Consider the following 71,406-nt stretch of genomic DNA (forward strand, 5'->3'; position numbering starts at 1 on the left):
CCCCTCTCCCTACCAGGCAGGCCAATCTGGGGAGGGGCACTTGACCCTGCATACCCTCGCTATGCGTTGCCTTTGAACTGACCCTCTTAGTTCTACCCCCTCAGGCTGGGAATCAGCTGATTAATTATGGCACAGGTAGGGCTGGCCCTAGGGTTGCCAACTGTCTAATCACACAAACCCAAACACCCTTGCCTCGCCCCCTGCCCCACCCCTGCCCTGCCCCTTCTCTGAGGCCTGCTCTGCTCACTGCATCCCCCCTCCCTCCACCACTTGCTCTCCCCCACCCTCACTCACTTTCACCAGGCTGGGACAGGGGATTGGGGTGCAGGAGGGGGTGTGGGGTGCAAGCTCTGGGAGGGAGTTTGGGTGATGGAGAGGGCTCAGGGCTGGGGCAGGGGGTTGCAGTGCGGGAGTGGGTGTGGGGAGCGGGCTCCAGGAGGGGGCTCAGGGCTGGGGCAGGAGATTGGGGTATGGGAGGGGGTGAGGGGTGCAGGCTCTGGGAGAGAGTTTGGGTGCAGGAGGGGGCTCTGGGCTGGCGCAAGGGGCTCTGGTGCAGGAGGGGGTGCAGGCTCTGGGAGGGAGTTTGGGTGCAGGAGGGGGCTCAGTGATGGGGCAGGGGGTTGAGGTTCAGGAGGGGGTTTGGGGTGCTAGCTCCAGGAGGGGGCTCAGGGCTGGGGCAGGGGGTTGCAGTGCAGGAGTGGGTGTGGGGTGTGGGCTCAGGGCTGGGACAGGGGATTGGGGTATGGGAGGGGGTGTGGGATGTGGGCTCTGAGAGGGAGTTTGGCTGCAGGAGGGGGCTCCGGGCTGGGGCAGGGGGCTGGTACAGGATGGGGTGCAGGCTCTGGCAGGGAGTTTGGGTGAAGGATGGGGCTCAGGGCTGGGGCAGGGTGTTGGGGTGCAGTGTGCAGGAGGAGTTTTGGGGTGCTGGCTCCAGGAGGGGGCTCAGGGCTGGGGAAAGGATTTGGAGTGTGGGAGGGAGAGAGGCATGTGGGCTCTGGCCAGGCGGCGCTTACCTCAGGTGGCTCCCAGTCAGCGGCACAGCGGGGCTAAGGCAGGCTCCCTGCCAGCCCTAGCTCCGTGCTGCTCCCAGAAGCAGCCAGCACATCCCTGCAGCCCCTGGGGGGAAGGGGACTCCACATGCTGCCCCTGCCTTCAGGCACCGTCCCCACAGCTCCTACTGGCCGCAGTTCCTGGCCAATAGGAGCTGTGGAGTCAGCACTCGGGGTGGGGGCAGCACGCGCAGACCCCCTGTCCTCCCCAGAGGCCACAGGGACATGCCGGCTGCTTCTGGGAACGGCATGGAGCTAAGGCAGGCAGGGAGCCTGCTTTAGCCCCGCTGTGCCACCAGACTTTTTTCAGCGTAAAATCTCCCAGTTTGGCTTCAGTAGCCTCTGGAAGATAGAGCCTGATTCCAGGAGACTCCCGGTGAAACCGGGAGGGTTGGCAACCGTAGCTGGCCCCCATATCTCCTTAAAAGGGCCAGTCACCCTGTAACAAGCTAGAACACTAATTTTGAACACTCTTCTACTAGCTTGATCCAATCTTCAATAGCCAGTCACCATTTTACAACTCTGTTTTGCTCTAACCACCTTTAAACTGTCCTCAGTTTGAAAACCCATGTCAATATAACCCAAATTTATCTTGGCTTGCCCAACAACCAACTCAGAACACCGGGCTAAGTTAGTTTGTGGGTACATACATATGTGTTGCCTCTCAGTTTGTTCAAACTGAATATGATAAAGGATGGTTTGGAAGATAGTCTATAACTCTGTTCAGGCAGAGAGCTCAATGGATGGACCCTTATACCTGCATGGAGCCCCAATGTCTTCAACAGAGCTCCATGCAAGTCCAGGATCTGCCCTCAGGATGCTCCTGGCAGGATCAGGATCTAGGTATCAGTCTGAGTTACCACTGTACTAACCTTAAACTCTAGCGGTTTAAACCATAATATTGGCTGAATTCAAAAGTAAAAGTAAGTTTGGTGCCATTCTTGTCACTGTTTGTCAACTTCAATTTTGCCCATGTAAACAGGCAAATCTGCTTCATTGAGTATCTCATGAAACTCATTCCTGTCTTTGAACTTTACATTGCCTGCATTACAATAAACGTACAAGGAATGCTTGCACAATGCATAGTTCACTTTTGCTATTATATGGAAAACTCTTCGCCTTACATTCTGATGAATTCACATAGTTTCCAGGATGTATATCACAACTTTGCACTGGCTTACTTTATTTTCATCCATGTACACATTCTGAATTTCATACATTTTCTTGTTGTAAAGTGGGGTGGATATTGATACATAACACTAACTTAAATGATTTTGTAATAAACTGTGTGTAATAATAATTTGTGCATATTAGGGTGCATGCCCTCAACCTTAAGATGAATTTATGGTTTTAAATCAAAAAGTAATCACATATTAGAGTTACATATACATTAATATTAAAACAATTTAGTGACTTGTACTGTTATTAGTGTTAAATCATAGCAAATATGTTGCCTAATTCTGTCATATAGCAATGCATTTTACAAACACCCAGATTGTGGCTTTAAAACATGGCCTGTGTTAGGCGGATAAGAGAAAAAGCCAAGCAGCAATCATAGTTTTATGGAGAATCTCTACTACCCCATGAAAGGATATAGTACGTGCCCCCTCCACCTACTACACAATGGTTCAGCTCCACTGGCTGTTTTGGTGAAGGGTGTCTAGTGTCAAGCATGAAGTTAGATTAGTACCATGCTTGTAAGCTTCACAGTGATTTGTTACTGGTGGATGGGAAGAGAACTCTTTGTAACTTCACCCTTGAACATCTACGGAGGGACAGAATCTCATTATCACTTGTAGAGAGACACACCCAAAAATTGCTGTTCACCAAGTCTGTACAGCTTTTTCACTAACAAACTGCCCGTGAGGCCCATCAGCCTCAGGGGCTAAAAGCACTAAGTAAACTAGAGTCTTGGCTCCCTCATCTGGACTTTTAGGGGCATTGGGACCTGCCAGGTCGGTTCTCACCCATCCAGGGCAACAGGCATTCAGAAGAATTTGATCAGCTTTCCTTTCCTCATTCAACATCCAAGCTTGAATTCTGGACAAGACCGTGACTCCAATTTTGGACACACCATAAGCAGTATTCGGCCAGCCCTCCTTCTCATGCACTCCGTTCTTGGTATCTTCCACAAACTTCGTCATGAGCTTCACTAACTCCTCCTCAGTGATTGTGTCACTGCGAAATTTCTGCTGCAGGTCTTGGCTACATCTCTTGAGTGTCCAAACACTTATGAAACTGGATACATTCACCGCTCTGCCTATAAGCAGGAAAATACCACAGTGCAATCATCATCAAAATACTGTGAAGTATTAAAGTAAACAAGAATGGAAAGTGACTGATACCACAATAATTTGTCTATTAAAATAGATAAAATATTTATTAAAAAATAAATGGTCAAGTAGCATTGCCAAAAACTAAACAAAAGAATTCTGGACTAACAGTTGATACAAATGCTAAAAAACGAATAAAACAAATGAGAGTCTAAAAGTAATTTATAATGTATATATATTGTTGCTTAAGGATGCTAAAGACAGCCACAGATCCTCAGCTAAGACCAAGGAGCATGCAGTTCAGAAGGGGTGGAAGCATGGTCTTTGCTTTTCCCCAATCCTGTACCCGCTAGGTTTCAGCAGGTCCCCAGTGTAATTTAGAACAACATACAGGTCTACAGACTCCTCCAACTTACTCCAGCTGCCAGTGCCCCAAAAGAGTAGATGCAGTACCTGGGGATTAGTCAGGGACTATCTGTCTAACCACGAGGAGACGATGAAGGGGACATGCCCCAACATTTTAGGCATTACCTTTTGTCCCCCTGTTACTTTAAATGAGAAATGGATGCTGGTGCAACTTTCACCAGGCTCCATTTCTTATTTAAAGTACCAGTGTGCCAGAGTGAGTGAGACAAGTGCTCCAGAACTTTTTTGGGCTGGGAGGGCCTCTCCACATGATGAGGAATGCTGACCGTGGTTGTTATGCAGCAAGCCGGCTACAGGGCCAGAAGAGGCAAGCACCATCCCTCCACCAGTGCCTGTACGCTGGGGGATGCCCATTTAAGAAAGTGCTGGGGGCAGCCTCCATCAGAAAGAGCCTTGGTAGCATAGCTGGAGCTATACTGCAAAGGACGATGGGGCTGGAAATCTCCAGAGCCATCGCAGACTCAGCACAAGGTCTCTGTGGTGCTGTCTTTGCTCTTCGGTGGATCACCCAGGATGCTCACACAGCTTGACAGATTCACTGGGTTCTGGGATGTTATGTGACCCTGCCTCAGCCAGTTACTGACCAGAATCTTTAAAAAAGCTATTTTCCATCTAAGAGAGCAGTTCAGACTATTTTGGGCCACACGACCCTTTCTCAACCAACTGTATTTCTCAGCCCAAGAGCGTGTAATAAATATAGTGGGCCAGATCCTCAGCCGGAATGAATCAGTTAATGGAGTGAGGTCACTTTCTAACCACTGAGGCTCTGGCCCAGTTTTTATTATATTGTTGTAGATTTGCAGCTTCCACATTAGTCACATCCAACAACTTTTATAGCCAAACAGCCCAGGTCAAGTGTCCACTTGTAAGTGTTTTTACACTCAAAATATCTCAAAAGTTTTTTTCTTCCCAAATCTGTATGTGGTTCCTTCTTTGTTTCTAAGGGCCTGTCTACACTTAAAATGCTACAGCGGCAAATCTGCACGGCTGCAGCTGCACCATGGGAGCACTTCAGTGTAGACGCTACCTACGCTGATGAGAGGGGTTCTCCTTTCGGTGCAGTTAATCCACCTTCCTGAGAGGTGGTAGCTAGGTCGACGGAAGGATTCTTCCATTGACCTAGTGCTGTCTATACCAGGGGTTAAATCTGTTTAGCTACATCTCTCAGGGGTAGGATTGCCAACTTTCTACATGGACAAATCTGAACACCCTTGCCTCGCCCCCGCCTCCAAGGCCCCACCCCCCACTCACTCTGTCCCCCCTCCCCATCGCTCACTCTCCCCACCCTCACTCCCTCGCTCATTTTCACCGGGTTGGGGCAGGGGTTTGGGGTGTGTGGGGGGGTGACGGCTCCGACTGGGGGTACAGGCTCTGGTGTGGGGCCGGGGATGAGGGATTTGGGGTGCAGGAGGGAGCTCCAGGCTGAAGGGTTTGGAATGCAGGAGGGGGCTCTGGGCTGGGGCAGGGGGTTGGGGAGTGTGGGGAGTGAGGTCTCAGGCTGGGGATGAGGGCTCTGGGGATGATGGGGCTGCAGGAGGGGGCTCCGGGCTGGGGCTGAGGGGTTCGGCGTGTGGGAGGAGGCTATGGGCTGGGGCAGGAAGTTGGGGTGCAGGGGGTGTGAGTGCTCCAGATGGGGGTGCGGGCTGTGGGTGGGGCTGGGGATGAGGGATTTGGGGTTGCAGGAGGGGGCTCCAGGCTGGGACTGATGGGTTCGGAGGGTGGGAGGGGGATCAGGGCGGGGGCAGGGGGTTAGGGCACGGGAGGGGGTCAGGGGTGCAGGTGGTGCTTACCTCAAGCAGCTCCCAGAAGCTCCGTGCTCCAGCTCCAAGGGGAGGTGTGGCCAGCAGCTCTGCGCACTGCCCTGTCTGCAGGCGCCGCCCCCACAGCTCCCATTAGCCGCAGTTCCCAGCCAATGGGAGCTGCAGAGCCGGCGCTTGCAGCATGCGTAGCCCCTTGCCTGCCGCTATGTGTAGGAGCTGGAGGAGGGACGTGCCACTGCTTCTGGGAGCTGTGTGGATCCAAGGCAGGCAGGGAGCCTGCCTTAGCCCCGCTGTGCCGCTGACTGCACTTTTACTGGCCCAGTCAGTAGTGCTGACTGGAGCTGCCAGGGTCCCTTTTTGACTGGGCTTTCCAGTCGAAAACGAGACACCTGGCAACCCTACTCAGAGTTGTGGATTTTTGATGACCCGAGAGACGTAGCTATACTGCTGTAAAATCCTAGTGTAGACCAGGCCGAAGGCTGTGTCTAGACTAAACTTTTTCTTAAAATTACCCACCCTACTACCAATACAACTTCACCTATGGTAACAACGGTGGGAGTCTCCCACTGGGAGAGTTAATAAAGACTGACCACTGCTGTTTTCACTACTGCGCCAATGGACTTTGGTCAGAGTGTGTATATACGAATGACATGGTAGTTAAATGCTGCCAGGTGACACTGCCCTGTTTATTCTAGTGCTCTCACCATTGGGACCACTGATGGAGCTGAATCAGTTGTAGCAATGGTGGGAAATTGTAGGAAAATAAATCTAGTACACAGATTTGGAGTACTAAATAGTATGAGCAGTATAATAGTAATAGCATAATACTAAATATCGGCTGCTTAAAATGTATGGCAAAATACACTGCGGTGGTCTAGTATTTCACCTCATTGAGGAAGAAGTTGTGACAATATTGTGAGTATGTTGAGCTTACCATGTGGTTTTATGAGCGGTAACAACATATTGCAGACATCTCTGGTTCCAAAAAAGTTGGTTTTCAGTGTTTCCTCTGCTTGAATGTGAAAGGGTGTGGGATCATCAACTTTTTATAGAGAAAAAACAGCAACAACACAGGAGAGAATCAAACTGCAAATCTGAACAATTACACAATTATGTAAAAATTGACAGACAGGAACATGCGTCACACCTTAACCCCTATCTAGAAAAGGAGAATTTATTTGGGCTGGGGTGTGACTGTTCCCCTAGTGCAGCCTGACAGTTTTCTCCTTAAGAGACATGCAGGTAGCAGCCAACAGGAGCTAAGCATTCTCCCCACACTCTCTCCCACCAGGATCAGCACCTCTTCTTTTGTCTGGAAAGGCTAGTTGAGAATTTTGGGCTACAACTTTGACTATGATTAGTAGGTTGCATAGAGAGGAAAAATAAATAAACTGGGCTAAAAGAACATTATTAAAGTTGCAAAATCAAGCGCTCCCAAAAGTTAAGAAATGCAAAAATTAAGGTTTCTTGTGTATATGCTGTCGTTAATTATATAATCACATACTATCTTTTCCCACACCTACGCAGGGAACGTTTTGCGGCATGAGAGGGCAGGGCATGGAGTTCTTTGGACCACTGTAGCCAGCAGCATTTAGAACAGCCTTAAACTCCTGCAAGCCCCAGGCTTGGGGTGATAGAAAGGTGACATAGAGACACTCTTCCACATCTCAGCTGTCCCAACTGTGAGCTTGATGTAGATGAGTATTCAACCCAAATATTTCAAACAGCACCTACATTGGAGCCAACTCAGATCCAAAAATTCAGAAGAGTCATCTGACCTATTTAGAGGAAGGAAGTGAAACTGGTCTTTGGGAGAATGGTGGAGTTTATTTGCCATTTATTTATTTTTCAGTTATAATCAAGTCAGCCCCAGGTGACTCAACTATCAGTCAAGATAGCATGCTGACCCAGTTACAACAGTTAAAAGTTGTACAGTTAACAGGACCTAGTTGCACTGTAACCAGGCCCCTCTAAAAGGGGCCTTAGTCCTGTTGGAGGATGGGAAAACTGCTTAAATTATTGATTGCAACCTGCGTGACAGTCAATCAAAGGAGGGATTTGGCACTAACTCAGTCACAGAACAGTAAACTTTCCAGGGCAGATTCAAATTGCTCAGACATTGATTGCACAAGAAACTGAAGTCTGAAATGTGATACTTAGTTAATACACCTGGAAGTATTATATGTGGTGAACAGTATAATTAAGTGTGCAATACAATTTTCATGGTATCACTCTGCTTCTATGTGCTCAGAACTTTCTGGAGAATTCCTCACATCCCAGTCCTCAAAACACCAGCTCACATGTTTAATTTGATGATTGTAATCAATGGGACTATTTATAATAATAAAGTTAAGTATATGTGTGAATGCTTTCAGAATCAGGACTATAGTTTGGAAGTTTTCATGCTTATTTTTACTCCAAAAATGGAAGAAAATTCTCCCCACCTTTTTGGAGATATATAAATGAAGAAAAATATCCCTTTGTCAAAAAAAACACAAGTAACTCTTGCTAATTTTTGTTACCTCATGTAAGTAAAAAACAACAACCAGAAACTGAATATTTAATTTTCAAAATGTAATATTGCATTGACATAAGTTTATTACTTGCTTTTCTATGTTTTAAATGTTAGTACTGAATTGCATACAATACCTACATGACTGTTTTTCTTATTCCCTGACATATTTTGGATCAAGAGGATCTCCAGCTATGTCTTTTAGGGACCATAGCACGGTCTGTTTGTTAGCTCTGTTTTCCAGAGCCATAACAGTGTGCCTCTGTTGGATTTGCACTATCAGCAGAGCTAGTTTCTTCTAAAATGGTCAACTGGATTGAGGCAGTGAACTTCCTCTTTGATATTATTTGTTATTATGATGATTTAACTTTAAAATAATAATGAAGTTTAAATGGAAAATTTAAGGAAACCAAACCAAGTTACCACTCCACTCCTCTACCCAAATTCCACGAATAAAATGTGTGCATAAATTTGTGTACCATAATAGGGCCCTGATCCAGATAATGGCCTCCTGGTGTTAATACAACAATAATTATTAACAATTATAACACCAAGCACAGAGCAATGCACATTACACCACATATTTTGCTACTATCCTAACCTTATGTACACTGAAGCCCTGTCTGCACTAAAATGATAGCTGTGTCAGCGAATCGAGTAACTACAATTTTCTGAAAGTAACAGAAAACTTTCTACAGTTTTCTGAAAGTAACAGAAAACTCTGAAGGTTAGCAAACCTCAGTCACACAGCAACGCCTGCTCTGCACAGCCTGTGCTCCACCTCTGCTCCCATCCCAGCCTGAAACCAACCCCCTCCTAGCAGCCTGCCATGCATAATACACAGTCCCAGGCACTCCTCCTGGCTTCCTTCCAGCACCCTGTGGGGGAAGGGAATAGGGAGACTCATCATGCAGTGGGGATATCTATGCCTGTAGTAATTAATTTAGCTGATAACATAGACCCTATGGGTATTTGGGGAAGAGGGTTTTTCACCCCAATTTCTATCATCAAGCAAGTAGCCCATCAGGAGGTAATGTGGCAATAGTACTCTCATGGCTGCACCAGTCAGACATGCTTTTTGGTGCTGGGCTTCTTCACTTGTAGCTGAGGCATTGAGCAGAGCTGAGTTTAGAGCAGATCTAGTGCCTGCTGTTGCCCTTGCTGTCAGCCTAATGCCTGCTGCTCCAGTTATTGCCCTGTCCCCAGCGACTTGCCTGCAGTTACTCCTGAGGGCATTCTGCACCAAAAAATTAAAAATTCTGCACACAATATTTTAAAATTCTGCAAATTTTATTTGTCAAATAAATGTGGAGGTGCTGGCAGTGGGGAGCACAGGCCACTGGCTGCACAGAGGTGGGCAATAACTATGCAGCTCCCCCCCGGAAACACTCAGCGGTGAGGCTGCACCCAACCCTGACACAGCACAAGGACCGGGCATGGCCCAGAAACACCCCAGGGTCCTGCCCCTCTATGCCAGGTGCGGCAGGTATGGGCAGGCAGGCTCATCAAGACACGATCCCCCTACTGTTACTCGTACCTTCTTGTCAACTGTTTGAAATGGGCCACCCTGATTGCACTACAAAAGTGATTTTTCCTCCTGTTGATAATAGCTCACTTCCACTTTAATTGAATTGTCTTGTTAGAACTGACCGCCCACTTGGTAAGGCAACTCCCGTCTTTTCATGTACGGTACTGTGTATATATATTCTGCATACTGTATTTTCCACTCCATGCATCTGATGAAGTGGGTTTTAGCCCATGAAAGCTTATGCCCAAATAAATTTGTTAGTCTCTAAGGTGCCACAAGGAATCCTCCTTGTTTTTCCTGATACAGACTAACACGGCGACCAGTCTGATACTCTGTGCAAGTTTCGTTGCAATTGTAAAACAGTGCGAGCAACAATGATCTACATGGTCATATTTTAATCATATAATGTCACACCCTGACATCTAGTTTTGAGCTGGGGAAGAAGACATCAGGAACTGACCTTGTGTACATTGACACACTCACTCTGCCTACGTGCGCAGCACGATGGAGCCGTTTGCCCAAATGATCTCTTTTGGCTGCTGTTGGATCGCCCATCACTTTGTTACTGGGTGCAGGGGTAATAAAGTGTTGTTACCCTTGTTGTGTGAGTAAAGGGCAGCAGCACTGTGCTTGGCATGCCCTGATTGAGGGGTTCAACGTCAGCTGCACTGCACTCGCTAAGCAGAGGGTAGGGGTGCCAAAGCCCAGTGGAGGAGAGGGAGGGTGGGGAGAGATGTTTCTATGTGGTCCCTGCATAAGGGTCCTAGACACTATTTGAAACGCACCCCCCCATTTAATGACAGAGCTGATTAAGACTCAATTGAAAGTCTTTTGTTATGGATTACTAAAGCTGAAATCACTGATGACCAGGTCTAAGCGTTAGACATGGTAGGTGATAGTCTCTCTAGAAAATGAGACTGCCCAGCCTGCAGTAGCAGTGAGGCTCCCCCACACTAACTGCCGAAATCCCTGAGAGCTGAAAGTATAGAGTGGTGGGATCTCAAGACATTCCAGAGGTTGCAGGAGAGAGGGCAGTGGTGGAGTGAGTAGCAGTGGAGCATGTGGCGACTGGGCGAGTGGCCAATGGCAGCGCGAGTGGTGGCAGAGTGAGTGGCCAACGTCAGAACAAGTGGTGGAGGAGCAGCAGCAGCAGCAGAGGCATTGCTCAGTGCCTCCCTCCTACCCTCCACAGGTAGGAGGGGAACTCACGCAAATGGACCTCTGAACCTTTGCTGACTAAAGACAATTGTGAGTGGGGTGCGGTGAAGGGAGAGGGGAGTGGTGTGTTAAAGCATCTTTGTTTGTCAGACTTTCACACTGCAAGGTGAGAGACTGAGGAAAAGGACACTGCCTAGCATACTCTGGGGTGGGTGTTTTGTTCATGGTCATATGTTTTCGCATCATGCTTGTGGTGTTTTCCCAAATTTCCTCCCTTGGTATCCTACTGTTAATTGAATTGTCTCACTAGACTGACCTCACACTAGGTAAGGCAACTCCCATCTTTTCATGTATTTATACCAGCTCTTGTATTTTCTACTCCATGCATCTGATGAAGTAGGTTCTAGTCCACGAAAGCTTATGCCCAAATAAATTTGTTAGTCTCCAAGGTGCCACAAGGACTCCTCTTTGTTTTTGCTGATACAGACTAACACGGCTACCCTCTGAAAAGTATTGCATGGTGGCTGAAAAGGACTTCTGGTATGGACCTAGGAAATGTTATTTTAACTGGCCTATGTGTTGTTTTACACCTAAATTTCCTGTGGTGATAAATGTAGAAAAAAAAATCTATTTTGTACCAGTTTTTTTACAATTCAATTAAAGTAAAAGCAAAGTTAAAATTACAGAAGGCTTCTTTACAGGCATAGCAATCTTATAATGTGGGATTACATCCTGGTGGATTATTCCATAGGTTGTGATCCTACACCCCCTGGTTCGTACTTTGAGCCTAGTATTTATGGTGATTCAAATAATTCCAACTATTGTGAATGTGTTTCAAGGTAATAAACTTAAGAAGGCACAGAAGGACAGGAATATGATGCAAATGAAATGAATAATTATGGAGAAAAGAAAAGAAATAAAAAGAAGAAACAGTGGAATATAAAATGGCTTGACATAAGTAATTGAACATAGGGGAAGCCTCATTTTTTGGAAGACAGGATTAGGGAGGTAACTGGATCAGCAGACTGAAAATGGAATGTTTTTGCTAAAATAAGCAAATGGGTCAGTAAGCTAAAAAACAGAAAGTCTGAGCTTGCTAATATAAGTGGGGGAACACCCAGGGAACCATTTACTAAGAACAAGATACCAATGGACAAGAGAAATTGGGAGTGTAAAGATGAGGCAAAAAGTAAAGTCAAACATAGATAGCACGTGGACAGAGCATGCTGTACAGAGATTGGTTCCTGCAAAGTAACCAAGCCAATCCCACATATGATGCAATGTATAGTGAATGAAATGTGAAGAGTAAATCTACATTAAGGAAGGAGGTTTGGATGTGTGGTATCCCTTGTACCCACTCCCATTCTTCATCCTGATCTACTCAAATATAGTTTGATTGTGTGCCAGTAAAGAAACCTCAGTAATGAGTTTGGAGTAGAGCGGAGTGTGACATTGCACCCCATAAAGCTTTATGGAAAAATGCTTATGAATGTATATATGACATAACTGAAATATGTTTTATGCTACATATACCATGTAACATATCTCTGTAAAGGTTATGATCTACTGAATCTATTCATCCTAGTTGTATGCATGTATCATTTTTGTATTCAAAGTTATGAATATTGGCTGTGTACTGGTTTGATTTTAAGTAGCCTTAGTAAGGCATTTGGGCAGCTTCTTTAGAAAGGAATTTGCAAGTTAAGTGCCCAATCAAGAAAACGGACAATGGATCTTGGAAGGCTCTAATCCACATAAGAAGTCAACTTGAGGATGTACAAGGTAGCATGTGAACCATGGCTGCTACCTGTAAGTTCTGAGTCATGCTGGACGTGTGTCTTGCCCATGTGACTCCAAAACTCCATCTTGTAGCTGGGATTCTACACAGGGAGAGGGAGGGGTGTCCAACCACAAGAGAAAGTCTATTTAAACGCCTGGGAGAGCCCTCCATTTTGTCTTCAGCTGGCTCAAGAGATAGCCTCTCCATCCCCAAAGGATACCTGAAGGAAACTGGAACAAAGGACAGTAACCACAGAGGGTGTGAGTGATTGCTGGACCCAGACTAGAAGGAGACTAGTCTGTAAAAGGAAACTTACTGGAACACATCTGAGGGTGAGGTTTTATCTGTATTCAGTCTTCTTATGTATTAGGCATAGGCTTGCATGTTTTATTTTATTTTGCTTGGTAATTCACTTTGTTCTGTCTGTTACTACTTGGAACCACTTAAATCCTACTTTTTGTATTTAATAAAATCACTTTTTACTTATTAATTAACCCAGAGTATGTATTAATACCTGTGGGACAAACAGCTGTGCATATCTCTCTATCAGTGTTATAGAGGGCGAACAATTTATGAGTTTACCCTGCATAAGCTTTATACAGGGTAAAACAGATTTATTTGGGGTTTGGACCCCATTGGGAATTGGGCATCTGAGTGTTAGAGACAGGAACACTTCTTAAGCATCTTTCAGTTAAGCTTTCAGTTTGGGGGACGTGGTTCAGACTGGGGTCTGTGTTTGTGGCCGGCAAGCATGTTTGGCACAACCAGGCAGGGTTCTGGAGTCCCAAGCTGGCAGGAGAAGCAGGGGCAGAAGTAGTCTCGGCACATCAGTTGGCAGCCCCCAGGGGGTTTCTGTGATCCAACCTGTCACACAGAGTTCCTGGGAACCAAGCTGATGAGGTCTCAGGAACCACCCCAACATACTCCTGAGTGGATAAGAATATAAGAATGGCCATACTGGGTCAGACCAAAGGTCCATCCAGCCCAGTATTCTGTCTACTGACAGTGGCCAATGCCAGGTGCCCCAGAGGGAGTGAACCTAACAGGTAATGATCTAGTGATCTCTCTCCTGCCATCCACCTCCACCCTCTGACAAACAGAGGCTAGGGACACCATTCCTTACCCACCCTGGCTAATAGCCATTAATGGACTTAACCTCCATGAATTTATCCAGTTCTCTTTTAAACTCTGTTATAGACCGAGCCTTCACAACCTCCTTAGGCATTTGCCATTTTGTTGCCCATTCACTTAGTTTTGTGAGATCTTTTTGAAGTTCTTCACAGTCAGCTTTGGTCTTAACTATCCTGAGCAGTTTAGTATTATCTGCAAACTTTGTCACCTCCCTGTTTACCCCTTTCTCCATATCATTTATGAATAAGTTGACTAGGATTGGTCCTAGGACTGATCCTTGGGGAACACCACTAGTTACCCCTCTCCATTCTGAAAATTTACCATCTATTCCTACCCTTTGTTCCCTGTCTTTTAACTAGTTCTCAATCCATGAAAGGATCTTCTCTCTTATCCCATGACAACTTAATTTACGTAAGAGCCTTTGGTGAGAGACCTTGTCAAAGGCTTTCTGGAAATTTAAGTACACTATGTCCACTGGATCCCCCTTGTCCACATGCTTCTTGCCTCCCCCAAAGAACTCTAATAGATTAGTAAGACATGATCTCCCTTTACAGAAACCATGTTGACTTTTGCGCAACAATTTATCTTCTCCTACGTGTCTGACAATTTTATTCTTTACTACTGTTTCAACTAATTTGTCCCGTACCGACATTAGACTTACCGGTCTGCAATTGCCAGGATCACCTCTAGAGCCCTTCTTAAATATTGGTTTTACATTAGCTATCTTCCAGTCATTGGGTACAGTAGCTGATTTAAAGGACAGGTTACAAACCATAGTTAATAGTTCCGCAATTTCACATTTGAGTTCTTTCAGAACTCTTGGGTGAATGCCATCTGATCCCGGTGACTTGTTACTGTTAAGTTTCTCAATTAATTCCAAAACCTCCTCCAGTGACACTTCAATCTGTGACAATTCCTCAGGATTTGTCACCTACAAAAGACGGCTCAGGTTTGGGAATCTCCCTAACATCCTCAGCCGTGAAGACTGAAGCAAAGAATTCATTTAGTTTCTCTGCGATGACTTTATCATCTTTAAGTGCTCTTTTGTATCTCAATCATCCAGTGGCCCCACTGGTTGTTTAGCAGGCTCCCTGCTTCTGATGTACTTAAAAAACATTTTGTTATTACCTTCTGAGTTTTTGGCTAGCTGTTCTTCAAAGTCCTTTTTGGCTTTTCTTATTATATTTTTACATTTAATTTGGCAGTGTTTATGCTCCTTTCTATTTATCTCACTAGGATTTGACTTCCACTTTTTAAAAGATGCCTTTTTATCTCTCACTGCTTCCTTTACATGGTTGTTAAGCCACAGTGGCTCTTTTTTAGTTTTTTTACAGTGTTTTTAAATTTGGGGTATACATTTGAGCCTCTATTATGGAACTTTGAAAAGTGTCCATGCAGCTTGCAGGGATTTCACTCTAGTCACTGTACCTTTTAATTTCTGTTTAACTAACCTCCTCCTTTTTGCAGAGTTCCCCTTTCTGAAATTAAATGCCAGTGTTGGGCTGTTGAGGTGTTCTTCTCACCACAGGAATGTTAAATGTTATTCTAGTATGGTCACTATTTCCAAGAGGTCCTGTTATAGTTACGTCTCGGACCAGATCCTGCGCTCCATTCAGGAGCTAGATCGAAAGTTGCCTCTCCCCTTGTGGGTTCCTGTACCAGCTGCTCCAAGAAGCAGTCATTTAAAGTATCGAGAAATTTTGTCTCTGCATTTCGTTCTGAGGTGACATATACCCAGTCAATATGGAGATAATTGAAATCCCCCACTATTATTAAGTTCTTTATTTTGATAGCCTCTCTAATCTCCCTTAGCATTTCATCATCACTATTACTGTCCTGGTCAGGTGGTCAATAATAGATCCCTACTGTTTTATTCTTATTAGAGCATGGAATTACTATCCATAGAGATTCTATGGAACATGTGGATTCATTTAAGATTTTTATTTCATTTGATTCTACATTTTCTCTTACATATAGTGCCACTCCCCCACCCCACACGACCTGTTCTGTTCTTCCGATATATTTTGTACCCCGGAATGATTGTGTCCCATTGATTGTCCTCACTCCATCAGGTTTCTGTGATGCCTATTATATCAACATCCTCCTTTAACACGAGGCACTTTAGTTCACCCATCTTATTATTTAGACTTCTAGCATTTGTGTACAAGCACTTTAAAAACTTGTCACTGTTTATTTGTCTGCCCTTTTCTTATGTTTCAGATTCTTTGTGGAAATGTTTCTCGTCTGATCTGGCCCATACTTTATCCTCTTCCATCCTCTCCTCCTGACTAAAACCTAGAGAATCTCTATCAATAGATTCTCCTCTAAGAGAAGTCTCTGTCCGATCCACGTGCTCCTCTGCAGCAATCGGCTTTCCCCCATCTTAGTTTAAAAACTGCTCTGCAACCTTTTTAATGTTAAGTGCCAGCAGTCTGGATCCACTTCGGTTTAGGTGGAACCCATCCTTCCTGTATAGGCTCCCCCATCCCAAAAGTTTCCCCAGTTCCTAATAAATCTAAACCCCTCCTCTCTACACCATCGTCTCATCCATGCATGGAGACTCTGAAGCTCTGCCTGCCTACCTGGCCCTGCGCGTGGAACTGGAAGCATTTCTGAGAATGCCACCATAGAGGTCCTGGATTTGTCTCTTTCCTAGCAGCCTAAATTTGGCCTCCAGGACGTCTCTCCTACCCTTCCCTACATCACTGATACCTTGGATATGGTCATTGGATAAGGTCTCAGAAGCTACCCCAACAACGTAAAGCCACACTTGTGGTCTTTCACTGTGCTGGAGCAGTGTCCACATGGGACACTATTGTGCAGCAAGCTGATGCACTGTAGATTCACATCCTGGCTTGCTGCAACTTGCTGCGTAGACAGGCCTTTATTAGTTTTACAATCAGTGTAGCAGCGAGCACTATCAAGTTGGTCTCATCAGGCCCTTGTGTTCAGGTTGCATTTTCCTTCATGACTATTTTTATTAATAAAATAGGTTGATTTCTTTGGGTGTAAATCAACAACTGACAGCTTGTATGCAAAGAGCATTCTGGATACTTTGACTAGTAAAAATACAAGTATTGCAGCTACACATCCTAAATATCAAGTACACACGGCATATCATAGTATCCTGACAATATTTATTTCATTTATGTTTATGGACCTGTATTCAGGATAACATGAAATTGTTACTGACTGTCTAGAATTGTGTTCTCATGTTTTTTGGTGCCTGGTGAAATAGAAAGTGGCTATAATATGCAGAAATGTAGTAGAGCTCCAATAATAGGTGGCTTCCCTTCCACTATTTCATTTGGGGGCGTGCCTGTTTATGCTCAGATCGCAAACATTGGACAGGGCCAGATTGAGTGGTATTTCTGTGTTGCTGAGTATGCCTGGGAGGCAGTTTGAATTAGTTTTTCATTTGGTATTATTATTAAATTATATTTATTACAGCAGTGATACTCAGATCTCAGTGGTTCAGGAGCCAAATTAGCGATCAACATTACCAAGAAGAGCCACAGTAGCGTGAATGACAGGGGAAATATTTAGTTTTATATATCTATAATATTCTCACAGCAAGTAAGTTGATAACTTAAGTGGCTGATAACATAGTAAAAGCCTCCTGATGGGCTAATGATTAAACCACACTGTGTGTTAATATCATGTGCTGCAGAGAGCCACAGGAGACACATTAAAGAGCCACTTGCGGCTCGTGAGCCCCAGTCAAAGTGTCACTGTGTTACATCTATGCCTAAGGCCCCATTGTACGAATGCATAGTAAAAGACAGTCCCTGTCCTAATGAAGTTACAATCTAAAATAATCCTGATAAATCAGGTTTACCCGCTATCCTTACAACTCAATCTGTGCATAGAAGCCTGGGGATGAAAGTTTGGAAGAAAGATTAGGGAGAAAGAATTATAAAAATACTTAAAAAGAACAAAAAAAAAAATTTTTTTCACTGCCTCTCTTGGGTGTATTGGTCAGGGCATTCAACATAGAGCTGGAATAAATTAAAATAATTTGTTTACATGGTACTTATCAAGCAGTTGAACTGTTCATGTTTTGTAGTATTAGAAGAGTGAGGTGAAAATCAGCAATAAAATGTTATCCTATTTTTTGTGTTACCAGAGGAACTAGGTTAATTTATTCTGAAGCTGTGGACTAAAGGCTAGGACTACCTGAATTTATTAATTCACTGTGGGCATGAGAACAACACAAAATGTGAATTAATTTACAATGGGCTAAAAATTACTCTCAGGGTGAATCTGACTATAGATCTAATATCTCCAAGCTTTTACTTTGAATTATCAAACTACTCTTTAGCTTCAGAAGATTGAGTATCCCAAATGGATCCTGCTCTCATTGAAGTCAATGGGATTTTGCTGCAGACTTCAGTGGGAGCAGAATGAGGCCCTACTTACTGAAGAGTTTGAGGAAACATTCAACCAAACAGCATATACAGTTTCTTGGGGACTTCTGGGCTGAGACTATAATGGTTTGCAGGAACGGTTTAGCAATAATCTATGCCAAGTCATCCATCTTTCCCATCTCACTTAAAATGAAAGGACTTTCTATTCAAGAGGTGGGCAAAATACGGCCCACGGGCCACGTCCGGCCCGCGAGACTGTTCTGCCCGGCCCCTGAGCACCTGGCCCAGGAGGCTTGCCCCTGGCCCCTCCCCCACTATTTCCCCTCTCATGTAGTCATGCGGGCAGTGGGGCTGCGAGCTCCTCTCCTGCCGCTCTGAGTGGCATACTAAGGGGGCGGCAGCAGCGTGGCAGTGGGGGGACTGGGTAGAGGGTCCCGGGGGGCAGTCAGGGGACAGTTGGATGGGGCGGAGGTTCTGGGGCGGTCGGGGCTGGGGAACAGGGGGGGTTGGATAGGGCGTGGGAGTCCTGGGGGGCATGTCAGGGGGTGGGGGTGTGGATAGGTTGGGGAAGTCAGGGGACAGGGAGCAGTGGGGTTGGAAAGCAGGTGGGATCCCAGAGGGGGCGGTTTAGGGCAGGGGGTCCCAGGAGGGGGCAGTCAGGGGACAAGGAGCAGGGGAGGTTGGATGAGGTGGGGGTTCTGAGGGGGACAGTCATGGGGCGGGAAGTGGGAGGGGGCAAATGGGGCAGGGGCCAGGCTGTTCGGGGAGGCACAGCCTTCCCTACCTGGCCCTCCATACAGTTTCGCACCCCGATGTGGCCCTTGGGCCAAAAAGTTTGCCCACCCCTGTTCTATTCCAAACTGATATGGTTACTTTTAAGATCAAATAGTTAGACATCATAATCTCACCAGGAACAGTATGTGAAATCACTAAAAAGAAACACACCTCTTCCCCCCCCTCACACTACCTGCTAAAAAGAATATAAATGTCAAAAAATGCATTTTAGCTTATTAAACTACACTTTATTTAAACAGTTTTCATACTATTAAGAACGAAATTAAGGCACAGTTTAATTCATGCATTATTCTAAACTGCAATTATTTTGTAATAGCAGAAACCTTGTGTGTATTCTATAAACCCTAATAAGATACTAGAAATGGCAAAGACATTTACAGATGCTTAATTATTATTGGCACCAACAATAAACCAGTAATATCTGATACTGTTTCTGGACTGCATCTCACATATACAGAACTCCTCGCTTAATGTCATAGTTATGTTCCTGAAAAATGCAACTTTAAGCGAAACAATGTTAAGCGAATCCAATTTTCCAAGAAGAATTAATGTAAATGGCGGGGGGGGGGAGGGAGTGTTAGGTTCCAGGGACATTTTTTTTCCACCAGACAAAAAACTATATTATAGTTTATTTTATATATATTATATAAAATAATAAATTTATTAGTCTAAGGTGCTACAAAAAGACTCCTCATTGTTGTTAATGTAGCCTCACGCTCTACAAGGCAGCACGAATGGAGAGAGGGGAGACAGCATGGCAGACAGAGACAGACACACAACCTGTGTGTGTGAGAGAGATGAACATTGCCCCTTTAAGTAAGTACATTGCCTTTAAAAAGGATCAGGAAGTTGAGACAGCAGCTGTGGTCCTGTCCCCACCCTGCTCCATATGGAGAAGGGGTAAGGGAGGGGCAGGAATAGGGAGGAGGGGGACACCCTGACATTAGCCTCCCTCTTCCCCCCCACTCCCCTGCACAGCAAGCAGGAGGCTCCCAGGAGCAGCTCCAAGGCAGAGGGAAGGAGCAGCACATGGCAGTGGGGGGAGGGACAGCTGAACTGCTGGCAATTGGTAGCCTGCTGGGTGGCTTCCGTACAGGGAACTTATGGGAGTGGGGAGCTAATCGGGGGGCTACCAGTCCACCCTGGTTCCAAGCTCCCACCAGCTAGCTGCAACTGGCTGCTCCTCCTGCAAGCAGTGGACAAAACAGGCAGCTGCCAAACAATGTTGTAAGGGAGCATTGCACAACTTTAAACAAGCATATTCCCTAACTGATCCATGTAACAATGAAACAATGTTATCCAGGACGACTTTAAATGAGGAGTTACTGTATAAATAAAAGGACTGTCAAGGCAAGTTTACCACTTTTGCACCTTCTTTTCACTAACGAACTGCCCATGAGGCCCATCAGCACCAGGGGCCAAAAGGGCTAAGTAAACTGGAGTCTCGGCTCCCTCATCTGGACTTTTAGTGGCACTGGGACCTGCCATGTCGGTTCTCACCCATCCAGGGCAACAGGCATTTAGAAGAATTTGATCAGCTTTCCTTTCTTCGTTCAACATCCGGGCCTGGATTCTGGACAAGACCGTGACTCCAATTTTGGACACACCGTAAGCAGTATTTGGCCAGCCCTCTTTCTCATGCACTCCGTTCTTGGTATCTTCCACAAACTTTGTCATGAGTTTCATTAGCTCCTCCTCAGTGATTGTGTCACTGCAAAACTTCTGCTGCAGATCCTGGCTACATCTTGCCAGAGCTGATACGCTTACCGTGCTAGATACATTCACTACTCTGCCTATTAAAAGAAAATTATAAATAAATATATAAAACATGCCCATACACAATGTCAGGTCTTGATCCTGCAAAGTGCTCCACAAAGGTCTATGTATGGTGATTGCTTTGAAGAACCACAGTTTAAAAACCAAACCAACAGACACTGTTGGATGTAATGGAATTCCTAGCAAATATTTGACATGACCCACCGCTACAATTTTAAATAGGGATATTTCTGAATAAATAAACAAACCTGATCCTGCAAACACTCACTGCCAAACCCTGGGCTTACTTCCGTGAATAATCCCATTAAAAAAAAACAACAAAAATGGGCCTATAATGTACACAGAGTGAAACTTCTCTGCAGGGAGACAGCAACAAGACTAGGGAGCTGGGTTTCTTCAGTGACTGTGGGTACAAGTCTGTACAGCACACTGAACTCAGCCTCAGTGCTCCATTTTTGTGAGCAAGTAGGACACAGAAATATCCCCATTTTCTCCTGTCTGAAGCAAGGACAGATGAGGCAGCTAGGCAGTGTGGAAAAAATACTGACAGGCCTTCATTTCTGCATAACGGCACAGATAAGCACTTCCGGAATAAACCATTAGTAAAGAAAAGGATTGGAATAGAAGCAACTTTAGATTTAAAAAGCAGAGACATTCTGTGTGTCAAGATGTGCATGCAAGCTATTCTTGTCTTTTTATCTTTGATGCAGCAGAAATGCACTGGTACTCCTGTGGGCAGCGAATTCGTAACAGTGGGTAGGGTTTGCCGCCTTGTGAGAAGCAAGAGTCGTTTTTAAATGATATTTGTTAGGTTATACTTACCATGAGGCTTTATGAGAGGTAGCAACTCCATGCAGACATCCCTTGTTGCAAAAAAGTTTGTCCTCATTGTAACCTCCGCTTGAGTAGCAAATGGAGTGGTATCAGCAACTGTTCATAGGGAGAAGAAAAAAATATATAACACTGAAATTATGCTTACAGGTTAATGGGAAAAAACAGGTCTCTGAAAACTAGAGTTAATCCTAATTCCTTCTACTGTAGTCATTTCTGGTTAAATTAGGAAGCAGATGTTTAACAGAGAAAGTGCAGAAAAGTAACAGGTACATGGTGCTGCAAAGATTAACATTTTAAAATGCAAAGGCCCAAATATGCAATATTAGATTAATAGAAGATTGAGAAGATTTTCCCCTGCTAAGAACTCTTAGTTTAGAGTTCTGTGCTCCCCCCGCACAAGAGCCGATGACATAACTGATGCCTCAAAACAGAGCGGGGAGCTGCATTCTTTATACAGATTTAGAGCTCAATCCTATGTATTAGGCAATGGCTGGGTTGTTGCTGGTTGTGTTGTCGAGTTGCAGCATGAGTTTGTGAGCCAGGATGATGAGTGCTGCACAGAGATAGGATTCCCATGCAGCAACATCAAGCTTTTGAAGAACTGCAGCAAATGGGGGCAACGAAGCCTGTTTCTTTGTGGCAGGGAAGGAAGCAACAGGGAGCACTGTCAATCTGTAGTAGGTACTCAGATTTAAAAATTTTATTAAGACGATTAAAAAAAAAAAAATCAATGGTACAGAGTTTAAGCATAGAAGTTTCTGGTTATCAGGGAACAACATAGAGATTATCAAGGGGTGCAAAGTTCGGTTTAAGATCGGGTGGCGTAAGGAATACATAATCTGCAATATCTCTGATTGGGGGTAGAAGGTTAATGGGTCAAAGTACAGACATCGAGATATGAGGGTATGTTGTTCATATAATGGCTATGTTCAGGTGTGGAATATAATGAGTGGATATGATGATGAGGATGGATTGACCCTCATCTGGTGAGATTTAAGGTTCAGTGAGTTTATGGGTCCAGTTCATATGGTCCAACAGAAGTACTACAAGGATGAGGGCTCTCCAAGTAGTGTAAATAGATACCAATTGTTGTAGTCCCCTTGCTAGATACAACATACTTGCAGGCAACTCTAAGGTGTAGCTGTAACCGAACACCTATTGCTTAAACTAATGGAGATATTCCTTAAAGGCTTTGTTAATAACCACCTTAACTTTTCTCTTGAGCAATGTGCCAGGGCACCACTATTTGCAGAACACTGAGCAGTATATAACACTGAGACATGAGGCCCAATTCACCACTGATTTCAATGGTTTCAGCATCAAACAGCAGTAAAGCAGTGGTGGGCCAAGATAACAGCTCCCAAATAAGAAATGTAAACTGTAACTAGGGTGTAAGAGTTTTTGTTCTTTATCAACATTTGCAAGATTTACTATATTTTAAAATCTCTTTTAAGCAGATTTCCCCAGAGCTCAGGGCAGATGGCTGCGGTTTGTGAGTTGTCGCAAAAAAATATGTATTATCCATTCTGTGTGACAAATAACCTTTGCTAGAATCCTCAAGCACTATTAAAAGTTCTGTGCAGTCATTACATGGCAAGCACTTCCCACTATGCATACACCTTACAAAGAGATGTTTCTGTTGAGACAGTGATTTATGCATGAATACGTTGAACAATAAATCAGTTTAATGCCAAATCAGGTATTTGAAGGGCAACAATATTCAGGCCACAGAGGAATTCTTTAAAATGGTACAAGAGGCAATCAGAGTAACAAGATTAAATTAAGGAAAGGACAATTTAGGCTAAACATCAAGAGAAGCCTCCCGACAAAAAGAGTCCTATAATATTTCAGTCTCCCAAAGTAAGTAGAGGAAACTACAATGGCAGGAATAGCTTCTAAGCAGTCTGTTTATTTATATAGTGCTCATCACCATGGTAATTGGCTCCCTAAGGGTATTTCTTTCCTGCAGAGTTAAATTGCATTATCTACACTCCCTCGCCTCTCATGCCTAGATAGAAAGAGAGCAGCCACTCTGCAAAGCAACCCTTCAGCTGCACAGAGTGACTGGCTTAGTAACAGAATAGCAGTATCCCCACTGCATTACTTCAGCAGCACTTGAGCATGAACCCATGATCCCAGAGGGGCCAGCTAGCTCAAGTTTAAAGAACCACTTCTCTCAAAATAGAGATCTGTATGTGGGGCCAGGAGTTGGGTTATATAATTTGAGTTATTTCTTGAGCTAACACAGCAGTGAAGACAAGATCAAAAATGTGATCTGACAAAACACCAGAAAAATGTCAGGTAGGGAACAGTTCTCTGCTGGCACGGGGACGAGCTGGGTATCACCATACTTGGTTGCCTCTCTAGCTAGCATGATACTTGTAAAAACAAACAACAACACCTACTCATCATTCTTCATGTAATTTACAGCTCAAAGCCTTGCCAATAAGTCAGCATTGTACCTTTGAAAGCAATCCCTGCGTTGTTAACCAGCACATTCAGCCCACCATACTTCTCCTTCAGGAAGTCCCGCAGAGTCTGGATACTCTGCAGATTATCAATGTCCAGCTGGTGGAAAAGCGGGCTCAGTCCCTCCTCCTGCAGTTTTGTCACTGCAGTCTGACCCCGTCCTGGGTCCCGGGCTGTCAGGTACACATCCCCAGTGAACTGCTTACACAGAGCCCGCACAATAGCAAATCCAATCCCTTTGTTGCCCCCGGTCACCACAGCTACTGGGGTGCTGGACATCCTCCTGGAGTAGTGGATGGCAAAATAAGCTCACTGCAACAGGCAAAAGAATATAGCTGTATATATTTGGTTATTGTGACTATGCACACCTTCCTGCTCACTCTCTATGCAATTTTCTGCCAAGGTACATTTCTCTCCAGTTGCCAAACCAAGAAATAATTGGGCAAAATGAGGTTGGTCTCCAGTTTTTCAAGAAAAAAGAAAAGGTGTACTTGTGGCACCTTAGAGACTAACAAATTTATTTGAGCATAAGCTTTCGTGCGCTACAGCTCACTTCATCCGTTAGTCTCTAAGGTGCCACAAGTACTCCTTTTCTTTTTGCAGATACAGACTAACACGGCTGCTATTCTGAAACCAGTTTTTCCGGGGCACTCATCCAGGAGCTTCCTTCTTCAAAGTGCTTTGCAAATGGATGCGAGGCAAAGAGCGGACTAGGGCAAGCAGGGACAGGACTGGCCTTAGGGGTGAGCCACCCTACGATCACCCAGGGGCGCCATGGTTAAGGGGGCGCTGTGTGGCAGTGCAGAGGTATGCACTACCAGTGTTGAGTCAGAAGCTGCTCCCAGCTGGCAGGGGAGTGCCGCGTGGGAGGCACCCAGATTTCTCCCAGACCCTGCTTCGTCCCGCCAGAGGAACATGGGGGATATAAGTGACGCACAGATACTGCTCTACTCTGCCCCGTTCCTCCTTGTCCCCCTGGGAGGCTGGGCTACTGCTGTCCCGTCCTTCCCTTACGCAGCCCAGATAGGGAAAGTGCCCAGAGGTCACTCTTTGCTCCGCCCTCCCAGCCCCTTAGGGATGTGTGGAGGAGCAGCACTGGAGGGGGGAGAGTGAGTAGCAATGCCAGTTGCTCCATACATCCAGCTTATTTCCCCGTGTGAGCACAGGAGGGGGGTGGTGCATAGGTTAGGAGCAGAGAGGGCACAGTGCAGGGGTTAGGGGTGCAGGAGGGGGAACGGGGCAGGGATTAGGGGCAACGGGGTGTGGGGAGCCCACCGGGGCCATGAGCAATGGGGGAGGGTAGCACCATGTCCATGGGGACCAGGGGCACCAAAATACAAATTCACCCAGGGCACCATTTTCCCTAAGGCAGGACCTGCACAAGAAATGAGGTCTGATCTCCGTAACAAGTAAAGGCAGGCTGCAAGGAACGCTTTATGCAAGCTACCCCCCACCCCAGTAGGCGCGTGGGTGGGTGGGTGGGTTGGGGAAGGGGCTGCTAGGGGGGAAGAAAGCAATTTGCAAACTCACCTTTAGCAATGCGTAGCTCAGCCTCTTTAGCTGCTTCAGGCTCCTGCTCTAAGAGCCAATGGTGTTTATGCATCAGCCTGGAAGGGTTGATCGGAGAGGGCGGGGAGCTCTTTTCGCAGATAGGGACGCCGCTCCCGCCTGATAAGAGCACAGCGAGACACGAGAGAGCTGGAGGCGGAGCGTGTGTTAGATGGATGGCTTTGCGGGCGGCCTGCAGCTCCGCGCTGGGAGGGTCACTGGGGGAGAGGCGGCAGGAAACACGTGGCTGCGCGGTGGCGGAGGGGGGTGGGCGAAAGCAGTCTGGCCACCGGGGCCTGGCTTGGGTGTACGTGAGGCTTTTGCTTTACCATGTGCTCGCTGTGCGAGACCTGAAGCTGGAACCGAAAGGCCTTATTTTAAATAGCATTATTGACAGGCATTAGCGGGCAGGCTTTTTTTTTTTAAGCTCTTTTTCTGATTGCAGCTCGGGAACGAACCAGAAGATGTAGCCGGGGTGCTCCAGCCAGCGATCGGAGCTGTGAACACGGTGGGTTGGTGTAGCTCTCTGTCGTGGTGCTAGAGACGTGTTCGTTATTTATTTAATCTCTTGCGCAGGGCTCTGAAAATCCAAGGCGCCGGAAGGAATACAGGGGCAGTATTTATTATGGTTACTCCATTCGGCATGCAGTTGCTAATGCAACCGGGGCTCAGGGGCGGCTCTACCAATTTTGCCGCCCCCAGCAGGCGCCGCCGAATTGACGCCGCGTTTCTTTCACTTCGAGTTAAGCTACGGTTCAGTTCCGATAATGACAGTAGGGTCACGTGGCACGGTCCACATTGCAGTAGCAACCACACGCTCACCTGTAAGATGTGCTTACAAGTAATTTAGTCAAATATATCAAAGGAATATGTGTAACTTGACTACTTGAAATTTATAAATTTGTTAGTCTCTAAGGTGCCACAAGTACTCCATAACTCTGTAGGTATATTATGAAATATTTTATATGTTGTGGGTTAGAGTTAGGGTTGTTCTTGGAATCACATGTTAATTTTTTCCATGCCAGTATTGTCATTCATTGAATAAATGGACTGCAAAGGTAGTGGAATATTTATGTAAATTATGTGTGTTATGTTCAGACTTTTAAATGCAGTGGTGGTGTAGCTGTGTCAGTCCCTGGATATTAAAGAGACCACGTGGGTGAGGTAATATTTTTTTTTATTGAACCAACTTCTGTTGTAGCTTGAAGGCCTGGTTCACCCACAGAAGTTGGTCCAGTAAAAGGGTACTTCCTCACTCACCTTATTTCTCTCATACTTTTTAATTGAAGATAGTTATTTTAAGTGTTCTTGCTGTGAATTTTATTTATGGGTTATATTATTCACTGTATCAACATAACTGTAAATTAATAATGTTTCTGAGTGGACACTGCCTTATTTTTAAATGTAGAAACGGGAGCACCTCTGTTTCCCAAGGGGATTATGCCCAGTCCTTAGGTAAGGAGGGCAGCATGGGATGGAAGCTTTTTGCTTCCTACTCCTCTCCTTGCATTGCTCATTCAAGTGCTTGTGTGTCCTGTGTTTTCTGAGATGAAAAGCAGAAGCATGTTGAATGTGAAGAGCTTTAATTTCTTTTGTGTATATTTGTAAAAGTTTGGAGCGAGTCATCTTCTGTATGTATGCAGGAACTGAAAGAAATATCAAAAAAGAACTTGGCTGTTTTCCTATTTTTCATTCAGGTTGTATACCTAAGGTGAAGTCTTTTCTTACCATGAGGAAAAATAAAGGTCGGACTGGTAGAAAGAGAAAAAGAAAACAATACAGCAGTTTGCCTTCAAATGGAGGTACTGTATGTTTTCATCTAGTCTTCACTTGCATTCAGGGAAGCAACAGAATAATTAGCTACTTGGCAAGGGATCTTTCTGCAGTCTGTGCATGTTAGAACTCCTACATGTCTTCATAGAATATCAGGGTTGGAAGGGACCTCAGGGAGGTCATCTAGTCCAACCCCCTGCTCAAAGCAGGACCAATCCCCAGTTTTTGCATCAGATCCCTAAATGGACCCCCTCAAGGATTGAACTCCTAACCCTGGGTTTAGCAGGCTAATGCTCAAACCACTGAGCTATTACAAGAGTAATCATGGCTATCAGTTGTTATGTGTGAACAACCATTTTATTTTCTGGTTTTAATATGCTTTAACTTGCAGTCTTTCTTTGTCCATGTTTAGCTTTGAGAGTTCTGTCTTCTGGTTGAAGGATGATACTGTATTACTCTGAGTTTTATCTTGTAACATGCTGAGTGATTCCTGGTCATGCTAAATACCCTCAATTTCCAGTGAAATCAGTGACATTAAGGGTATTCAGTACCTAACAGAACTGATGCCTTTTTTTCACTATCTTATGTTGTGTCATGTTGTAAAATACCATTCTATGTATAAGGTAAAAGTCTACTACAGCAGTACTTCTCAACCAGGGGTACTCAGAAGTCTTCCAGGGGATACATCAACTAATCTAGATATTTGCCTAGTTTTACAACAGGCTATGTAAAAAGCACTAGTGAAGTCTGTACAAACTAAAATTTCCTACAGACAATGACTTGTTTGTACTGCTCTATATACTGTACCCTGAAATGTAAGTATAGTATTTATAGTCCAGTTGATTTATTTTAGAATTATATGGTAAAAATGAGAATGTAAGCAATTTACATTTACAATTTAGTGTGCTGTGCCACTTTTGTATTTTGATGTCTGATTTTGTAAGCAAGTAGTTTTTAAGTGAGGTGAAACTTGGGGATACGCTAGACAAATCAGACTCCTGAAAGGGGTACAGTAGTTTGGAAAGGTTGAGAGCCACTGTACTACGGTACAAGTGCACTGTGTTTTTAATTAAACTATATACTATAAGTTAATCACTCTTCTCTTCATTTAGTAAACCAGAGTCACAAACTGGAATATATACAACTTAGGAAGTGGCTGAAAGAGAGGGGGTTTGATGACCGAAATTTAAGACCAGCACAGTTTTCAGGTAATACTTTAATTGCTTATTGATCCTAGGTTGTCCGGTTCTCACTGTGGTTTTATCCCCATCTGGCTGGTTTTCTTCAGGAATGAGTCTTCAGCGTACAGACATTACGGACCCAAATCCTTCAAACAAATGCATGCATGAGTAATTTCACGCACACAAGTAGACTCTGGCCCACATACTGTACGCTGTCCCTCATGAGGGGGTTCTTATGCTGTTGCAAATTGCTATGGAAGCCAAAGGGGCTCTGCGTGGGCAGCAGGGTACACTCACGTAGTACTTCTTGTAGGATTGCTGTCATAGGCATTAAAGAAGCTAGTCACATTTGTAAAATACTGTTGCATAAGTGTTTACCGGCTGAGGGCCTAAGCTTGTAACCATTTCCTCATTTGTTCTGGCAGACTGACTAACTAAACCTATCAGCATTTAGAGATGGAATGCAGATAGCAACAATAATAAATAGTTCAAATTTGAGTGGATTGTTTACTGTGTGTGTCTTTAATAATAATAATAATCTTCAAAAATCTTTAGAAAATTAAATTAGAAGGCAGCAGATAGTATGTAGTATAAATTGAGAAACAACTGCAGAGATATTGCAGGGTGACAACTAAAACACTAAAAGAAAAGGAGTACTTGTGGCACCTTAGAGATTGTTTGTTAGTCTCTAAGGTGCCACAAGTACTCCTTTTTCTTTTTGCGAATACAGACTAACACGGCTGCTACTCTGAAACTAAAACACTGAGTGTAAAATAACTAGCAAGAAAAGCTAGAAGCAGGGGAGAAAAAAAGTGGTTTTTAAGCCAAGATTTGGGAAAAAAATGAGTGAAGCTGAGGGACGCAGGAAGATTGTTCAGATGGCAGGAGTTGCAGAGCCGAAGACTTTCTTTCATAAGTGATAAGAATGTGGGAGACAGCAGAGAAGAGATTGAAGCTAGAGGAAGAAGGAGAGAGAGAGAGAAATAAGAGCCCGTATCTTCAAAGGTAATTAGGTGCCTCTCTCCTATTTAAATCAGTAGGTGTTAAGTGTCTAAATACCTTTGAGTATCTGGACCAAGATTCATACATAAGCTTCAACTAGTCCATGGGGGACTTTTAAAAACGGTTTTTATGTTATATAAGAAATATGTTCTTTTTCATGACGTTTCCTTTTTCAGACCAGTTTTAATTCATAGTGTTTTGTTGTAGTCTGATGGAGAAGTCTGAGGATTGTATACTGTATTGTAATCATTCTTTTTGTTCCTGCTATTTCAGATACGGGAAGAGGTCTAATGACCACAAAAGCCTTTCAGGTTAGTATTTTCTTTGTTATGGCTTTTATTACATGTACTGCAGGAGCAGCTGGAGACTTTCTGGGCCCTAATCAAAATTGCTTCTGGGAGAGCCTAAAAGTCTAGAGGGGAGTCTAAGATGATATAGTTTATAATCAGGAGCTGGAATCCCCCATGCTAATATAAGGCTACATGTACTCTGCACGGCACTGTGGACTACGGGGGTGTGAATTGCAAAGGGCACCAAAATGTTGTGCTTTAACTGTCCTCTGTGGACACTGCAGGCATGAACTAAAAGGTACCTAGTTTGTGTTAATGTAGTCCTGTTTGAAAGGGACACAAAGGAGCCATAACCTGGGTGTAAATGCTCAGTAGAAAATTCCCCTATCAACGGGGTCTCGCTCCAAGTATGGTGTATTCTGTTCAAGGGGAAAAGTGATGCTTCTCAGCCAGTCACCAGCCTACCCAGAAACTGTTTATCCTCTGTCAGGACATCCTACCACACACTGCACAAACTTCCTGCATTGCTGGACCACCAGAATTTTACAGCTACAATGATCTCCACTGAAGCTGTGGTCATATCTATTTGCCTCCTGGCTCTGGTGTGCTCTGGGACATTTCTCTACACTGATGAATTGTGCGTCCATGGCTCATTTTCGATCTGACTTTTAGTTTGTTTGATTTTTCTCAAAGGCAGGGGAACTGATTATTTCGTTGCCGGAGAAATGCTTGCTCACCACTGGTACTGTCCTTAGTAGCTACCTTGGGGAAAACATTGCAAAGTAAGTGTGGAGGAGGGAAAGAAAATCTCTTAAGAAATTCCTCTGTTGGTGTTTATAGGGTGCTCACACACTGGTAGATTATTCATTTGAATTTGTGTTAGGGCCTCAATCTGTAAAGCCTAATTTACACATGTATGTGACCCAAGAAACTCTGGATGCCAAATGGCAACAGGTACAGGGATCCTCTGGGTTCACCAAATAGGGTGACCAGATAGCAAGTGTGAAAAATCGGGACGAGGGTGGGAGGTAATAGGAGCCATATTAAAAAAGCCCTAAATATAGGGACTGTCCCTATAAAATCGGGACATCTGGTCACCCTATCACCAAATAATGTCATGTAAGGTCTCTAATGGAAACTTGTGTCCATAATAATTGCAAAATGGATGTATAGATACACTGAAAATTCTGTCCTTAAGGTCTGTGACTAGGGACTGATTACCGGAAAGGTGAAAAGCAGGTTTTCTTTCTGGCAAGAAATGTTTGGTTCAAAATGGGCATCCATTTATAGTCTGAGCTGAGTGCTAATGAAGGATTGTGGAATCTTCAAAGACAGGAAATTTACAGGAAGAAGTATATGAGCAGAGGACTCTGTTTCCTAAGTAAGGACAATGAACTTTGGGGCAGCGTTCCCTCTAATTTTTCCCATCCATGTGCAGAATGAATTCTGTTATGTGCACCAATATGGCGGTAGTGTGTGACAGAGTGTGGGAGGGGGCTCAGGGCTGGGGAAGGAGGTTGGAGTGCGGGCCCTGAGGTGGGGCTGGGGATGAGGGGTTTGAGGTGCAGGCTGCCCTGGGGCTATGGTGGGGAGAGAGGACTCTGCCCAGCTCTCCCGCTCAGCCCAGGTGCTGCTGTGGGGAAGGAGGGGTGGCTTTTCCTGCCGGGGCTGGGACCGGGGGAGGGGCGCCTCTCCCTCTCCCACGGCCGCGGCAGGTCAGGCCTGGGCTGAGTTAGGGCCAGGGGAGGGGCGCCTCTCCCATGGCAAGTCTCGGCCGGGCTGGGTTGGGGCCCGGGTGCCTCTCCCGCAGCCATGGCAGGTCCGTGGCTGGGTTGGGTCTGGGGAGAGGTATCTCTCCCCGCCAGAGCCCTGAGCTTAATGAGCTGCTGTGTGAGCATACAGCTTAGAAGGAGCTTAGTTTGGGTGTACAACTAAGGGGTTTGGAGGTACACCCTCATCCTTCATCTAGGAAGTAAATTGACAGAGGGTTTGCTTCATGAAAAAGGGATTTCTGCCAGGGTTGGTTGAAAATTCTTGAAATAAATTTGGGTAAGATATTCTGCTTTAGACAGAAGGATTACTTGTTAAGTTTAGGGTTTAGAATGCATGTTATGATTTTGTTTTATATGTAACCATTTATTCCCATTTCTCACACTGTTTTTTATTTGAATCTCCTCTTAAATAAATTTTCTTTTTGTTTATAATTGACCTCAAGTGCTGTGCATAATAGAGGGGAGCGATAGTCTAAGGTAAAACTGCTAAACCATGGTGAGAACAGCCGTACTGCGTCAGACCAAAGGTCCATCTAGCTCGGTATCCCCTCTTCCGACAGTGGCCAATGCCAGGTGCTTCAGAAAGAATGAACAGAACAGGTAATCATCAAGTGGTCCATCCCTGTCGCCCATTCCCAGCTTCTGGCAAACAGAGGCTAGGGACACCATCCCTGTCCATCCTGGCTAATAGTAATTGATGGACCTGTCCTCCATGAACTTATCTAGTTCTTTTTTGAACCCTGTTATAGTCTTGGCCTTCACAACGTCCTCTGGCAAAGAGTTCCACAGACTGACTGCGTTGTGTGGAAAAAATATTTCCTTTGATTTGTTTTAAACCTGCTGCCTATTAATTTCATTTGGTGACCTCTGGCTCTTGTGTTTTGAGAAGGAGTAAATAACACTTCCTTCTTTACTTTCTCCACCCCAGTCATGATTTTATAGACCTCTATCATATCTTCTCTGTCGTCTCTTTTCCAAGCTGAAAAGTCCCAGTCTTATTAATCTCTCTTCATATGGAAGCCGTTCCATACCCCTAATAATTTTTGTTGCTCTTTTCCAGTTCCAATTTCTTTTTTGAGATGGGGCAACCACTCAAATACTGTACGCAGTACTCAAGATGTGGGCATACCATGGATTTATATAAAGGCAATATGGTATTTTCTGTCGTCTTATCTATCCCTTTCTTAATGATTCCCAACATTCTGTTTGCTTTTTTGACTCCTGCTGCACATTGAGTGGATGTTTTCAGAGAACTATCTACAATGACTCCAAGATGTTTCTTGAGTGGTAACAGCTAATTTAGACCCCATCATTTTATATGTATAGTTGGGATTATGTTTTCCAAAGTGCATTACTTCGCATTTATCAACATTGAATTTCATCTGCTATTTTGTTGCCCAGTCACCCAGTTTTGTGAGATCCTTTTGTTGCTCTTCACAGTCTGCCTGGGACTAAATTACCTTGAGTAGTTTTGTATCCTCAGCAATTTTTGCCGCCTCACTGTTTACCCCTTTTTCCAGATATTTATGAATACGTTGAATAGGACTGGTCCCAGTACAGACCCCTCGGGGACACCACTATTTACCTTTCTCCATTCTGAAAACTAACCATTTATTCCTACCCTTTGTTTCCTATCTTTTTAACAGTTACCAATCCATGAGAGGACCTTCCCTCTTATCCCATGATAGCTTACTTTGCTTAAGAGCCTTTGGTGAGTGACCTTGTCAAAGGCTTTCTGAAAATCTAAGTACACTATATCCACTGGATCCTTCTTGTCCACATGCTTGTTGACCCCCTCAAAGAATTCTGGTAGATTGATGAGGCATGATTTCCCTTTACAAAAACCATGTTGACTCTTCCCCAGCAAATTATGTTCATCTATGTGTCAGACAATTTTGTTCTTTACTATAGTTTCATCCAGTTTGCCTGGTACTGAAGTCAGGCTTACGGGCTTGTAATTGCTGGGGTAACGTATGGAGCCCTTTTAAAAAACATTGGCATCACGTTAGCTATCCTCCAGTCATTTGGTACAAAAGCTGATTTAAATGATAGGTTACAGACTACAATTAGTAGTTCTGCAGTTTCATATTTGAGTTCCTGCAGAACTCTTGGGTGAATATCATCTGGTCCTGGTGACGTATTACTGTTTAGAACACTGGTACGCTGTTTCTTTGGGAACAGAGGATCTGGTATTTCTATGGGTGTCCAGTGATCAGAGGCTGGTTAGCACAGGGTGACGCTCTGAGGGGACGCAAGGCCTGGGGTGCATCTATTGTCAACCTGCAGGGCAAAGGAAGGGCTAATATAGTCAGAGGAGAGTGCTATTATGATGGGCTGGTTGTGTTAGAAAGCTGACATCCAGTTGAGCACAGGCAGGACTCCTTCGTACTGGCGGCAGGTGATAACAAGGTGACTCATAGCTCTGGGTGACCCAAGAAGCGTCACAACATATTCCCATTGGTCTCAACAAGACTACTTGCATGCATGCGGATTGCTCAATGAGTAAGGTTTTGCAGGATGGGGCCCTTCTTAAATGGAATTGTAAATGATTTGTTTCAAATTATTAAATGTGCATGTCCTAAAAGAAAGGAATTCAAATATGAGACTACGAAGTACTATATGAATGCACCCTTTCAGCAAATTCATAACAAAAGGTGATATAGAGTATAGAAGACTATTTTATATTTTTGTTTAAACAAAATCCAATGTTTTACTAGGTACAGTATTTTAATAGCTTGTCAGTAAAATAAATTTAAAATCACTTTGAAATAACGAAAAAACATTTGCAGGTGAACTACAAAGAAGTTTGAGATTTTAAATAAATATTTTAAAAGGATATGTGTGGTTGTATTTTATCCATCTCACTTCTGTGTATCTGTTATGTTTTTGATAGGTGGAAGCCTCCCATATCTCCTTTGATAGCACTGTGCACATTTTTAATAGCAGAGAAATATGCTGGTGAGCAATCTGTGTGGAAGCCTTACCTTGATGTTTTACCAAAGACCTATATGTGCCCTGTTTGTCTGGAGCAAGAAGTAGTGAGACTTCTTCCTGAGCCCTTAAGAAGAAAGGCTGAGGAGCAAAGAACAGTGGTCCAGGAACTGTATACCTCTTCCAAGACTTTTTTCTTTTCTCTGCAGTCTTTGTTTACTGAGAATGTAGAAACTGTTTTTAACTACAATGCCCTGCAGTGGGCTTGGTGCACCATTAATACTAGAACAGTGTACATGAAGCATTCACAGAGGGAATGTTTCTCTAGAGAGCCAGATGTTTATGCACTAGCGCCTTATTTAGATCTGCTAAACCACAGTCCAAATGTTCAGGTAAGAAGCTGGAAAAACAGAACCATAGTTTTTATGATGTACAGTGCACTGACTCTGTGCAGAACCCACATTCTTGTCTCTGATGAATTCGGAACACAGCATACCACTGAAGGGTCATGACTGGTGTGTATAGTGTATTGTTTGTAGAACAGCTATAGGCTCAGTAGATACACCACTAAAACGTATCATGTAACCCAGAGTGAATTCACAAATAGAATTGATTTTATGAATCAAGTGGCAAAATAAGGATGGGGAAAGGATTCCACACCTCTGCCGACCCCCAGTACCCTGGTGTGATGAGGTGTAGCAAACCCACACTCAACCTGAAGGGATTAATGAAAACCTGTGGGCACAATCAGCATCACCCCACTACACTTGCAGTATGTGTCAGACGTGAAGGAGAAGTTAAAAGGACTGACCCTGGCTCAGTTAGGGGCTGACCAGGAAGGAGAGCAGATTTCTGGCTCTCACTCAGTGAGAGAAGCCTGGCTGGAGTCAGGGAGCTGGGTAGGGTTGCTGGCAGACAAAGCCTCCCTGAAGGAAGGTACCTCTGCAATGGAGACACTCAGGCAGTTGGGAAAGAAAGTGGCAGGAGGTGAATCCACCCAGGTTTATCCCCAGTGGTGGAGGGTCCTGCAAGGAGCAGGAAGACTTCTGCCAAGTCAGGGATTGCCCTGCCAGGGGAGTGGAGAAAAACCCCTCTGCAACAGACCCAGCTGGGTAGCAGAAAATGCTAAGAAGGCCTGCAATGACCCTTTGGGAAGCGGCTTAGAGTGGAGCTGATATACTGGGAGCCTGGGAAGAGGCTGAGATAAAGGCCCAAGACAGGATAAGGTAAGATGTGGACCAGGAGACCGCAAGGGCCTTGACTACGTAATGAGCGTCCTTGGTCTGGACCCAGTGGAATCGGAGGGCCTGAGTTCTACCAGCCCACCAAGGAAGAGGGGGTGTCCCCCTCTCCCCCTGAGGAGTAAGGACTGCTGAACTCCCCTGATACTAGAGAGAAGGACTGGTGAGTCCGGACTCAGACCGACTGTCCAACGTTAAGTCGAAGGACCACTAGCTGGTTTACCCTGGTAGGGGTGGGACTCTACGTGAGCTGGAAGGAGGGGGGCTGAGTTGCATGAAGAATCAGACCGCAGTAGGGGTGGAATGGCTGTCAGCAGGGGGCGCTAAAGGAGGAACGTCTTTACACCATGCCCCAGCCACCAGGGGGTATGCCGACCAATGAGTCACATGCTTATGCCTGCGCCAAATGCCATTATTTTGGCCCATGTCTCCAGAAATGGCTTGGGGAGAATTGTCCCCAGCAGAGGGGCCCTGTAAGCAGCTCTGTATTACCCCCCTCACAAGGCACAGTGCAGGGGGCATGTGGTTTCTATAGTGCCTGGTACTAGGCTTGAAAGCAGCCTCTGGCAACCTCATCAGGACTGCCTATAAAGTTATTCTGATTTATGCCAGGGACCACAGTGACTCACATGACTGCACAGAATCAGGGTAGCAAAAAGGTGGCTTAAAGCTAACTTTGTTCCCGCTTCCCCTGAGCTGGACCTTCTATGCTCTGTCTCCTGGAGGCAGCACAGCCTTGAACCCAAGGATTTTATGTTTGTTCTGTTTTAGTATTTTAGAGAATTTTTCCTCTTTCTTCAGATAAGATCCTAAGTGCAACAAAGACAATCCCCCGTCTTCAAAATCACTTCAAATATTTCATCATTGAGTTCTAGATGTTTATAGCCTTTTGTCACAGTAAGAAAATATTACTGGTCTTTGTCTGTCTAGGTCTGATGGGTTTTTTTTCCCCTCACTGCTATAGAGGAAATGTCGTCTTTTTAAAATTTCTCAAAGGTAAGAGCTGCATTTAATGAGCAGACGAGATGTTATGAAATCAGGACAGATTCACATTGCAGAAGACATGAAGAACTGTTTATCTCTTACGGCCCTCATGATAACCAGCGACTTCTGCTAGAATATGGATTCGTTGCCATCAACAACCCACAGAGTGGGGTTTATGTCTCAGCAGGTTGGTAGCTTGATCTTGATATTAAAATGTGAAGTACTAGTGAGCCAGGCAGCTTTATCTCTTCATCTGGATAAATGTGGTAATTGAGGGGCAGTGAGGAAGCTTACATAGTTTCACTCTGCATTAGCCTGTAGCCAGTATGATCAATTTTGGGATTGTTAGCAGCATTAAAGTGAAATATAGGGTTGGGTTGGTTCCATTTTTGTCTTTTTGAACTACACCTAATAGGAATTTTTAACTAAAAGAGTGTGACTGTGTGTTTGTGTTAAGTGGCCATTTTTGTGGATTTGCTCAGGTTTTATTTGTTACGCTATGAAACTTAGTTAGCTTTATTCTGAAAACTCTTATGTGTTTGGTTAACCTTAAGCACAGGAGTAGCAACACTAGCTTCAATGGGACTGCTTATGCGAGTAAAAGTTAGGCACGTGCTTAAGTGTTTGCAGGATTGTGGCTTTAGAGAATAATTTAAGGATGGAACTGGAAATGCTGGGAGATTTTTGCAAACTACCCTCAAGTGTATGCGTGCATGCATCTGTATTACATTAAATATTGATAGAGCCTTTCCATAGGATGCTCGCATGTCTTAGAAGCCCCAGTTCTGCAAAACTTAGTTTTAAGCATGTGCTTAAGTGCTTTGCTGAACTGAGACCACAATAAGAGAAACCCATGCTATTAGGCAGCCAAGTCATTGTTATAGAAAATTAATAATTATGTGGTGACGACTTGGTTATGAGTTGGCCAACAAGCTGATTGGAGAGCCAAAAAATAGCTTGGGAAGTGAATTTTTTTGTTTGTTTTTTGTCAGTGAGCCTTGGTTGCTTATGTAAGCATGTGAAGAGAGAGAGAGAGAGAGACAGCTGTTTGGAATTGAGTATGCAGTAGACAAGTTACATTTTTATTATAAAGCATTGAGGTTGTTTAAAGTAAGATTTGCAGCTTGTATAAATTAGCTCCATTTACTTCAGTGGAGTTATGTGAATTTACCAGCTGAGCATCTGGCTCTTGGTGCTTTAGAACTGACTATATGTCAAAAATTATGTTAAAAGAACATTATTAAGGTTGCCAGGTCAAGTACTCAAAAGTTAGGAAATGCCAGAATTAACTCTCTCTCTGGGTTCAATCCTGCAAGTTTCTGAGTGCTCTTCAGAGGTGTTCTTCCACTCAAGGTAAAATTCATTAAAGTTTTGACATTATCTGAGTTGGTTTTTGTGTACTGTTCAGTTGGAAGATTGATTATAGTTAAAATATAAGAAAATACTTTACAGTTCAAGTTAGCTTGTTTTCAATGTTAACTGGTTGCTTAAGGATCTTTAAATATATATTTTGCAGATATCCTTCTTAAACATCTCCTTTCAGCAGACAAGCAGAGAAATATGAAGCTTTCCATTCTAAAGGATCATAACTTGTTAGAGTAGGTATCTCTTTAAAACCCTGGTTTCCATTTGAGAAAATAGTTACAACAAAACTGAAATAAAAGTTCAGATGCTTTTTTTTTTTAAACTTGCAAAAAAATTGGTTTATAAAAATATATAGGTTTTCTGTTTCACTCCTTGATAGTGGAAGAGAATTTAAGTGGATAAAAGACAATATGAAAGCTAAAGATCAAGGTTAGGGGTCAGCACAAGACAATCTGTACCATCCTGTTCCAAGGCTGTGGGAAGCAGCAGAGGAAAGGGAGCTGGGGAGAATCCTTTTGCCCTGGATGCTACAGTGTAGTTCACACATGGACTGTGGATCGGCTTCTCCTTAACTATGTTCTAGGCAGACGTTTTGTTGCCACAGTTACTGTTAGTGTGAAGATCACAAACTGTGTAATGAACTCCTGCTTTCTACCTTTTGGTAATTTTTGACACTTTTAGAAATTTGACGTTTGGAAGGGATGGGCCATCATGGAGACTCCTCACGGCTCTCAAGTTGTTATGTCTTGGAGCAGATGAATTGTAAGTTTCAAATACACTTACAGAAATGTGATCATTTATTTAGAGGGCTAGGAGAGGCATTATTTTCTAATCTGTGTCTTCTCACACTAACTAACTGAGGTGCAAGAAGGATTTGGAACAATCTATAATTTAAAAGTTGTTCTCTGCTTGTTGCATCTATGATAACTGTATTCTGTTAAACACCAAGCATTCTGTTGTTGTTCCCTTCCTACTCCAAGAACTGGATATTGCTTTAATGTTCGGTTTCTGTTTCTTACATTTGTCACTTTGATGGGTCCCATGAACTCAGACGTCAGTTTGATTTCTCTGAAAAGTATATTTCAGGGACTACTTTTGAAATTTCAGGGCCAAGTTCATCACTGAAGTACAAAGGTTCAGCACCAATGTCACAAAATTAATCTTGCTTATTTCTGCAGTGAATTTGGCCTTCAAAATCTTGGTATTGTTTGCAGATGGGTAGGTGAGCTTTGTCAGTTATCAAATATGTTTTAAAATTAAAAGGAAAAATATTTACACTCCTCTACGCTGTGTGGGTTTAGTCCTCGATAGAACATGTTAAAGTAGCTGAAAGATACTGAGACCCATCTGTCTTTCATACCATGCAATATGTGTTCTGTTCCACTCAGTGGCTTAAACCATGCACATCATTGTGGTATCTGAATGCGGTGGGTCTAACTTTGACTTAGTTATCTATCTGGGTTTTTATTTATTTATTTTGGGGTATAACTTCAGTTTAACTTCTGGCTCGGGAATGCAACAAATAATCACTTGTCAAACATATTTTTTGCTTTAGTACCTACTGGAAGAAAGTGCTGCTTGGTGATAAAATTTCAGCCAGAAATGAAGAGAGCAGTTTGAACATAGCGGCAAAAATATGCTTTTCTTTAATAGAGGAGACACAGCACATCCTTCACCAGGTAACTTGGCTAGAAGAATACAGTGGGGCAGACGCCACCAAGGGGCTTGCCTATGTGGTGCTGTAGTCTGGAACAGTGGGGTATACATTTTAGTCCCCACTAGCATGTTGCGCACTAACAGGCCCATGTGAACTTTGCTGGTGCGCACTAAAAGTTCCTTTGTATGTTAACATACTGCTGTTTGAAACAGGACTACATTAATGCGTGCTAGGGAACTTTTAGTGTGCACCAGCACAGATCAGTTAGTTTGCAACACACTAGTGTGGACTAAAATTTGCACCCGTCTACTGCAGACTACAGTATTGTGTAGACAACCTAGCATAAATTGGTAGTAACACCATTGACTTCAGTGATGTAAATGAGGGTAGCATCTGGCTCTGTGTGTTTTACAGGCAATGGTTTGACCTACAATTATCAGTTTATTTCTGGCGTTAGCTAAGTGCTTATTTTTGTGGGCAAGGTGCCTTTTGTTTTTCTATTCAAAGTGTGCTTCAGGCATAATATACTCCAGATTTACACCAATATAACTGAGATTGGCTTCTGGTACAGTAAGGGTGCCTTAGTTTAGGATTTACCCTGCTTTGGGGGAGTTGGAGGGGACTGTCACTCTTTTTGGAATATCTTGGTGTATATTATGCATATGGACCTTAAATCAATGGGATTATTTCCATTTAATTCAAGTGGGTTTTTGATTAGGAACACTTGGTAAAGCATAAAAAGGTGGCAAATGAAAAAAGCCCCTTGCTATTGACTGCACTGAAGTGATTCTGGATTTACATCAGTATAACTGAGATCAGAAAATGGTCCAACGGTTACAATGATTTTCTTTAAAAATGCATGCAGTAATCTTATTGCAGTGGTGATAGGCTTTAACTCAGGAGCAGTGTAGTGGCCATCATATCCCTTTATCTGGTGTTGTGTACCTCATGGCCATCTGATGTGAAGAGAGAAAACCAAGTAGGTGTACTTTTTATGAATTAAGTAAGAAAATAAATAAGCAAATACAAAGCTAGTTAACGTAGTGCATTTCCCTAAAACAATGCGATAATAAAATTGAGGTTACACTGGAGATCAGATGAATTAATCAAGGGATTAACAATAGCGTAAATTGACATCAATAACTTGACAAGAAAATAGATTGAGAATCAGAGGGCCCCCCCCCCCCAAAAAAAAAAAAAAAGAAGAAAAAGACAGGGACTGTTCAGCTTGGAGAAGAGATGACTAAGGGGGGGATATGGGAGAGGTCTATAAAATTATGAGTTGTGTGGAGAAAGTGAATAAGGAAGTGTTATTTAATTCTTCACATAACACAAGAACCAGGGTCACACAATGAAATTAACAGGCAGCAGATTTAAAACAAACATAAGGAAGTATTTCTTCACGCAACGCCCTGTCAACCTGTGGAACTCTTTGTCAGGGGATGTTGTGGAGGCCAAAATTATAACTGGATTAAAAAAAGAACTAGATAAATTCATGGAGGACAGGTGCATCAATGGCTATTAGTCAGGATGGTCAGGGATGCAACTACATGCTCTGGCTGGCAGAAGCTGGGATTGAACAACGGGATGCATCACTCGATGATTGCCCTGTTCTGTTCATTCCCTCTGAAGACAGGATGGCAGGCTAGCAGGACCATTGCTCTCACCCAGTATGGCCGTTCTTATGTTTAACTGATCAGATCATTGTAGGAACATGATCTGTAGTCAAATCATGAAACCAATATAACAGAGTGAATCCTTACACCCCCCCTGCCGTTCCCCTTTCCCCAGCTCCTTCTTAGCCCTACAGGTATTAATACATCCTTTTGGAGAGCCCGTCATTGAATGGCTTATTCAGGACTGGTCTACACTTAAAAATTAGATTGATGTCACTCAGGGCTGTGAAGAATGTTTGCATCTTGAGCCATGTAATTTGGTCAACCTAATCTCTGATGTACATGTGGCTAGGCCAATGGAAGAATTCTGTCGAGCTAGCTATGGCTTCTTGGAGAGGATGGTTCCCTAATCCGCAGAAAAAACCCTCCTGTTGCTGCAGGAAGTGGCTACGGTATGGTGGTACAGCTGCGGTGCTGTGCCACTGTCGCGGGGACATGTCTGTGCCCCTTCCCACCCCTATTCCCACCTCTCTACCTTCAGTACACTGGAATCAGGAGTTCAAGATTCTTCTCTCCAGCAGAGCGGTTTATGCTAACACCTCTACAGACCCAGGATGACCCCTTTCTATCTAGGGTAGGATTTGCTAAGAATTTAGGTTAGTCTGAGTCCAGTTATTGTTTTCTTATATGGATTTACCAGTATGTGATTCTACTATTACTACTACCTCCTCCCAAACAAATGGTTAGGAAAAGTCTATTAGTTGCAGTTATCTTAGAAAAGAATTCAAAAGAGAAAAATACTTAAAGGATCTACTCTTCGGCTTGCTTAGTCCCGTGGAGCCTCAGAGTCAGTCGGGAACTGCAGTTCCGGGAACCAGATGATGTCTTTTGGCTCAGATATCTTACGCTCATATGTTTCATCCTCTGGTCAGCTGGCTGGTCTAAGAGAATCTCCCTCCTCTTCCCTGGGGACTGGCCCAGGAAAAGTAGGGTATCAGCCATCTGGGTGTCTTTGTGGTGACACATGAAGCAGCACACTTGGCTTTTTAAGGTTGTAATAAGAGTTGGTAATTCTCCCAGTACCGCCCAGAGATTTTTCCAAGAAATGAGAGATCACAGGTTCCATATCTCTTGTAGTAGGAAGAGAGCTTGAGACAAAAGCTCTTGTATTAGAGGCCTGGTATGAGGCAGGACCTGCTTACAGCATCTGGCAAGAACAGGGCCAATATTGCAAAAAATACACATTTCTAAGAAGTGCTAAGCCCAGACTACTCACACAAACACATCCTGATATTAAGTGGTACCAGAACATTCCCATATCAAGGATGGTACAAAAACATCCCCCAAGAATAACAGCAACGCATCCTAAAAGATAAGGTCAGGATGACAGTACGTAATAGAGATGTTTTGATTGAACCAACATATACAAGGTGATAACTAGCCATGTCAAGGGGCAGTAACTAACTATGGGACAGTACTACCTTGTTTGTATCAGGGTATAAAGATGTATCTCAGAGGGAATATCTTTGGCCTAGGGAGGAACAGAAAGTCCCGCCATTCACTGAGCTGGTCCATTGTTACGGGCATATGTGTATTCGTGGTCCGGTAGAGTCTGCGGGATACTAGTATCGAGCTTTGTCGACAATAAACCTGGCCTGGTGCCTTCGTACCCTAACAGATCTTGTGGTCATTGGGCAGTTCGCTCGAGGTCTGCTGTGCCACTGTCTGTACAGAGCTGGGGCAACACACAGAAAACACACACATATGCAGCCCAACATTTAACCACACTGGTGACCCTGAGTACTGCGTTGTCCAATCCTTGTTGAGGGTGGTCAGGCTTAACCTTTGGTTCACTTTTGGGGCCTTCCTTCCTGCAACCAGTTTTATCACCACATCTGTCTTAAACTGCAAGTCCACGTACTTAACCCAGATAAGGTTTTTGGGGGAACTGTCAGTGGGTCACAGAGGTTCTCAGGCAGTTAAGGCCCAGCCACTTCCCTGGATATGACTGGTAGCCCATTGCCCTTTGACTGATAACATTGTCAGTGCCCAGACTCATTCATGCATCTCATGTGCGCACTTCCTCAGCGTTGCTTAGGGCCTCACAACACACTGAAAGAAATGACCGAACTGTCACCCTGTGGCTAGACTGGGCAAATGTATGAAAGGGCGTCTTGCACTACCAATGTCCTGTGGACAAAGCTGCTTTTGAGCTCTTGTTAATATAAATGTCATTTAAAAATACAACAGATCAAAACACCTACTCAGTGTCGACTCTACTATAGACCAATGTGCCATATATAATTGCCTACAGTAAAATTAAATTACTATTTCCCTGAGAACAAAATGCACCTCTGTTAAGAATGTTATAAAAAGACATCCTCAGCAAAGAAAACATGTATGCACACAGTTCAAGGAGCTCATGGCCCTCAGAGCCTAGGTACAGCTTCTTTAGGCCTGAACTGCTGAACTGGAGGAGCAGAGACAGAATCGTTTATAGATGTGGCATATAGGGACATTGTAGAGCAAGCCCACCTCAGAGCTGACTTCCCTGGTCTTCCAGTTGAGGAAGCCAATCTTATGATGGAAGTGCACCTAGTTGAAATGGAAGGATACACCTTCTTAGATGGGATTTCCTTCTCACTGCGATAATGGAGATGAACAATTCCTCAGACACCAAAGAGGTTGTTTCAGGGGATGGAATTACAGGCAGTGGCATGGGATTAGATCATCAGGAATAGACAGCTAGGTATGTGGTTACTGAGAGAACAGCGTAGTGACTTGCCTGCCCGTTGCAAAGGTGGTGGATATTACAAGACCCTAGATGGACTTCTGGTGAATGCTGGGGAGGAGCCTATGATGGTGGTACATATTGGTACCAATGACATCGGGAGCTGTAGGAGAGAAGTCCAGGAAGCTAAATTTAGACTGGTAGGTAGAAGGCTTAGGTCCAGATCTGGGGGAGGGGAGCATTCCCTGAAGTCCTTCCAGTATCCGTGTGGGGTTAAGAACATGGTGCATAGAAGAGGGGTTTCATCTTAGTTTCTGGGGAACATTTTTGGGAAGGGGGAACCTGTACAGAGGGATGCATAATTTTAAAAACAAAAAGAGTGAACTAGAGTGCCTGGCAGTGGAAGAGGACCTTGATGTAGTAGGCATTATAGAAATGTGGTGGAATGATTAAAAACCAATCGGATATGGTTACAAACTATGCAGGAAGGACAGACTAGACTGAAGAAGTGGGGGAATGGCGCTGTATATAAAGGATTCCATTGAACCTAGCTAGAAAAAATTAAGAGAGGAGAGGACTACATAGTTGAATCTATATGGATACAAATTCCAAATTGTAAGAATGTAAATGTATTAGTAGGGCTATGCTACTGTCCTCTGGATCAGGAAAAGGAAACTGAATACACAATGTTGAGAGAAATCCGAGGCAGACAAGTATGATGAAATGATGACAGTGGAGATTTCAGTTCTATAAGTTCAGATATAAACTGTTCAGAAGGCACAATGGGACAGTGTTGAGTAATTGTGTCAAAACTTTGATCCGTTAAGAGTTTGCTTCTAACAAAAGCTAGTTCTAGAGGCTATTCTTGACTTTGTCTTAACTCAAGCATGGGAGCTAATTCATGAGGTAACTAGCCGAGTCCATTATTGAAGTTGATCGTGGTGTCCAGAAAGTAGATGCTGGTGTGGCAGTGTTCTAGAGAGCGTTCAATGGATGCGGGGTGGTTATGGAAGTTGTGGTGGAAATTATGAGTAGCTTGAGTAGTATTGGTGACTACAATATAACTAGGCTTACCATCTCTGACCAGCTGTAGGGGGCAGATTGCTGAACATCTGCTTACCGTCTGTAAGGTTCTTCTGAACCTTCCGGTGCTGGCCACCGGTGCGAACAGAATACTGGACTAGATGGACCTTAGGTTTCATCCAGTCTGGCAACTCCTATGTTCCTATGAACACTGGGCTACTTAATGAGGAACTTGATATTTTCTTAACTTTGGGTTTAGTCTGTGTTTTCTGTCTGTGTTGTGGATTTTGAATGAACGCTTTTTCATTTTGCCACTAATTCTGTTTTCTTGATAAGTCATAAAATGTAACTAGTACACATTTTGATGTCTCTTACCTCTGGCACAAATTAATTAGTCGTAAATGTCTGTTTATGGGCTACATCTGTTTTTATTACTGAGTTTAAATATCCTCTTGGTTTTTATACACTTCAGATTTCCCAAATGAAAAAGGACAAGGTGAACCTTGAAAAGCAGCTGGCTTTGGTAGAAGTACTGCGCCTGGAAGATCTGACAATCCTGCAAACATCAGCAGCGATTCTGTACAACTTGGACACTGCAATAACTTGACCTGTTCAGAAAGCAGACCATGACTGTCACAGCACAGTGGCGTTTACTTACCAGGAGCTAGAGGCCTGCTTGACCCAAACATTTTTGATGACCAGTAGCATCAAGGAATAACGTAAAATTATGGTGGAAAAGCTGTCCAGTTTCATTTATGGGTGTTGGTATCAGCCATAGGGCCATATTCTGCGCCTCCTCTCCTGAGAGGCACAGCCTAGAAAATGCAGGGGGCAAGAGTAGCTTTGTCACCTTTGTGTCATCTGGATTCTGGGCTGCTGTTGGGACCAAAACAGCTCCTGGCATAATCAGAGCAGTCCCAGGGGCTGCAGTCCAGAATCTCCATAGTGCCAAGCAGCTACTCCCTGGTATGTCCCTACTTTTGTGGCTTACAAGGGAGGGCAGTGCAGAGCTACTTGCCTCACCCGATGTTATTTGTGTGCCAGCGCCATCCTCTGCTGACCCTTTTCTACCTCATTTATGGTCCCTGGACTTGGCCTATGCTCCAGACCTTATATAATCATCCCAGCTATGTCAGCCCCAGAATGACTGAAAAACAATCATCCAATGCCCAACCCAAATGCATGTATAGTACACTGATGCTGGAGGCTCGGGTGGTGGCCATCATGCAGAAGTTTGGATTTCCCTCCTCCATTTTAAAAATCTCCTTCAGATTGTTGCTAATCTATGTGATTATTGTTCCTCCTCTGAACAACAAACAGATGTGCTTGAGTTATTTTGAGCTGTGGTGTTGTAACAGTTTGCATGTTGGCTATTCAGGAAATCCACTCTGATACTTTCCACCAGTCCTGATTGTCACATGGAGAAACTTCCTTCGCCTGTCCCCTTTTTGCCTTTCCTGATCAATCTGGCTGGACATCATAGTTGTTGGAGGGTTACGGTAACTGTTGACATTAGGACCATACCTGTGTGAATGGTCTTGTATCTTACTACTTTTTTGTGTGCTTTCCTGCAGGCCCTTGGTCTCTCATTTTTGTGTTTTCTAGTATGGATCTGCTGCATGTCATCCATTTACTAATACCCTGGTAGCTTTGGAAAAGCTAATGTGGGATAAAGTCTTGGTCAAGGGAAATATGTGCAGGTGATGGGCAAAGCTTGAAGAGGGAAGGAAAGGGGATATCTTAGGTTCCACGGCTATGGGCTTGGTATAAGGACATAGATAAATGGCTACAAAGTCGGTTGAAAACTGTCATGTGCACAGGGCCTGTACAGCTGGGGAGCTGGCTGACTTACAGAGTTAGAGGCAAAAAGGGACACTTAGAGTATCTAGTCTGACCTACTGTATATCACAGGCCCCTAAATTTCACCCAGTTACCCCTGTATTGAGCCTAATAACTTGTTTGACTAAAGCCTATCTTCCACTTTGGCATCCAGTCTTGACTTGAAATCAGTAAAGATGGAGAATCCACCACTTCTCATGGTTCCAGTGGTTAACCACCGTCACTGCTAGAGATTTGTGCCTTATTTCCAGTTTGAATTTGTCTGGCTTCTGCTTCACGCCATTGGTTCTTGCTCTGCCTTTCTCTTCTAGTTTGAAGACCCTTTTAGTACCCAGTCTTTTCTCCCCAGGAAAGAACTTGTGCGCTGTAATCAAGTCACCTCTCAATGTTTTTGATATTGAGCTCTTTAAGTATCTCATTGTGAGGCATTTTCTCCAGCCCTTGAATCATTTTAGGGAGCTCTTTTCTGCACCCTCTCCAAATTTTCTACATTGTTTTTAAATTTTGGATACCAGGACCGTAGGGGCAGAATTCTAGTATCGGTTTCACTAATGCTGTGTACAGAGGTAATATCCTCCCCCTATTCCTACTAGTAACTTTGTATTTGTCTGGATTAAAATTCATTTTGTCTGAATGGGGCCAGCTTTACCAAGCAATCCAGATCACTTTGAATGACTGCCCTGTCCTCATTATTATTTATCACTGTGCCAATTTTTTTGTGTCCTGTGCCAATTTTATCAGCAGTGATTTTTTTTTTTAATATTTATTTACTTCCAGATCATTGATGAAAATGTTGACTAGCATTGGGACTAGTAGCAATCTCTGCAAAACCCCACTAGAAACACTGCCTGACAGATTGCGGCCTGTGGAGTACAGGCACTACACGTGTAGCTACAGGCTGCAGTGAAAGTCTCCAGCCGCAGGGAATGGGAAAAGGCTGTGGCAATGGAGAAGCTGCTGGAATCTTTCCTTGGTGCCGGAGCCTCTCACTGTGGAGGGAAAAGGCTCGGGCAGTGGGACGCGACACTGTTAATAACAGAAGCATAGATGTGGGTGTGTAGAGAGCCTGTGCTGGGTGTATATACCACGTGGTTCAAGTGTGTAGGATACGCTACTCGCCTAAGCAGTTCCTCCTCATTTACACTGCTGTTTATACGTGTGCTAGCTGGGCGTGCGGTGTCTCTACATTCATGGCAGCATGTAGACAGACCTTAAGCGTTATGCTGCCACACTTCAGATCAGCGGAGGTACCGGAGCTAGAGTTCTTTCATTTTAAGCAGGAGGACTTTCTCATAGCAGGTCTCTCTCCTCTGTAATTTCCCCCTACCCACCCTTGGTCCACCAGTGCCTGAATTTATTAACCTTTCCATCATGCTGCAAGACTCTTCTGTTCACTTGGGCGTTTGGAAAGATGGGTGGAGGGAGAATTTTATTTTTGTCAGATAATTACTGAAATGGGATGAAAAGCCTAGATGATGTGAATAGAAGAGACTACTCTCTGGGAAGGGAGCTGATTGCTACTTTATTGCTCTTTTTTACGGTACCCAATTGCTCTTTGCCTGCTGTTACGGCAGCTCGTGGCCTCACACTGCATCTTGCAAGGAAGTCTTACTATAATGTTAGTCATACGTAAAATGAACTATAGTATACAAAAATAACATAAGGCTGTATTTTTTTATTGTGTGTTTGAACAGCTCCTAGCACACCTAATAGGAGCCTGGGCCATGACTAGGGCTCCTATATGTTACGGTAATACAAATAATAAGGTAATAAAAAACTGAACGAACATACATACATTTTAGTTACATCCGCAAAGCCCATCTATTAAACACTTCTAAAATAACTTAATCTCTTTGAAGTGGTGGCAAGAGTCTCTACAAATCACTCCCAGCATTTTACACTCTCAGTTGTACCGTTGTGTAACATGTCCTAGGGGCCCTTGCAGCAGCTGGGGAAGGGCCAGAGTGTTGCGAGTTCCAGCCATGCTTGTGCCTGCTCTGACGTGACCGCTGTCCCCGGAGTGTTGAGAAGGGGTGGTGTGAAGCTGGCTTTGCAAACTCTGCTCCAGCTGAAAATTCTCCTAGGTCAGGGGAATTCTCAATAGCTCATGTGGATCCTTTTTGTATCACTGAGGCGGTTCAAAGGGAAGTTCGGTGCTGAGGAGCTGGCCTGAGGACTTCAGGCCGTTAGTTCCTGGCATTAGTCACAGCTGATTTTCTGCTTAGTTTCATTTAATAAAATTATCCCTAGAGAACGTAGGTGTGACCCTGAGTTGCTATCAATCTGCATATTTCTATGTAGTTAATGGAACTAGGCCAATGTATACCAGCTGAAGATCTGGCCTTGCGTATGTTGACTAGTTAATAGCAGTGTTTTACAGAGTTAGACAGAGAGGGGTTTAGAAATTATTTTGAGGTGATATGGGGCTATAATTAAGATTTTTGGGGGGGGGGAGAGATTGCTGTGCTTAGAGCTATTTCCATTTCTCTAGGTATGCTACGTGGCCTTGGACTTGCAGGAATATACTACAGTTTGACGTTAGTAGACTAATGTCAAAGGCAAAATCCTGCCCCACCCTTAAGTATGAAGTCACAATCAGTGCCTGTGTAGTACGCTTCAACATCAGCTTTGCTGAATTGCAGCCTTAGGCACATGTGTAAGACTTCAATGGGGCTTAAGTGGTTTGCTGAATCAGGGTGTAAAATACATCTGAGCTAAGGCATCCTAAGATGGTTTACCTTTTGCACATTCTTAGCTTCTCTAGCTCTCATTCTAGATGCTCAAAAGGACTCTTGTTATCTTAGTAGTTTAGTTTTAGTAACTTGCTGTTAGTTAACACTTGGCTCAGAGAGTTTAATCGGTCTGTCATTTAAGTGTAGCTCTATTATGAAAAGAGACACTGTAAAAATAGGCCATTCTCATTCATTCCACAGATCTACTCCCTGTGGGTGTCCAAGGCAGATCTGCAAACTTCAGTACCACCACTATGGTTTTTACTACATTTTACTCCTGTCAGTGATGCAGCACCACTATAGATTTGGGGGAAGCAAGCTATATTCAGTTCTGACTTGCGCATCAGCAGCAGAACAGTTAGAGTCTCAAATACAGAGCTACATTCTGCCTTCAGTTATACTTGTGCAACTACAGAGAAGACAATAGGACTACATAGGTGTAACAGCAGCAGGAGCAAAATTTTCATGGCTGGTGACAATACTTAAGGCAAGAAATAACTCAGCTTGACTCTCAGATCCTAAGGTGCGCTGCTGGCATTTAGCGGGGGAAAGGTGGTTGTGTGTGTATGAGAGCTGAACAAATGAAATCTGGAGTCACTGAAAAAGTATAAACATGGCACCCTACAATGCTATCTTCCCTGAGTCACTTTTTAGAATAAAACCTCACTTTAAAGTGAACATCCTGTGGATTTTCTTTGATCTCTTCTGGCGCGTGGCTTCTGGTTTTCACATTTCTTTAGCGATAGGGTGGAGATCATTCATAATTTCTTAATGTTTTTAGATCTAACTGTTCAGAACAAGATAAGATAGCATCAGCTCTCAAGCTCTGTTAATTAAAGCTTTACGTACACGATGAAAATGTTTAAAAAATGACACTCCCTAAGGAAGAAATCTTTAAGTGAAGGATACATTGCCCCTCTGAGGTTGAACGCTCCCTGCAAATATAAAATCTTTTTGAAGACGGTCCTTGGGAATTATCTGAAGTGGTTGCAAGCACTTAGTGCATCTATAATTATAGATGAACGTGATAAACAGAATGCTGGGAAAGGTTTGCTGCACCATCTGCCTGGTTTGTTTAATTATACAGTACACCTGGACTAAGTTTGCTGAACACTTTTGCAAACCTGCCCTTGTGTTCATTTTTGCAGCAAAATCATGTGGAATTCATAGTGTTTCATCATTTCAACATGAAACCAAGAGAATCTTGGCATTCGTGACTGGTTTTAGTCATATCTAAAACCCAAACTCATACGATGTTAATTCACACACTGAAATGGAAAGAAATCACATAATTCCCATGAGTTTTATATTTTAATATTCTTTAGGATGTCTAAAACGCTGCAATGAAGTTCTGTATTATTATTATTCATTTATATTATATATTGCCATAACACCTAGGAACCCCAGTCACAGACCAGGACCCCATTGTGCTAGATGCTGCACACAGAACAAAGAGAGAGTCCCTACCCCAAGGACCTTACAATCTGCATATAGAACATGAGCTGACAGATACAAGCAGATGAGGTAATACAAGGAAACTGAGGCAATACTGTACAAATAGACAACATAGTCATGGTGGGGGAAGAGGTAGAACACACAAGCAGAGTGAACAGTGTGATGGCAACAAATGGCATATGTTAGTTATTTCCATAAGTTTTTGGAGGGAGACAGGTTGGTGGATTTACTTTGGAGGGGATCAGCTAAATGGAAAGAGAAGGAAAGGAGAGAGTAGAAGGGGCAGATGTTGAGAGGCTGAGGTGAAGAGACCTGCAGAGGGGAAGGGGAGGGTTAGAGGGAACAGCCAATCAGCACAGGACACAGAATTAGAGAACATTCTCATTTTGACTGGAATGCCCAGAGGTTTCTACTTTGCCATTAGTCATAATATACCAGTAAGCAAAGAATTAATGTGAAACAGTTTCTCATTTATTGTTTCTGCTAACCACACAATGTGCTAAGTTCAGAACAAACACAAAGGTGTTCAAAAACAAAATACTGATCAAACTGCATGAAATTAGTGTAATTTCTGTAGATGTCCACTAGATGATGCAAATGTACTGCAGAAAGAGAGGAAACTACATTCTATCAAGAAATAATTTATATTTGCTGTATTTAATATTTTAATATTAGGGGGAGAGTATCATTTTTTCAGTGGGCTGTTACTTGATTTCCATAGTCAAGAAAAATATCAATTTGTTTAGTTGCTGTTAGGATCAAGTTACAAAGCTTATATTGTAGTCTGCTTCAATTTTGGTTCCAGGATACTAAGAAACATGGGTGCGAGAAGAAGCTTGTCTCTTCCACCAATAGAAGTTGTCACCTCAACCACCTTGTCATTTTAGTCCTCTGCATTTAGGACACAACAGAAGCAAAATGTCTTGAAGGAACATTATCTCTTATTCGTCATGCTTCCATCTTTTTATGTTTTATCTATCTTTTTTGTAGTAGCCTCCCCAAATTTAGAGCATGTCTGAAACTCCAGTCCAAGACACGACACAGACCTTGGGTGAATTCTGGTCTGATGCTGTTCTGGTTCAATCCCATTGACTGAGGTCTAGTCTACGCTACAGAATTCGCTCAACACAGTGCAGCAAAAGTTGACCTAATTCTGTGTCTATACTAACATTTCACTCCTGCCAACATAACTGCCCTGCTATGATAATAACTCCACCTCCATGAGAGGCATAGAGTCAAAGTCGATGTAGTTAGGTCAACACAATGTCAGTGTAGACTCTGTTGCTTACATTGACTTTCAGAAGGCATCCCAGAATGCCCTACGCTGACAATATAATTGGGACAAGCACTCCTAGTGAGGATGTGCACTTCTGACACAAGAAGTGTAGTGTGGACACGCGAAAGTGATTTAATTATTGCAGTGGCTGTATGCCGACCTGACTGAGGTTGCCATAATTTTCTAGTATAGACATGCCCTTAATGAGGTTGCCCTGGTGTAATTGAGTACTGTCCACTCTTCTTTTTCACAGATTCGGGTCCTGAATTCTCCTCTCATTTACACTGATGTAGCTCCATTGTCACTGATTGGACATGTACATACTTGGGGCTGCCAGCCTCATGTCACCTGCAGCTACATTCCATTTTTAGTGCACTACCTCAATCAGAGCTAGCACAAGTATGTCTCCTCAAATTGGGAATTATACCTCCAGCTCAAAGTGTAGCCGTACCATTAGATATAGAGAGAAGTGCAGTGCCACAAACACTGCAACTTTTGGTCTGCAAAATGCCGAAGAAAGTTCTAATACCTGGCTGTTTTTAATCATTGTTAAAATCAAAATGCTGAAAACCCACTGTGACACTAGCAGGCCAGGTGCCAGCTCTCGCCAAGGCTGCAGGCATTAGCTAAGAACTGACAAACTCATAGCTGGAGACCAGACCAGTTTACTTTTGTGTTAGTTTTGTTCAAAATAGGTATTAGTCTTACAAGAATGTATTTAGTGTTCAGACTCTATAGAGCGTCTATTTGTGCTGCATGCATTAATCGTATTTGTAATGTCTGTATTCCATGCTATAAAGAAATATGTAACTTTTGCTTTATAACTTTGAAAATGTTTGCTCTAAACTTGTGAACTCAGATGGGAAGAGTGTTTCTCCCCAGCCATCCAGAAAAACTATCAAAATCAGATGGATCATCAAGGAACGTTGCAATACAAAGGATTGGTGAATGGCCCTGTTGCATCTTGGAAATGATACGTGCAAGGAAGCTTGTCCTATGGACTTGAAGGCTGAATCTAGGAAATAAAACAAGGATACAAAAAAATTTTCCATCTCTTTGCTGTTTGAACATCTCACAGGGACAGAAATGCTAAATTGAGGCCAAGATCCCCAGGGTTTACCCTCTGGGACTGCCCTGAAAGACCTCTTGAATTGACAGATCATCACAGCTCTGTCATCTTTAGGAACCATAGAGGGTAACTCATTTGTGTGTATATATTTGCTTGCTTTAACCTGTATTTAACTCTCTTGTTTCTTTTTCCTAGTTAATACATCGTTTATTACAGGATTGGCTACAGGCATTGTCTTTGGTGTAAGATCTAGGGTACCAACTGATCTGGGGTAAGTGACTGGTCTCTTGGGACTGGAAACAACCTGAATATTTTGTGTTTTTTTTTTTTTTTTTTGGTGTAAGTGACCATTTATCATTAAGGCCAGCTTGCCTGGGTGGCAAGATATACTGGAGAGTCTAAGGGTACTGTCTATGACTCCATTGTAAGACTGTTACAGTGATCCAGGAGTTCACATTTGTTATTGGGTTGGTGAAACCTAATTGTAGAACACAGTCTGCCCTGAGGCAGGCACTCATGGTCGTGAGCCACTCCAGACAGTGTGACACCCATCTCCCATCAGTTTATGTTCCTTGAATACTTTTAACCTATCCTTAAGGGTCCCCATGAGTGACAAACATTTTAAAACAAATGCCGATATTCTATAGTTGTTACCAGTTGCAGGTTACAACTTGGATGACCATCAAGAGTCTGTGAGAGAAAGATCCTCTGTACACGCTACATGCATTTTGACCATTTTAATTTTAAGGAATAATTTTCTCCATTAGACCACTTACATTGTAAAGAATGATGTAGAACAGAGGTATTCGCAGATCTCTCTTTGTTTATAACTAAAAAGGAAAACTCTGGCTGCTTTAAAAGACATGAGAATGAGTTTTTGTCTTCCTTTCCTGTTACTGTCAAACAAACTTTACCTCAGCCCTGAATATCACATGGAATTTGTCACTGGCAGGAAGCATAAACTTTATCTTGTGAATGTATAACTTACAGTCACTTCTTAAGAAGAAAAAAAAATCCTTTCATCATGTACAGTTTTCTTCACTGTTTTATTTCACTTAAAACATCATTCAGTGCCAAATGGTATTTGTCAGAAGTAATTGTCAAATGCTGGAGGCAGTTTTCAAGGCTGTCTGAATGGAAAATCTCAAGGCAGTTGTCTGCGTTGAAAGAAAATATTACATTTGATCTTTTTATGATTCTCACAGACGATGTATGTCTGCATTCTTTAGCTTGAAGAATTCTTGTTCTTTTTAACTGACAGGAAGTAAAACTTCACTATTAATTGACAGTATTGTCTGAGAAATAACTACACTATACAATAATGTAAAATTTTTTTTTTTTACTCTTCACAAAGATTCATTTTTATTAGCCATTTACTGTGGTTTTGCTTGTTGGCAAGTTGTAATACTTTGAATGACGACTCTGACTACATTTCATCTACACTTGTATTTGGAAAAATATTTCTTCCAGTGTGTTTCCTCTGAGTAATGAGTCTCACTTAAAGATTGTCTCGCAGTAAATCACCTTTTCCTTAATGGAGTCATATAGATATATTATTGCTTTTCTCAATTCTGCCTCAGTGCTTTCCAGTGATAATGACAAAGGGTAGATAGCATGGTAGATTAACACCACAGTATGAATTCAGAAGGCTAGATCCTCTTTCGGGCTGACAGAAGATCAGTGCAGGGAGGGATAGTGGGAGCTTGGGTTCTAGATCTCTGATTCTCAGAGCAAGGCCCAGCCTGAATGCAATTTAAAGCTGCTTTAAGTTGTGCCACTGGTGCCCCCTCTCCCTGTCCCCTACACCACGGGAGGAGGCATGAAAGGGCAGGGCTCAACAGGGGTGTTCTCAGCTGGGCATTTGTGACTGGGTTGTGGCTCCTTTGAGTCACTCAGGTGGCACAAAGGGGCTGTAAACCCAACTTGTGGACCTGGTCCAAAATGATTTATCAGTGTTGGAATATGAATGGAGTTCCACTAATGTTCTCAGCCATTTTAAATCATCATAATATTAAAATGTGTGGTAACTCTGCTTACTGTCCAGTGTTAGACAAGTTTCAGTAATCATTGTGAGTTGGGTGTTATGCACCATGAAATACCAATTACCTTTTTGATGTTTATTTTCATTTTGGCTGGGGATCTTCTCCATTTCCTTCTTTCTGCCAACTTCTGTAGCTGAGGATGTGGGGATGGGGTCCTAACTTCCTACAGAGCCTGATAACCCCACTGCTGGCATTGGCCAAAAGAAGGGGTCTGCAGGTTAGTGGATCTTCCCATTTTAGGGAAAAACCTCAAGTGCTGAGATTTGGGTCTGTGTGGTCAGGTAAGGCTTCAGCTAGGTCTCTCTCCTGTCACAGTCTCCTCCTCTGCTACTGATTGGAAGCTCATGGACTAGGGGAATATAGCACCGATTTCAGCCAGCCATAACAAAGACAAGCTTTCTGCAAAGTTCTCTAAAGAGCAGTATTGCCAACACCCAGGAGTCACAAGTCTTGAAGTTGGCTTGAAAATAATGAGATTTCTTGTTTCTGAGTCACTGGGCTTCACTCAGTTCACATTATCTCTGCAAGCATCAGTACCAGAAACTTACTTCTAAAAAAATAAATGAAAATGAGATTCTCATGTAATCACTTAACTCCAGAGCTGGGGCTTTAAGAAACATATTGTGAGACTTGCAATACAATAGTGGGAGTTGGCATCACTGAGACAGTTCTGCAGACTTACCTCAGTTATTATGACACATCAAATATTAAAATGTTGCTAGTCTCCTGAGAGAAAATTGCCAATTGTGTCAGTACATTTGCCATAATTATACTAAATCCCTCCATTCAGTTGAAAAATACACTGAGAAACAATATTGCTAATGATTGTTTGTTTGTTCTTTCTTCAACACACACTCACAAGCAATGTGTAATCCCTAGGGAGGGAAGGGTGAGGTTATTTGGAAACAATGCTGTGTTTGTTTTGTTCTTTATAGAAAATTGGTTGACATGAGTAATTTTACACCTTTCTAAAGGGTTGAAGGTTTTGCCACTGAGTCACTGTGTGACCAGGAGCCAAGTCGTGTACGTCAAAGATGTCTAAAAAAGCCTGCAGGCCTACAACTGGCAGTTTGGTCAGTTCAAAAGGTGTTTGCGTTGCTTCTGGGTGCGCGCACAGCATTTTCCAGAAAGGGGGCTAGGGCCTGTCTTCATTGCAGCAGCTAGCTTGAGTTAGCACACTGAAATTACTCAAGCTAGCCTAACTTGAGTGAGAGCTACCACCGTGCAAAACAACTCTGGAGTTACACAGAATGATTGGATTAGCCGTTGATTAACTGTTGTATATCACCACTGCATTATTAGTTTGAGCATCAGCATCACGTGAGCTCCAGCCACCACCCCTCCTCCTGCCAGGTTATCTAGCTTGAGCTCTTAAAGCACCCACTTCACTTAAGCTAGAGACTTTTGCATCCAGTACTGAGACAAAACTGGATGTGGTTTTGTCCAATATCAAGAGTGTGCCACTCTGCCTGCGCTGGGTGACCTTATGTGCACTGGGCATGCGAGGTCACACCGGGGGCACTCGCTAAAATATCATCCTCCAGGTGGCATGACCTTATGTGCACTATGTGGTGCAAGCTCATGCCAGTGGGGGTGGGGTGATGCAGGCGGGGATGGGCCCACGCTGTTCCCAGAAATACCGGAATGGCCAGCATTCTGGAGATGCATCTGTGGCTACCCTGCCCACAGACCCCCTCACACACCGATTAGATGACTACTAACACTCTAAAGGGAAAGTATTTATTTTCAAACTTCTGAGAGGGTACGGTGAGTATCACAAGCAAGTAAAAGCTCTAAATAAATAAAAAGTTAGAAGCTGTCAGAATAATTGAAAGTTTGCTTTTAAGTGGCAGTTTGCTAAGATCTACATTTAGTCTCAGCAAAGCTTCTAGCTGTCAATGCACTTCTAACCAGTGGTGCCCAGACTTTTTCTGTCATGCCCCCCTTCTTACCAATAACGGAATCTGTCTGCGCCCCTCCCTCCACTACAGCACAGTTGACTCAGCAGAGGAGCTTGGGCTGATGGCAGAGCTGGGGATGGGGGAGGAGCTGGGGCTAGAAGTAGAGCTGGCCTGGGGGCAGAAAGGGAATGAGGACAGAGCTGGGCTGGGGGGAGGGCAGAGTTAGGGTTGCCAACTTTGTAATCCCACAAAACTGAACACCCTAGTCCCGCCCCTTCCCCAAGGCCCTGGCCCCCGCTCACTACGGCCCCCCTCCCTCTGTGGCTCGCTCTCCCCCACCCTCACTTGCTTTCACTGTGCTTGGATGGGGGGTTGGGGTGTGGGAGGGGGTGAGGGCTCTAACTGGGGGTGCGGGTTCCAGGGTGGGGCCAGAAATGAGGGGTTCACGGTGTGGGAGGGGGTGCCAGGCTGGGGCAGAGGGTTGGGATGTGGGAAGGAGTGAGGGCTTCAGCTGGGGATGCAGGCTCTGGGGTGGGGCCAGGGATGAGGGGCTTGGGGTGCAGGAGGGGGCTCCAGATTGGGAGGTGGGGCAGAGGGGTTCAGAGTGTGGGAGAGGGCTCTGGGCTGGGGCAGGTGGGGTCAGGGCACCATCTGGGAGTGCAGGCTCTGGGGTGGGGTCAGGGATGACGGGTTTAGGATGCAGGCAGGGGCTCTGGGTTTGGGGGGGGGGGTTCAGGACTGGGACAGGGGGTTGGGTCTTACCTTAGGTGGCTCCTGGTCAGAGGCACAGTGGGTGGGGGCGGGTGGCTAAGGCAGGCTTCCTGCCTGTCCTAGTTCCACACTGTGCCTTGGAAGAAGCCAGCAGGTCCAGTTCTTAGGTGGAGGTGCGCAGGCGGCTCTGGGCACTGCTGTTGCCTGCAGGCACCGCCCCTGCAGCTTCCATTGGCTGTGGTTCCCTTTTCAACCGGGTGTTCCAGTTGAAAACCGGACACCTGGTCACCCTAGGCTGCAGAGTGGAGTTGCAGCGCGGGATGGAGCTGGGCTGGGGGCAGAGCAGGGGATGGAGTGGAGCGGAGCTGGGTGGTGGTCCCTCAGTGCCCTCGTGGGGGCTGGCCTAGGCCCCGCCACACACTCCCCCGAACTTTTCTCCACGCCCCTTTAGGGGGATGTGCCCCACAGTTTGGGGACCACTGCTCTAACCCCAGAGCAGAGACTGTTAAGTAGCAAATTCAAACTGGTCTTGCTTGATTTTATTTATTTTGCAACTGCATTGCCCCTTTTCTTGTTCACAGGGTCTTTTGCATGTATTTTTAGTCATTTTTATGGATGCTGTTATAGAAGGCTAGCTCTCTTCCCTTGTTTAGTGTTCAAAGCAATAGCTCTGGGGAGAACAGCACTTAAACTGTTTTTGCTTTTTTGTTTGTTTAAGTCCCAAATGGAAGTCTCAGCCTACTATGTGGAGTTTTGCTGGAATATGGACACCTGTATTAAAGACACAGAGCAACAATTAAACACACAAGACTTGGCATTTTTTATAATTCACCTGTGAGATCTAATTCTTGAAAGCATTCTCCCATGGAAAAATCCTGTATGTTTCTGAGCAGGGATCACTAAAATATTCCCACACTTGTTTTGTCAAGTTCAATAGGAAACTTGATTTGAGGCTTGTGTCTTTAACTATTCAGCAACATTTACTGTGTTTAATAGTGGAGTTATGATTGTTACACCATTACTATTCCCACTGAGGGCTATCAATTTTGAGTTAATACAAATTGCAGAACATCTTGGGCAAAACTAAACCCGATCTTTGATGTCCTTATGTCACTAAAATTTTTGGAAGCCGTATTTAGTAGTTATTCTCAGTGTATGAGCACTTTCAGCTTGTTTTGTATGTTACTCGTGTCACCAATCAACAGATCAATAAATGCAGAAAGAACCATTTACTCTTTTTCTTAGCCAGGTCATATGCTCCCATGTGCTGTGTGATGTGGCACAAAGAAAATTACCATAATCTTTTACAAAAAGTGCCAAGCAAGGTTTTCCATCATAAAGATAGTCCTAAATGGCATGACGCCAGACCCAGTGAAAAAGAACTGCATTGCACAAATTTTGAGTTATAGGACTGGAAGGGACCTCAAGAGGTCATCTAGTTCAGTCCCCTGCACTCATGGCAGGACTAAGTATTATCTAGACCGTCCTTGACAGGTGTTTGTCTAACCTGCTCTTAAAATCTCCAATGATGGAGATTCCCTGGGCAATTTATTTCGGTGCTTAATGTACAACATCGTCTGTTTTCACGCCCAATATGCACATGGGGGTGTGATTTGTGGAAAGATGAGAGGAATCAAATGAAAAAACATAAGTATTTTAGAATATCCTTTAAAACAGTTGAAAATAGTAGGGCTGGATCCATACTAGAACACTGGATCTAAAATCTTTCAAATCTTGGGAAGCTTCAAGTCAGGCTGGATCAGAATTTTGTGGTTCCGGGCCATCTCTAGAAGAGGAGGCAAGTTTGCATGTTTAGATTGATGTAAGTAGACAAAACTTGAAATTGCAACACACATATTAGATGGCCCTACCAATGAGCACAGAAATGTTGATAGACACTTCTGGTATGTTACAGGAAGTAGCAATAGAGGAAAAAGAACTATGGGACAATTGCACTGACAGTCTCTCTGTAACAGGGGTTGGCAACCTTTCAGAAGTGGTGTGCCGCATCTCCATTTATTCACTCTAATTTAAGGTTTCGTGTACCAGTTATAATAATCCATGCGATCCATGCTGAGCTGAGCCCCCTTTTGGCCCTGTCTGCACCCCTCACTGCCCCAGGCTGGGGCCGAGGCCAGGAGCAGAGCCCCGGGCCGGCGGCCAGGACCCCGGGCCGGCAGCAGAGCCCCCCCAGACCGGTGGCTGGGACCTGGGGCTGGCAGCGGGCTGAGCGGGGCCAGCGGCCGGAAGCCCAGACCAGCAGCAGAGCCCCCCAGACAGGTAGCCAGGACCTGGGCCCGCCAGCGGACTGAGTGGGGCCAGTGGATGGAACCCCGGATGGCAGAGGGCTGGCAGATGGTACCCCAGGCCAGCAGCGGAGCCCCCGGGACTGGTGGCCAGGACCCCGGCAGTGTGAGTGCCGCTGAAAATCAGCTCATGTGCCGCCTTTGGCACGCGTGCCATAGGTTGCCTACCCCTGCTCTATAATAAGACCACAAAAGAGGCATATGTGACTAGAAGACATACAGGAAGGTGCATGTTATAGTCACAGGAGTTTACTTTTGACTGTTGTGTTGGATTTCTGGAGAATATGATCCTTTTTGAGTATGCCCACTGTTTTTTAGGACAAACTTTTTGGGGCAGATGTGATAGGATGCTATGGCGCAACTTACTATAAGTGTTTGGCATCCAGTATAATGCCTTGAGTATGTTTTTATAGAGAAGGCTAGCTTACATACCTACAGCATAGATGGGATCTGTTATTTTTTATTATTCACATTACAGCAATGCATAAAGGCTCCAATCAGGATCAGGGCTCCATTGTGCTAGGACATGAACAATCAGATAGTAAGAGATGCCCCTGTTCTGAAGAGGTTACATTCTAAATAGACAAGATAGATAAACGGTGGGTGAAAGACATACAGTATAGAATCAGAGTGGTGGATGGCAAATGTCATGTTAATTCCATGTTTTTGTCAGTGGAATTGGTGAAAAGATTAATGTCCAGAAACAGTATTGCATTTTTTGATTGAAAATGAAACTTACACAAATGGTTTCTAAGCCTAGAAATTCTAGGACTATGTATTTGCAATTATTCTGCTTTAATAATTAATTACCAACATGTTTTAATCACTGAGAATATTGTTTTCATCATTAAGAATTTACAATGTAAAGATTGTTTCAAGGTCAAATCTCAAATGTTAATCATCCTAACATAATGCATGTAAATCTCTGCTGAATAAGAAAAAGAAATCATTAATTCCACCTAGCGTGCTTACCGGAAATTATCTTTTATGGTTCTGTGATATGGTTCAGGGTCATTTCTCTAAAGATATACAAAGTCAGCAGGAGGAACAACAGCACTGAAAATGTACAGTATTCCCTCCCCACCTAAAAGTGTTTGTTTATTGTCAGAATAAACAAAAAAGCACTTAAATCTGCCATGTGTGCATTGTGTTTCTCGCCTTTTAACCAAAAATACAAGAAAGAGAGCCTCTCTCACTATTAAGGTTGCCAACCCTCCAGGATTATCCTGGAGTCTCCAGGAATTAAAGCTCAATCTTTAATTAAAGATGTGTTATATGATGGAATATGTCCAACTGAAATTGGCAACCCTAAAGTGATGCCAAATAGGTGTTCAGCAATTCTAACCATCTTGGGTAAAGTTCATCCCTCTGTGGAGGGTTTGCACTGACCCTATCTACCACTTCAGTCCCACCTACAATTTATTTAAAGGGATTTACGTGGGACTTAAGTGGTGCATAAGACTCGTGCTGGCCTTGTGCATGGGAGGGAATTTCACCTCTTGTATATTTAGGGGTCTATTTGGTGGTCAGTGTGCATGTAAAAATCTATTTCACTTCCAAGTCTATGCTGTATTTAACCTGAATACAGACTGTAGGATTTGATTCTCTTCATTGTACTGGTACCAGTTTGTAACTGATGAGTTGCAGATCCTCCAACACTTGACAGGCAGCAGCTTCACTAATCAGCACCAGTAGATGTTCTGTTGCCATCTCTCTTCCAAGTCCATAAATAGAAAAGTAGTAGGTGAGTGTGACATGCCTCTGGACTACCAATTGGGTCCACAAGCTGCTTTCTAACTTCTACACAAATATTTAAGTGCTCAAATCATACTCAAAACAGATAAAAATCTAAGTGTGCAGCTGCATGTGACTATATTTCACCAGCCAATCACTTGATTCACCTAGATGAGTTGCTAAAAGATGTTCAGTGAATTGGACAAGCAGAATGCTGGGGGTGGGGAGCATATTGACCAAGAGGAGTACATTAGCAAGATCGTTTCTGATCCTACAAAGGATCAGCTCTAGAGAAAAGCCTTAGAAGCAGTCTATGGGTTGGATTATTAAGGACAGAGAGTGTGCTGGCATTTGCTCAGGAAACCTAACAAAACCAAAATCCATGAGCAAGCTCTTAATGACAAGGAAGTCATAACATTTTAACTTGTCCAAAATCTATTAAATAGTAGTGCTGCATAAAAAGGCCATTAAAACAAAAGAAGGATCTGACATAGGACTGCAAAAGCTTTTAGAAGACCCAGTTCACAATGTAGTCTCGACATACATTAGCATGTGACACAAGTGTATTATGGAATCTTGCAGTACCTACCAGATTCTTCTTTAAATAGCCCATTGTACTTGTTGAGATGTGCACGTCTCGTTCCTTTGTGTAAACGATACTGAATTTTGTGATTTAAGAATAGATTTAAGAAATATTTGACATGTTTATTACTTTAAATCTTAAAGAGCCATCCTTTACTGAATCCTCCCTGAATGATACATTCATTTTAGTCAGGACATGCTTTTAAGGGAAAAGGATTAGCTATATAACATCATCTTCTTTCTTAAATTGCATATAATTTAACATAGTGTAACCTTTAAAGTAGAAATATGACCTGCTTTAGCGTATTCCAGTGGCATTTGAGCAGCCGGTATGCCTGAAAGCCCATCTTAAAATAGACAGGCATTTAGTTTCAACCTCATAGTCTTCTTGGAGATATTTTGACATCTAAATAATAGTCCTGGCATTTCTTTCAGAGTTCAGGTCAATAACATTGACTCAGTGCATTCCTTGCTCTTATTTTCATCTCTCCAGCTAGAATTATTTAGAATAGTAAATATTAATAATTGTTTTTAAGATTCCCCAGGCGTATGTTTAGGTTTGGTATTTTGTCATTTAGCTGCAGACAGTCATCATTTTGAGAGCCTCTCCTACTAACTGTAACACTGGCTACTAGTTATGCAGGATTTAAATGACTGTGCTCTAGAGTTGAAAGCTACGTGTAACTGTTTTTAGTATTTGATTTGCATGATTGTTATAATGATGTGAACATATCTTGCTTCTTTTTCTTTTCTGCCCAGGATGCCTTTGCAAATGAAATCCTTCATCAAAATAAGATCTTCCTGTTTGCATAATTTTAAATAAAGAAATACATTTCCAAAATTGTGCATTGGTAACTCTGCACTGACAATGAAAATGAAAATGGGCCCAGGAAACATAAGGCAAGGAACCAAATCTGACGAATACTGTATGTGTATAGGGCAGGTAGCGTGATCCATTAGACAGGGAATCAGTGGAGCTGGCGTCTACTCCCAGTTCTGCCACTGACTCACTGTTTGCCCTGGGGTAAGTCACTTAACTTCTATGTGTGCCAGTTTTGCCATTTGTGAAAATCCGAAATGATGATGATTATCCACATTTTGAGATTTATGTACCAAACTAACACTATACGAATGGCAGGTATTATTTATATTAATGTAAAATAGGGAGAATTATTCAATGGAGAAGGTTTTGTTGTTGATCTCAGCATAAAACTACTTTCTGAGTGAAGGTAGATAGCATTTTGTTTATCGAATTGACAACAGTAAAGTAAAAGAGTTTACTGATAACCCACGGGGCAAGATTCTCCAACTCTGTGGGGGCTCTGTCCTGCGCAGCAGAGGCATCTCCTACACCAGTTGCCCTCCTCACCCTGGTTTGGTGAGGGCACGTCATGTGTGCACTGGAAGCATGATGGAGCAGATCTCCATGATGCCAATACCCTGCTGCTCGAAGGTCTCATGCCCAGCGATTCCCTTCTGCACAAGTAATCCCAGCTGGCCAGTTAAACAAGTTTTTCATCCTTTCAAGGGTAGCAAAGGAGAGAACAAGGGAAAAAAGTGGAAAAAAATTGAATGCGAATGGCAGGGGAACAGCATTTTTGTTTTGTTTTTTGGCTGGTTTGTGTATCTTTGCACACTTTTTTCTTTAACATAAAACACTTCTGAGACCCAAGATTTTTTTCCCTTTCATTTGTTTTAGCTTTCATCCTCCATAAAACTATCTCAGCTGACAAAGAGGGAGATTTGGAATATTTGTGTGTTGTTCTTTCACTTTCAGTCCTACTTATTATTATTCATTTTGGGGAGGAATAAAAGAGCTACAATACCTGTTCTAAATACGGGATTCTTCAGCTCAGCATTCTATGGTTAGAGGAGAACCACAGCTTTACACAGTACTGTTTGCTTTTATAAAATATACATGATGCAAGGGGGTCAAATAAGATAGGAGGGTATTTGCTTATCTTTGGGCTTGTTTGAAGACCAAACCACAGCCATGTTGGGATAAAACAACTGAGGTTAGATAGTGCTAGTATAATTCAAGGAACACCTCTCCTGGCTTACCACGAAAACCTCAGTAGTGATATAGTGATCTATATACACTGCAAAAGGGCAGTAATACGTAGAAAATAATTGAATGCATCATCAATATTGACTATAACTGAATGTATTAAATGCATCTGTAAGTGTTTGAGTGTGTATATGCAAAGTGAAACAGGTGTAAGCCCCTGTTCTATGCTAGCGTATTTCCCAGCAAGTTTACCCTCTGGCAAATGTAATGCTCAGCAAAGCATGAAGGCTGGAATTTTCAAAGGAGTCTAAGGTCTCATGGACAGTCAATAGGAGGGTCATTACTCCTTTAAGCTCCTTTAAAAGTCCTAGCCAAAGGCAAACACTAGGGTTTATTCTTTTAACATACATGTTGGGGCAACAAGAGTTAAGGGCTACAACTTTACAGTGTTTCTGAGTGTAATAATTGTTTTTAAGTTTTATGATGGACAGACTACTGTACCTCAGGGAAACAAGGCACTCTGTGCTGCACTACTGAGAGACTCTGGGCATGATTCTGCACCTTCTATTACCACTTACATCTCTGCAAAGAGGCAGGTGTAGAACTACTTATTGAGGATGGGAGTGTTTTCCACTCACTTTGCACAGGACTACTTGACTACACAAGCAACAAAACTGGTGAGGATAGTTTCTACCTTAGTCTGTGATGGGAATGAAAGAACTGACATGGATGCAAAATTTTCCTTGATTTTTGTCTCTCACAACGACACTTGTTTGTCTGCCTACCATCCCCTGTTGTGGGAAGTCAGCACAGTGAAAAATCAACTCTCTTTTAATTTTCTTTCATATTTCTGGGCGTGAAATTTTTAGTAGCGTAGCTAATAACACTATAGGTTTTTTGTGTAAGTGACTTATTGCAGAATGGTGGGAGAGGGTTTCAATATAAACAGGAGGCACTTTAAGTAATTAGTTGATAGGAAAGGCAGCACCATGGGACTCTTTGTCTTTAGGCCAAGCCCTGCTTATATGCAGGATCCGTTGGATTCGTTATTCTTTAGCCACTTCTCTCTCAGTGATATGAACAATCCATCCAAAACAGGACAGCAAAAGCTTGTATATAAATGACAGAACAATGATCAGTTGCACTCTGACAATAGTAAGCAATTTATGTTTTTTACAGGACAAATTGGAGAGAAAAGGTCTGCTATTCAGAAGTAGTTATCCATTAAAGGGAATTTCTATGTGTGGAATTACAAATACAACATTGGGGGGGGGGGGGAGGGATTTCTATTGCATGTAGGGTGAATCCCATAGAAAGGTATAGAAGATACAGTTTATCTTGTTGGTTCTAAGGACATTTTTATTGTGTATTAATAACTACATCATTTCAAACCCCACATAACTTCATCTGTGATTCTCTGATCATCTCCTGTTCCCCCTAATTTATACAACTGCAAGGGATAGATTGGCACTCTCCTTGCATGCATTATATTTTGAATCTGCCTCAGTCTCCTCACCCTGTAAAGTGGGGATAATACTTACAATTGCCTACTTCACAGGTCTGTAGTGAGGATTAACTAATGTCTGTGAAATGCTTTGTAAACTTAGAGTGTTGTAGCATGGGAGGGAACCAATTTGCAGCCCCATATCCAGGACTGGTAGCAAAGTTATCAGCCACATTGTTTTGGTCATTTAAAAAAAAAACATGTTTCCTTCCAAGTTTTGCTCTTAGAAGTGATGCTGGGCAGGACTGCCCATATAGAAGATAGTAATAGGGCATTGCTAGATAATTGAGACGTAACAAGGGAATACATGCCAAACTCCCTGATTTGAAAGACCATAACATGAAATAATAATAAACCCCCTCTTCTGTGGGTGTGTTTGCAGAGGGGGCTAAACCTGCTGCTGCAAGAGACCCCAGGATGTGTGCATATGTGGCATCCATCCTAATCAGGTTTCTTTGTTTTTGAAGCTTCCAGGGTCCTCTGTTACCAGTTCAGCCAGTGCTAGTTCCCTCTGTAACTCTAGGATGCTGCACCTCGCAGAGAGTTATTAACAGCAGGGATCACAGTTCTTTGCAAAGTAGGTGACTACATGAGCAAATTTTGTGCATAGCATCACAACCTGTCTCTGTCCCACTCATGGGACAAACCCCAGTCTGTTGTGATTGGATCCAACCCTTGGATCCCACATGCTTGTAAGCCCCCTGGTGCACACAGTGACAGGGCAATGCTCCTAGCTCTACAACTCAGGTGCTCTCCCCCATGGGCACAACCCATGTCTGACACCCTTTTTGCAGGCAGTGGGACCCCAAGTCCAACTGCCTGGATCTCAGAACCAGTGCCTCAGCTTTCCTGAGTCCCAAATGCTTAGACATGTTCTCCCAGAGCACACCTGGCTGTGGGAGCTTTGGTTTTCCGAGTGACACCATTCAGAGACAACATGGCAATAAAGCAAGAAACAGAGACACTTTTAAACACCACTACAGTTAACAAATCTTAGGAAAACAACAAACTCCTGAACGCAATCCCTCTCAGTCTGAAATCACCACCTGTGAGAGTCCTAGGTTTGCTCCTGCCTGCTTGGGTGGTCTTCTACATGTGGTGATGGAATGGCCCTCCTTCTCAGAAAGCATTCCTCTTTTAAAACTAGACTGTCACCTTTTCTGCCCATTGCTTCCTTGGGGGAATTTCTAGGCTTCAGCCCCTCCATCCCTGGCTTCTGTATTCAGAGTCATTCAAAGTCTTCCTGCTGGTAGAAAACCCATTGTACCAATAAGGTAGAGCCGTTCAATGCTGATGGTTCTGTCACAACTTCCCAGACATTGTCTGTCTACTTGGTGTCAAGTCCTTGCTAGAAAATGGATGCTTTAAGCCACACTGAATGTTATCTTCAAAATGGAGATTGAAATACAATAGGGTATTCCAAAATAAATGTCACACATAGAAATGGCATAGTTATTCTATGCATCCAACTGACTTATTGGAGATCAGACCCTTAATACTACCAGAGCAAGTGCGAGAACAACTGACCACAGGTACAGTTTTGTGTCTGGTCAACTTCTAACATTTATCTGGTTCTTCTGCAAAACATCCTTCAGACCACAATACATTACTTGGGTTTCAAAAGGCTGTTCTGACAAGCCACACAAAAGAGTTCAAATGGACAGAGTTCATTAGCACTTTTCAGCTACATGATCTGATTGGAAACCCCAGTGCTTAAAGGAAAGGAAGAAAACAATTAGATTTATTTTCACTGTTAAGCATGAGTCGTGGTATCTCAGCAACGAAAGCTGGAAACATAAAAGAGAGGAGAACTGCACACCCGCTTTGTAAACTCAGTGCAGGTGGCTGAAAATAATACCTGAACAAATATCACCAGTCACTTATGAAACTTTCATTGTATCAACATTTGCTGTTGGCGGTTCACACGTCTATTGGTTTTTTCCAAGAAAACAGCTTGATTCAGAACAAACAGAAAAAAAAAAAAGAGGCTTGCAAGGAATGATTATGCATTAGTTAACCTTACAGATAGTAGTATCAGTATTACTGTTTCAACTGTTATGAACTATTAATGTTTGTTCTACAGCTTCAACCTCAAATAAGATTCTTTCTGAGTAATGTTGGCGTTTGAAGGTGTTGAATTTTGTCTGCATGTTTTGAAGACTCCTTAGTGACCCCCATTTATTGTCCTTTTGTGGCCAACAAATATCAAATATTTCAAATTATACACTCTAGGCCCAATTCGGCAAGGTAGGAAAGGTAATCTATAAGGCAATGATTGAGGACTAAGGAGACTTGGCTTCCATTCCTGTCTCAGCCGCAGCCTTCCTGCGTGACCATAGGCAAGTCTCACAGGCCACGTCTACGCTACTGGCCTTACAGCAGCACAGCTATGGCACCGTGCCTATGCCATTGTAGCACTGTAGTATAGATGCTTTCAACAGCGATAGAAGGGGTTTTCCATTGACAGAAGCTTTCTTCCATTGACCTAGCCATGTCTACACCAGGGGGTGAGGTCAGCTTAATTATGGTCTTCAGGGATGTGAATTTTCCATACCTTCTGAGAGAAGTAGCTGTGTTGATCTAAATATTAAGTGTAGACCAGGCCTTAGTCTCTCTGTGCCTCATTTTCCATGGGGTGATTACATTACTGTTCATAGTCTGTGAAACAACTTGAAATGTCTTGGCACGACAAAATGCTTGGTGAGTCAAGCAACTTTTGAGTCCTGAATGCTACAGAATTGATTTTCAAAAATGGGGCTGTCACAGGGTGGCTTACCCCCTAGGGTTGGGGCTAGCCAATCCTGAGTACAGAATGAGCCACACCCAGGATAGATCAAGGTGATTGCCCTAAAAAGAGCCATAGGAAGGGGCAAAGCTCAGGAAACGGCAACAGAGACTGCAGAGAGTGAGGGAAGGCTCATGCTAGGAAGACCCTGAGATCAGCGGATTTGCTCCAGGCAGGGAGGCCTGGGATAGGCCCTGACCAAGCAGGGGAAAGCCTGCAAAGGGCCCAGGCAGGGAGGTCTGGGAAAGACTGCAAAGCTCCCCAGGCAGGAAGGTCTGGGAGAAGAAAGAGAAACCTTGTGTTGTGTGAACTTCTGAATGGACTTTGTTTGGGATTTTGAGTTTATTTTATATGAATAAACCCAATCCCAAGGAGAGGTATTTTTGACCAAGAAAAAGCCAGACTGAACTTTTATTTGAACACTCCAAGAGGGAAAGCTGAGGCAGGTGGCTTGTATCAGACCCTAGGCCATGAGGCGGTGCATGGGAGGCAGCCGGACTATTACAAGGGATAATAGCACTAGTCTACCTCACAGGGGTCTAGTGAGGATAAAATCTATTAATACTTGTGAGGTGCTCAGATACAGGGCTAACTAATTGCCTAGGTAGATGAGAAAGTGCTGAGAAATCTGTCCTTCATCCAGCTAATCTTAAACTTTAAACATGTGAGTAGTACAATTGATTTACAGGGCCCAACTGTGCTCTCAGTAAAGTCAATGGCAAAACTCCCATTCACTTCAGTTATAGAAAGGAATGAATGAATCACATAATAGGCTGTAAATTCCCAATAACTGCCTTCTTAATGGTATCCCAAAACATGTCAGAGTGATTAAAAACAATTACTTCTCTGTGCTCACCTAGAGAGAAAGGAATAACCATTTACAGAGGCTTACAAAGATTCTGATCCACGATAATGCAATAGGTCCTTTGTCTTTGCACAATATATGCAAAAGACAAGACCAGGAACTTAAATTCATAACTCTGCTGGACATTAAAAATCGTGGACTTAACAGAGGTACTGGTTTTATGGCTTATTACAATGTACAAGGGCTGGTAGCCATGCTAAGTGTGGAAGCTTTGCTAGGATGGAGGCATATGACTTGGGTTGGCCACGTCATACATATGGATAATAATTGACGGCCTAAGAGAGTTCTGTACAGCGAATTCGAAAAAGGCAGTAACAAGGTTAGCCATCCCCAAACTCTGCTACAAGGATTTATCAAGCAGCACATACAGTCGGCTGTGCTGGACTTAGTGATCTGGGAGGATACGGCCCATGACAGGTGAGCATGGCACTCTGCTATGAAGGAAGCAGAACATGCAACAGAATATTGTCGCGCCGCCTTGGCCAGGAGTAGGAGGGAATGTGGACACCAACTTGCCTTGGCACATTTCCTGAGCCCTACATGTGGAAACTGATTTCCAGTCATAGTCCTACTCGAATCCAAGTGACAGTCATTATTATTATTATTATTTTATTACAACGATTTGTAACCCACTCTGCTGCCTGCTATCCCTCCTTTGTCCCTAATACTGCAGAGATGTTAAGTGCCCACTTCATTTTAAGTAGTCTCCTACAACCTGTACAAACCCCTTATGATTAACAATCTGTCCCAGCTTGTATTTAGCTCTGTTTACCTCCTCCAGATCTGAGGAAGAACTCTGTTAAATTCAAAAGTTTGTCACCTCCAGCAACAGAAGTTGGTCCAATAAAAGATATTAACTCACCCACCTTGTCTCTTTGTTATGTATCTGACTATAGCCAGAACTTCATGCTAATACATGTGAAAAGAAGATTTTTGAATTAGAGAAATATAGATCCTATGAAGATAGTTTCATCTGTATGTTGATTGGAGCAGTGGTTCTCAACCTTTTTTTCTTTGCGGACCCCTAAAACATTTCAGATGCAGGTGTGAGCCCCTTTGGAAATCTATTATCTGTATATATAATTGAATTCTGTTCAGTCAGTTTTCAGTCTAAGTCTTTTGTGGACCCCCAGGGTTGGAGAACTTGGAGAACTAATATTCAAAATTTCTCTCTCTCTCTTTTTTAGACTGCAAAAGTCTACTTCTTCTAGGCAGTCCAGGCTGAAAGCCCTCAGGACTGTAGCGGGTCTTCAAGTCCAGCTGATAAATATTTTAAATGAGCCTGGGTTGAAGCTCCTTTCAAGATAAGGCCCAATATCCTTGGCAATGAGGATTTCCGCGTACAATCTAATGGAATTCTGATGCCTCAACAGCTTCTGTGCTATTTTCTGCCTTTTTCTACTCGCTTTTCATTCTCACATCACATAAGTCCACTATGTATTATTATTACAGTAGCTCCCAGAGGTCTCAATCAAGATTTGATCACCATTGTACTGGCGGCTGAACAAACACACAGCAAGAGATAGTCCCTTCTCTGAAGAGTTTATAATTTTTTTTACTCCATAGTTAAATATCCTTTGTAGCCATTAGTTATTAGTTATTGCTGTCTTGGTGATTAGATGTAT

The 71,406-nt window shown here is 43.5% G+C and overlaps 2 protein-coding genes across 4 annotated transcripts; one reads left to right on the top strand and one right to left on the bottom strand.

The window, feature by feature from the left end:
- Positions 1-2,678: 2,678 nt before the first annotated feature.
- On the bottom strand, positions 2,679-25,668 carry LOC141997786 (carbonyl reductase [NADPH] 1-like). 3 transcript variants are annotated; one of them, XM_074970219.1, is made up of 5 exons: positions 25,389-25,668; positions 23,852-24,141; positions 21,378-21,485; positions 6,443-6,550; positions 2,679-3,309 (listed from the first exon to the last, which is right to left on the bottom strand). In XM_074970219.1, exons 2-5 carry the CDS (start codon positions 24,135-24,137, stop codon positions 2,873-2,875), a joined length of 939 nt encoding a protein of 312 aa, XP_074826320.1. In that variant the 5' UTR covers positions 24,138-24,141; positions 25,389-25,668; the 3' UTR covers positions 2,679-2,872. The 3 variants fall into 3 exon arrangements, with proteins under 3 accessions (XP_074826320.1, XP_074826313.1, XP_074826327.1); XM_074970212.1 differs by having other exon boundaries at positions 2,682-3,309; positions 23,852-24,170; XM_074970226.1 differs by lacking the exons at positions 2,679-3,309; positions 6,443-6,550 and adding an exon at positions 19,089-20,572 and having other exon boundaries at positions 23,852-24,170; positions 25,389-25,641.
- A 3-nt stretch (positions 25,669-25,671) lies between these two features.
- Positions 25,672-49,255, top strand: SETD4 (SET domain containing 4). The gene is made up of 12 exons (XM_074970198.1): positions 25,672-25,713; positions 25,852-25,914; positions 27,104-27,208; positions 28,292-28,387; positions 29,636-29,673; positions 30,346-30,434; positions 34,318-34,747; positions 36,593-36,767; positions 38,097-38,178; positions 38,627-38,707; positions 39,501-39,624; positions 45,445-49,255. The coding sequence occupies exons 3-12, from the start codon at positions 27,136-27,138 to the stop codon at positions 45,577-45,579; spliced, it is 1,323 nt and encodes a 440-aa protein (XP_074826299.1). The 5' UTR covers positions 25,672-25,713; positions 25,852-25,914; positions 27,104-27,135; the 3' UTR covers positions 45,580-49,255.
- The last annotated feature ends 22,151 nt before the right edge of the window (positions 49,256-71,406 follow it).

Source organism: Natator depressus, chromosome 1, assembly GCF_965152275.1.
Source record: "Natator depressus isolate rNatDep1 chromosome 1, rNatDep2.hap1, whole genome shotgun sequence".
Classification (NCBI taxonomy): Eukaryota; Metazoa; Chordata; order Testudines; family Cheloniidae; genus Natator; species Natator depressus.

What these genes read in the sequence shown, in the direction of transcription:
- LOC141997786 (XM_074970219.1), bottom strand. Translation starts at nt 24,137, where the DNA reads ATGTCCAGCACCCCAGTAGCTGTGGTGACCGGGGGCAACAAAGGGATT. An exon ending in CGCAGGGATTGCTTTCAAAG is followed by an intron (nt 21,486 to 23,851) that starts GTACAATGCTGA and finishes CCCTATGAACAG; the next exon opens with TTGCTGATACCACTCCATTT. An exon ending in ACCTCTCATAAAGCCTCATG is followed by an intron (nt 6,551 to 21,377) that starts GTAAGTATAACC and finishes CTCTATAAAAAG; the next exon opens with TTGATGATCCCACACCCTTT.
- SETD4 (XM_074970198.1), top strand. Translation starts at nt 27,136, where the DNA reads ATGAGGAAAAATAAAGGTCGGACTGGTAGAAAGAGAAAAAGAAAACAA. An exon ending in CTTGGGGAAAACATTGCAAA is followed by an intron (nt 30,435 to 34,317) that starts GTAAGTGTGGAG and finishes TGTTTTTGATAG; the next exon opens with GTGGAAGCCTCCCATATCTC. An exon ending in TGGGGTTTATGTCTCAGCAG is followed by an intron (nt 36,768 to 38,096) that starts GTTGGTAGCTTG and finishes TATATTTTGCAG; the next exon opens with ATATCCTTCTTAAACATCTC.